Source organism: Oryctolagus cuniculus, chromosome 13 (genome assembly GCF_051225735.1).
Source record: "Oryctolagus cuniculus isolate XC-2025 breed Fujian yellow rabbit chromosome 13, ASM5122573v1, whole genome shotgun sequence".
Taxonomy (NCBI): domain Eukaryota; kingdom Metazoa; phylum Chordata; class Mammalia; order Lagomorpha; family Leporidae; genus Oryctolagus; species Oryctolagus cuniculus.
In genome coordinates, this window is record NC_142879.1 from 10,320,749 (window position 1) to 10,392,837 (window position 72,089).

The 72,089-nt window shown below is 42.0% G+C and overlaps 1 pseudogene; it reads right to left on the minus strand.

The window, feature by feature from the left end:
• Positions 1 to 25,824: 25,824 nt before the first annotated feature.
• Positions 25,825 to 45,555, minus strand: LOC100340941 (polypeptide N-acetylgalactosaminyltransferase 11-like; annotated as a pseudogene).
• Between the last annotated feature and the right edge of the window lie 26,534 nt (positions 45,556 to 72,089).

Genomic DNA, 72,089 nt, shown 5'->3' on the forward strand with positions numbered 1-72,089 from the left:
AGTAAGTTGAGAAGTTATGGGAGCAGAAATAGAGCGTGAATATAAATTTGTTAATTTTTTTTTGGTATCTGGGTAAGTGATAAACATATCTTGGAGGAATCAGGAAATTTAGGGAGAGGCTGGGTTGAAGATACAGATTTGAGAAAAATTTAAGCAGAGGTGACAACTATAACCCAGTGGGTGAAACCACCAATTTCAGGAGGATAAAGTGAGAAAATAGAATCTGAGGAGGGGAATGAGGACTTATATTTCTGTGGAAGAAGAAAGAAAAGTGGGCAGAAAAGCAGAGGGAGAATGATAGAGGTAAAGTTGTGATTGTGTGTGATGTCATGGACGTGGTTATGGGAAGAGAGAGCTTTGAAAAGCAAGGAATAGATGTTACCAAATCATGTGTAGACATCAAGAATGGTAGAAACCAGGATGAAAATGTATCTTATAAGTAAAATATCATAGTGCGTTTTCAAAAAGCATTTTTGTTGAAATAATGGTGACCACACTGCTGTGATGAAGTGTTCAGGTACTGGTTTGATAGACAAGTAGTGTCACTCACATGTGTTAGACTATTCTTTCAAAACATTTCCGGGGGGGGGGGGTTCTTCAAGGATGTACTCTAAGGTTACAGTCATACAGGTGTGCAAAGATAAAGGCAAAAAGGTCTTCCTTGTAGCATCGCTGAAATAGAGGAAAATTGAATACTTAACTTAAACAACCAATACCAGAAATTTAGTTAATAATTCAGATGAAACACAAGCTTTTTAAGGATAGTGGTTTCCTTTCATTGATACACAAAGGTGTTTGTGATCAATGTTGGCCACAGAAATGTATTTCGAGCATACGATCAATTTTCTTAAATATATTTAGCCATTTTTTGGTGTACTTTTAAATCATGACACTGGCTTCACTGAGTGGTAAATCTATTTAATGTGTGTTTTTTATATTTAAGTGAAAAAAAGTTCCAGTTTTTGCTGTCAGCAAAAGTGGAATGAATGTCAGAAGAGAATCCAAGGGGTGATAAAATAGTGATGTTGAATGAGTTCCAGGTAAAGGCTAGGATTGGGAGCTGGGGAATTGGCATGGATCTGGTCCAGAAGAAAGGAGAAAGAGAATGAGGTCAAAACTGAAGGATCAAGTCAGGGGGACTCTGCAAAGGGCCCTGGAGTCAGACTGGATTCAGTTCCTGAAAGGAGGGAACATTTCTCTGAAGAGGAAGAAGAAAACAGTAGGATGGCTAAATGCATAGAAAAGTTTTCTTTCTTTTTTTTTTTTTTTTTTTTTTTTTTACAAGGATAGATGAAACATGAGATGGCTCAGGTCATCTATCAGGTCAACTATTTAAAAATAGCTCAAGGTAGAGTCACGAGCCACAGGTAAAAGGATATGAATGGAGCCTCGAGAGACATGGCCCGTTTAACCGTTACAGGAAATCAGCAGAGGAGCAGTGAGGGAGGAAACAGTTGCATGAACACCGTCAGGAGACGAGCCTGAATTTTCATCATAAATTTCTGTTTAGTCCCTGTTAGGTATGCATAGGGTTAAACCAACCTTCTCATCTGGATCAGTCTCAGAAAAGGGAAGGAGCACCATTGCACTAATCATGAATGATATTGAGTTGCTATTGATCCAGGCAGTGTTTGAGCATAAAAAATTTCCTTGACAAAGCTGGGAGGAAGCATAGCTACAGTTACTCAAGTGCAGAAGCTCTCTGTGTCATCACAAAATGCATTTTCAAGGACATCAACACATCAGTCCCGATGGCAGGTGGTTTGTTAGGCCACTAAGTTCTTCAAGTTTTCTGCAGCTTTAAAAACCAAGCGTGGCGGAGTTTGCTAGCCTTCCAGCTTCCCAGACGCTTGCAACGTTTTTATTAGCTTGAATTAGGGTTGGCTTTGCCTTATGAATCTGGAAGAATTGATGGAAAGGTGTTTCTCCCGCTTCTCTTGAGGGATTCAGGTGTGGAGCTTTGCTCTAGGATATTTCCAATATTTCTGAATTCTGGGGGAAATATTAAGCTGATCTAAATATATTGACAGGCAGTTAATCAGTGGGTGGCAAGCATTTTCATTTCCTCTCGTTTATAATGCACCGAATTGCCTTGGAAACAGGACTGCCTTATTGAGGAGCTAAGACTGATAGTGGAAAGTCCATTCTATGTTGCAAATGGAAAGGGGGAGTGGAGGAAGCATACAGATTAAAGAGAAGATGAAATGAGTTTTTTCATTCTGTCAAATGCCTGTTTATAGTGGGCAGTACTGCAGGCTTGAGCGCTCAGCTTGAAAGTTCTTCAAATCAGAGGAGCCATTTAATATATAATAGAGAACTGCACAGCAAAGTCATTTATAAAAGCGAAAGCATTTCCTATCTGCTTCTTTACAGGACAAGTTTCTCACTCTGGAGTTGTGGCTGTTTTTTGCTCAAATCAGGCAAATATGAACAGGTAGGGCTCCACATCAATAAAGACATGAGACATAGATCAGCTTAGTTTGCTCTGGTGTTTAGTTAAAAACAGGTGATTACGAAGAAGCATTTGTTTGTGTATGTGGCAATCATCAATTCCCTGATTATTGATATCCCTTCAATGAGATTATAGGGTCATTCCAAATCCTGGCCAATGTAAGTCAGAAGCACTTCTAGTCTCTAGCAACCATTTTAGGCTGAAAAGACAAAATTGTACATTTCGTGCTCATTTATTTTAATCAAACGGATGAAGATGTTATAATAATTCCTCTTCTAATTTTAGCGAATTGATACCCGAGTGCATGGTCAAGGGTGAACAACAATAACTAGAATAAGCATTTCCATTTGGGATGCCAGGGTGTCCACCTTTGCATTCTCTGCTGCTTGCTGCCAGCTTTGCATTTTGCCCAAGGGTGGTGGAAAAGGTGAACGGACAAGGTAGTCAGATGCCACAGCGTCAGAGGTGTTGAAGACTGCAGGCTCGTCAGTGGGGCAGGTTCAAGGTCTTAAGCAGGTTGTCAAAGTTTTTCTGAGCCCCAGTCTTTTCTGTCAGTTAAACAGAGTAACAAGCAGTTAGAACTTCCTTTGAAGATTTTTATCACTTTATTTCCTTCTCCCAGTTCCCTTACAGAAACACAAGCCTTTATAACATGTTCTTATTGGCAGAGCTGTTGTGTAATTATAGAACAGTCGCTGTTAATATTAAATGGTAATGTTGTTGAGTGTCATTTTAAATGCTGAGTGAGTTTAATCCTTCCTTCCTATTGAGACTACCAGACAACTTACTTTTTCTTCACATAAGAAAAGACTTATACAGTAATGTTGTAAGTTAAAGATCCTTGGTATTGTCAATGGGAAAACCGTAAGAGAATTGATGATTCTGAAAATAATTATTGTCCTTGTCTCAAAAGTTCTTCCAACTTATTTTCTAATTTTATTTGGAATAAGAAAAACAACTATTTTGCTTTATATTTTCAATGATTTATCCCAAGCCTCTTAAAAATAATTTGTATTGGTAGAAAGGGCACGAATACACACACACACACACACATATTTATTTATAAATTATTTATCTAACTAGAGCTCTCATCTGTTGTACACTCTCCAAATGCCTGTGACAACCGGGGCTGGGACAGACTGCAGCTGGGAGCTGTGGACCTGATGCAGGTCTCCAATGTGGGTGGAGACATCACCAGCGCCTTCAGGGTGTGCAGTAACAGGAAACTGAAATTGGGAGCAGAGCTTGGACTCACACCCAGGTGTTCCCATATGGGATGGAGGTGTCCCAAGTGGGGTCCTAATTGCTGTGCCAAACACCCACCAAAAGGTTTAGCTTTTTAATGAATAAGTTAAAAAATGAGGTTTCTGTCCAGAATGTGCTAGGACCTAATTTTTCTCAAGCAGTGTCTCAGTTGCTGCAAAAATGCCTGCCCCTGTTTTTAAACTAATGTGTTCATTCATTCAATGAACATTTATAGAATACTCATTCTTTGTGAAGTACTGTGTTGAACCCTGAGATTTAAAGTTTACATGGAATATCAGATGTGCAAGCATCAAAGGACTGTAGGGGCCAGCATTATGGCATAGCAAGTAAACCTGCTGCCTGGGACTCCAGTTTGTGTCCCAGCTGCTCTGCTTCTGATACAGCTTCCTGCTAGTGCACCCAGGAAAGCAGTGGAAGATGGCCCAAGTCCTTGGACCCCTGCACCCGTGAAGGACACCCGGAAGCTCCTGTTTCCTGGCTTTGAACCAGCCCAGCGCTGGCTGTTGAGGCCATTTATGGAGTGAACCAGGAGATGGAAGATCTCTCTGTCTGTTTCTCCCTCTGTAATTCTGACTTTCAAAGGAAGGAAGGAAGGAAGGAAGGAAGGAAGGAAGGAAGGAAGGAAGGAGCTATATGAGGGAGCTCTAAACCATTTATAGAAAATGTGTGTTCTGATATACCATGGATTTTTTTTTTTTTTAACAGGCAGAGTGGACAGTGAGAGAGAGAGACAGAGAGGAAGGTCTTCCTTTTTCTGTTGGTTCACCCCCAATGGCCGCTGCGGCTGACATACCACGCTGATCCGTAGCCAGGAGCCAGGTGCTTCTCCTGGTCTCCCATGGGGTGCAGGGCCCAAGCACTTGGGCCATCCTCCACTGCACTCCCGGGCCGCAGCAGAGAGCTGGCCTGGAAGAGGGACAACTGGGACAGAATCCGGCGCCCCGACCGGGACTAGAACTCAGGGTACCGGCACCACAGGCAGAGGATTAGCCTAGTGAGCCACAGCGCTGGCCCACCATGGATTTCATAACTTGTTTTGGACTAAAATAAATTTATCTTAAATTCCATTTTTTCCATGAACATTTTAAAGTGACCCTGGATATCTAAAAGATCTGTTTTAAACTCAAGAAAGTAAAGGCTGACTCAGACTGAGAAATTTGACCAGGATTCATGGATATGTTGCCATTTTTGTAGGACTTAAAGAGTGAGTAAAACTTTACTAAGAAGTGTGGGAATAGATTCTGCCAAAGTTCGGAGGGAAGCAGAGCGTGCTACATTCAGAAACACCAATTTTCTTGTGAGGGATGCTGTAATGAGTCTATTGAAATGCAGGTGAAGAGTGGAGGCGTGGTAAGGATATAGTGTAAAGTATATGTAAAAAATTAAGAAATTATCGATAAGATACTATATACTTAGTTTTAGGATCTTGGTTCCCTTGAAACCAATAGACAGTGTTTTTGGACTTTGATAGAAGTTACAAAAGTCAGAAAGGTGAATGCTAGGCATATCTTAATTTGCATGTTCCTAGTTTCCAATTTGGGAGGATTGGATGATTTTGCTGTACAGAATTAAAAATCAGTAGATGCTATGGACTGAGTATTTCTGCCCGACCCCAAATGTATGTTGAAGTCCAAGCTCCTAATGTAAGTGTTAGGAGGTATGGGGCTTTCATGAGGTAATTAGGTCAGGATGTCAGAGTAGGGAGGTCTTTCTCCCTCTGCCTCCTGAATCTCCAAGAAGTGACGTACAAAACAGGAACTGCGCCCTCTGCAGATACCGGATCTCTGGGGTGTCTACCTCGGGCTTTCCAGCCCCCTAAAACTATAAGGAGTGGATGACTGTTATTTCAACTACCCGGACAGCCTGTGGCAGTTTGTCCTAGCGCCCTGCTGACTTCTACTGTGATGTGCATGGAATACTCTGATAGGGTTGTCTAAATCAGGCCCCAGGACTGGAATCGAGGACTCTGATAGGGTTGTCTAAATCAGGCCCCAGGACTGGAATCCAGGCTGTGCCACTTTGTGATTCTGTGGGGTTGCCTTGCAATGCTGATGCTTGAGCCCTTACCGAGGTGTGAGGAGCTAGCTTGCATGGACTTTGTGTGAGCTGGGGGCTGCCATCTCTTCTCAGCGCCAGGTTCATGGATGTTACCTTGGTAGCATGAAATTGGACACAGTGGGGATATTTACATGACCGAAACATCAAATGCGACAAATTGGAACTTTCATGAGCTGGTTAATGACCACACACTCCCAGATCCATCTTTTCATGATCTGATCCATGAAGCTGTGCTCGACTCTTGTAAATGATAGAGGAAAGTAGTCCAGGGACCCACATTGTGGTACAGTGGGTTAAGCTGCTGCTTGCAACACTAGCACCCTGTTTCAGAGTGTCTGTTGGAGTCCTTGCTACACTGCTTCTGATCCAGCTCCCTGCTTCTGTGCCTGGGAAGGCAGCGAAAGATGGTCCTATTTGGACCCCTGCCATCCATGTGGGAGACCCAGGTGGGGTTCCTGGATTTTGGCTTTTGCCTAGCCTAGCCCTCGCTGTGACTGTCACCTGGGGAGTGAAACAGCAGATGGAATCTCTCCCTCTCCCCCCCCCCCTTCTCTGTGTGTGTATGTGTGTATGTGTATCTGTTCTCTGTCTCTCCTCCTCTCATTCCCACTCTGACTTTAGAATAAATAGAAACAAAGTCTAAAGAAAATTATTGGTACAAAAGGTTTTACCCTGTTTAGGGCAATGCTGTAGCATCAATTTGAATCCAAGTGTAAATTTTCTTTACATGCCCTTGGTTTTCAAACAATAACTTCATTCAGGGGAAGGCGTCCACCATATGCAGGAATGCGTGTGTGTGTGTGTGTGTGTGTGTGTGCATGTGCTGGTTTAACCAGGGATGGTTTGCAAACAAGAGGCATTCACTTGATCTAGTTTAAATGAAATTTGGAAAAAAAAAAAAAAAAGGAGGGGGACTTCAAGGAAATGAAGCATATATCTGTCCCCTAAAACAGGGGGATGTGGGTATATATCATGCTTGGGGTAAAATGTGGATCCATATCCTTGGATCAGAGGACTGAGAAGTTCTTCCTGTTTTGCATTGTTCTTTCAAATGATGTGTTTTCCCATCTCTGCTTTTCTCTTGATAGCTGTTCTATTTTTCTGCATCTCTTTGATGATTGTTTTTTTCTTTCATACACTCAAAACTCACACGACCCAAAATACCACTCTGGTCTGCAACTTTAGTGGAATTCCATAGGTGTCTCCTAGCCCTCTGTCTTCAATGTGTTTCTGAGACCCAGCTGACCCAGTCTAGTGTGTGGGTGAGACCTTGTCGAGTCAGATGTCTGCTCCCAGCTCAATTGATTCTGGTCAGGAAGATCAGGTCCTGCAATCTCAATTCAGATGTCCAAGCTCACACTTTCAGTCTATACATAGAATGAGAGAGCATTTCCAACGGCTGGTTCACTCTCCAAATGCCTACAAGGGGTAGGCCTGGGTCAAGGCAGAAGCCAGGAGCTAGGAACTCAGTCTAGGTCTTCTGTGTGGACAGCAGGGTCCTCATTACTTGAGCCATCACTGTTGCCTCCAAGAGTCTGTATTGGCGCGAAGATAGAGGAGGAACCAGAGCTGGGACTTGAACCAGGTACTCCAGCCTGGGACCTGGGAGTCTTTATCATCTTTTTAAAACTACTCTGCTGAACAGCCACCCTGGTAGGGGATGTTTCTGGAATAGAGACAGCTGGTCTAGGTAGACATCCCATAATATGTTTGCTACAAATTTTAGGTAAATTATATGTCTTCTTACTGGAATAACTGAAGTCTTAATTTCTTTTCAGGGACATTAATGAATTAATATGTTATGTTTAGCAACTCATCAAACTATGAAAAATAATAGATGACATTTTATATTTTTCTAAGAAATCTAATTATTAAATGATTTATTTGATTGTCATAACACATAAGAAATGTTTTCCTTTATTGTTTTCCAAATGCCTTTTATATTCTAGCATTACAAAGTGACCTAATTAACTGAAAAACTACATAATCAGCTCTTTAAAAATCCATAAAGTAAGCCATAATAAGCGTAGTAACCCAAGAAGTAATAAAGTAAAAATTAATGATACTGAGCAGTGGGAAACATATCTAACAAACATTATTAGCCACAAAATAGAAATATTGTGTTCCCAGTACTTACAAATAATTTGTCAAATACTTCTTTCTTGCTGATGGAGATCTAGTTTCGATTTATTCCTCTATTGAAGTCAATGTGAAAAGCAGCCAAAATGTTCTAAATTGTCTCAGCCCAACTTTCACAACTGATGTTGTAAAAATACTATTTTCTTCTCCTGGGGGTGCTGTTGAGGGAAAGCACCACCATACGGGTCCTTTCGGAGCGCACGTTTCAGAAGGGCAGCCAGAGGAGACGCCAGACGGGTGAGGCAAAAATTCCAGTATACAGGTGTCCTTCAAATTGTATTACTGTGAGCTTCCTCAGTGCTTTCCTTCAGGCAAAATGTCTTTCCAATTCTTTAGTTGATAAGATAAAGGAAAAAAGATACACACCGTGGGCAATGGGGAGTCACAGAGCAGCCACCTGTGAGGGTGACGGGAGCCAGGTTTGGTGCAGCCAGCTGTGCCTCCTGGGTGGCCTCAGAAGTGTCACTGTGGGGCACAGCACGGCCAGGTAAGCCTCCAGCTCAGGCTCCTGTGCTCCCGCTGCCTGCTGCTGCCTCTCCTGGACACGGCTTGTGATCTGTGAAAGTCACTCCATTCTAATTCTAATTCTAATTCTAATTCTTATTCTTATTCTTATTTATTTATTTATTTATTTATTTTGCATGCCCTATGGTGTCCCTTCCCTCTGCAGGGAGACACAAAATGATGGAGGTCTGCCATCCTGGAATTTAGGGAGTGGGGAGAATACAGTGGGACAAGACATGCCAGGAATCGTGGAGAGGTCGATCCAATATTTCTCCAAGGGAATGCAGTTGTATGCTTTTCAAGGGGTGAATTTAGCTTGGGTGCCACAGATGCCTGGCCAGAATCCTTGGTCCTGGTCCTGCCACCGTCCTGGGAGTTCTGTGCTCTGGTGGTTATTTTGGCTCTAAGGATTCTGGAGAGGGATGGAATCTTCCATGTCTAGTAGCTGCTGATGAGGGTGAGTGTGAATTTGATCCCAAGAGAGAGATATTTTGTCAACTATGTTTTTCACTGTCAGCCTTCAAGTTGTTATAGATCCTATATCTGAATATGTGTGATGGAAATTGAGTTGCTACCTCAGTGGAGGGTACAATGAAAGCCGACTTCAAGTGTTACAGGGTTGGGGAGGAGGGATGACATGGATCAGATGAGAAATTGTTTATTTTCTTTCTCAGAATTACTGAAAAAGGTAAAAACATGTCCAAGGCTACTCATTTCAAAGTAAGCACGCAAGACACCATTGAGTTGTGCACTTGCCCTTGGGGTTACAGATTTAGCAAATGTTTCTAGATTGTCTATGTGTGCTCTTTGTGAGTAAGGAGGGGGCTCGTGGTCAAGGAACCAAAATCTGTATTTCCACTAGATATCTTTCCAACTCACAAGTTTGTTAGAGGTTATGTTGGGAGCAGTGACAATGATGCCATTTGGGGTGAGGGTCCTTGACCGCATGTGGCAACACAGAAATCTTTGTGGAGGGAGTGGAGTTTCAACTGAGAGTTGAGGGGGGAGGAGCTCACTTAGGAAGAGGAGAAAAGTTTCCATCAGTGAGAACACACGTGGAATGCGGAGCTAGCTGAGAGTGATGCTCTCCAAATTGTTAATGTTTAGCCCGTGCTAGAAATAGCGGAAGAAACAAGAGATGCTGGCTGAGGTCCCACCGAGAGGTTTTGGATTCATCCCAAGTCTCTCAATGGGAGGTTGCTAAAGAGATTTAATTGGGTGTGGCATGCCTGGAGTTCTATTTGGGATATCATTCTATATAGAGAATGGCCCAGAGTGAGCTTGAATCGCAGTCACAGTGGCCAAGGTAGCAAATGACAGGGGTCTGTGCCAGGAGGCTGTGGTAAAAGTGAAGAGGCAGAGAAAACAGAGGTATTTATAGGCAGAATTGACCAGATTTGGTGCAGTAGGAGGTCGGGAGGAAGGAAATGACATCTACTGTCTCTGATTGGCCCTTTACCTATGGAGAAAAGCAGAGTGGGGAATAGTCTTGTATTTTGTGTGGCCTCCAGTCGAGATGGTATTGAGATCCATTTAGACATTTATTTTTATTTTAAGAGGATACCTCCCAAAGTAGGTGGAACATGTGTAATATGAAAGAAAACCTACATGGATTTCAAAATTATTTTGTGCCACAGTAATATGAGTTCCATTTTTCCATGAACTTTTGAAGTAGTCTTAGAATTATAAAGAATAATGTAATACTCTGGTTCTGTATGATACTTCATGTTTCTTTGTGTCTTATCTTTACTGTATTCCTACTGGTAGCCCCATTTGGGAGATTAGGAAACAGGTGCGGACTGATTTTCTGTAAAGTCTTCTCACTGATTAGTGTCAGAGCTGGGATGGAAAGTCACATTACTGGAAGAGAGTTTTTATTCTTTCCAGCAGGGGAAATACACTGTACTCATAGCTCACTGTTGATGGACTGCGTGAGTGACAGAATCTATGATCGCCATTTGTACGCATCACCTCTTTTGGGCTGTGCAGTCAGCCATGTCCCCCAATTAATGGATTAAGGGAATCCTGGCTCAAAGAATATCAGGGTCTTGCCCGAGTCCTGTTGTATGAGATACACTAGAGTTGTGGTTCTTAACAGCATATCTGTCTCTGAACAACAAGAAATATCTAATGAAGTTGCATCCTGCTGTCTGGCCAGCTAAGCAGCAATGCTCGGCAGCTCAGTTCAGTACCTGTCGGATCCAGCTCATTGAGCCTTAGAGGATTTAGGGAAGAAGAGATGGGTGTGCTTCTGTACACAAAGATAATTTCAAGGGTTATGTGTGTATGTGGCCGTGCACTTGGGTGTGTAAGAGGGCTCATTTTAGAGAGATCTGAATGGAATTTCAAAGTCCAGCTTTCAGAGGGCACTCTCATTTTCTTCATTTTGCACATGGTGAGAGGAATATCTCAATAGCCCCTGGGTACCAATTATATTTAATATAATGAGTATTTAGAAGGAATATGCTGATGAAACTAAAACTGCTATAACTCATGGCAAAGGAAACTTAACTATATTTAATTTAAGGGAAGCAAAATGTTTCCTGAAAATAAATGTGAAATTCTGGGATGGACATTGTGCTGCGGTGGGTAAAGCTGTAACCTGGGAGACCTGGGTACCCTGTCAGAGTGCCGGGATTGGATCCTGTCTCTGCTTCTGATCTACCTCCTGCTAATGCTCAATCTCAGAGGTGAATGGAGTTTGGGCTCCTAGATTCTGCCTGACCCAACCCTGGCTGTTATAGGCATTTGGGGAGTGAACTGGGCAATAGAAGATCTCTCTCTCCCTCTTTTTTTTTTTTTTTGACAGGCAGAGCTAGACAGTGAGAGAGAGACAGAGCGAAAGGTCTTCCTTTTTGTTGGTTCACCCCCTGAATGGCCCATACGGCCTGCATGCTGTGGCCAGCGCACTGCGCTGATCTGAAGCCAGGAGCCAGGTGCTTCTCCTGGTCTCCCATGGGGTGCAGGGCCCAAGCACTTGGGCCATCGTCCACTGCACTCCCTGGCCAGAGCAGAGAGCTGGCCTGGAAGAGGAGCAACTGGGACAGAATCCAGTGCCCCAACCAGGACTAGAACCCGGGGTGCTGGCGCCGCAGGTGGAGGATTAGCCTAGTGAGCCGTGGCGCCGGCCTCTCTCCCTCTTTTGGACACTTTGTTTCTGAAGTAGGTATGTAGGTAAATGTACAGACAGATTGATAAGCAGACTTTTAAAAAATGTGAGATTCTGTAAGGAGTTGACACTTGGATCTAGTGAACCCAGTGTGGTGGAGAAGAAATTCCTGGTGTCACAACCAGGCACTGTCAGTTATGTCTTCTCCAACCTGCATGACTAATGCTTCCAAGTTCCTGCCTCAGACTCCAGCTTGATGAGAGAGAGGTCAGAGAGGAAAACGTTTAGGTAGACTGCAGTGTCTACGTGAGCTCTGGAATCCCCCTATATTCACGCATCTGGTTTTACTTTATATCACCACCCTGTTGATAGTTATGGAACAAATGCTGGGGCCCAGTCACTGCTCCCCAAGCTGTGACCTTGGAAGGTACATTCACCTTTCTTGGTGGACTATAGCAGTAATTTTCTATATAATGCTTATCTCACCTCCTAAAATATCCACCTCCCAGTAAGAGAGATCAGAAGCAGAGATTTCTAACCGTTCTGCTCCTTTTCAGCGTTCTGGCTGCTGCTGGTCCCTCCATGCTGTTGCTGCCAGTGACTGGGGTGTGTGTGCAGATGACATGGCCGATGACCTCTGTGCCTGCAGGGCTGCATGGCAGAGACACCTGTGAAAGAGCTAAACCCTGTGCCCCTGACCCAGGGGAGTAATGGAGGATCTGGAAGGAGGTGGTTCAGGCTTTTTGGGGAGTGACTTGGAAGGGTGAGAGTTTATTCTGCACTGCCCGAGGTTTGTCTTCTACCATGTTGGGGGATGATATAGACCATCCTTGTGGCCTGCTGGCATTAACGGAGAAATGACTTATTACTCTTTGAAAAAATGTTCTTGCACTGATATAATCTGATGATTGTATCTTGTTACATTTATTAAAAAAAATAACTGGTACCCAAACTGCAGGGTTTCTTTCCTACACAATTTGAAATGGCTTTTTGCAGAGAGATAAAGTGTTGCAATGGCCTGAGACATGGGGCAGAGAAGAAATGCAGGAGGTGCACCACAGTCAATTCCTGCAAGATGTGCAGGGTTAGAATCTCTACAAGCAGTTGATGGAAAGGCAGAACTGGATTGTGTGTCGGTGCAGCACAGGTGGTGACCACAGCGTGACCTGGAAGAACTCGCTGTGACCCGGACTTCCCCGATGAATTCTCCATAAGGGCACCCTCTGAAAACAAGCACGCACTTATGGTTCACGGCACTCCGGATGCACCTCTACACACTGTTCCTTCCTTATTTAACTACAGACTCTTTAAAAATGTACACTGAAGTATAAAATGAGAGATTCATCTTGGGATAGCATACACATACACATTCCACAGCTACTAGAGGACCTGTTCCTTTATAGATTTTTTTTAACTTAAATATTTTGACCCATTCCTTAGGTACTTGCCTCCTACTCACCTCTGTCTTATCTACAGGTCTAGCTAAAGGTCATTATCCTCTCTAATGTCTCTCTACCCTCTCATCAATTCATAAAGTGACACACATGTGGATATACACATTCGTATAGACAGAAACCAGAGTGCTCACAGAGGCGCTTGAAGAGAATGGGCTGTGCCCACATAGGATGATGAATGAATGATGAGTACTGTGTGGCTCTTCACTGTGAGAGAAAAATCACTCCACCTCGTTCTTGTTTGGGCATCATGTTTTACTCCACATTTGGGAAGCAGAATCCCAACCCCTAATGGACCTTTAGGAATACCAGAGATGAATGGGACTGTCTCTACTATCTCCTTCATCTCAGCACACTCAAATGGGAGGGAGGCAGGATGAACATTGGAAAGGAAGAACATTTAAATGTCAATCTATTTTCCATCTCCATTTAATCATCCCTCTTCTTTATCCTTCTCCATCTGTCTTTAACACATAAACAGGCATGCTCATTTAAAGTGTTATTTCACTCTAGGAGGTACTTTTTAGGAATATGGAAAATTGCTGAAGGAAGAGAAGAAAGCATTAGGCAGTCTACACTCTGATTAATGTGGGAAACAATGTGAGTTGCTCTTCTTTTGAAAGTGGAAGTGAGAATCTCAAGTGTGCAATAGAGTTAGGTGCTCGTTTGACTTCGTCTAATTCCTTCTCTTTTAGAGAAAAAAAAGCAGAAGAAACAGGGAAGATGATGTCAGTAAATGTAGTAGCATTTGGAATCTACACCTGCCAGATATTCAAATCTTACTCTTGATTAACGTAATCATAATTTCTGAATCATGAAGTAAGCAGAAAAACTGAGTTTGAATATGTGCAAAGGGTGTTAACTTGGCAGGTAGAGGGAAGTATTTTCTTATATACACACTTTTTAATTTTCATTCTGAAACTATTAACTGATATTAGCTGATAAATTTTTTCAATGCCATAAAGTAAGGACTAGGTTTTTCATTAGAATTCACAGCCTTAAACAATGCAAATAAATTTGAAGAAAAATGAGAAGTATATTCAAATGTGATGATTTACATTACTGCTTGTTGTCAAAGAGTATATAATGGACTCTTTTAACTTAAGGTTGCTTTTAATTCTTAGTGGAAGCTTTTCTTCATTAATTTATCAACACAGTTTGCCAATTTGAGTTTGGACTTGAAGAAGTCCCAGAATTTCTCTTTTATATTTAAGTTTTGCAGGGATTATTTCCTAGGACACATAATTGATAGTCATAGTTATTTGTTCATAATTTAGTAATGCTAAACAGGAGTCTGCCTTTACCAGGAGAATTTAATTGAAATCTTGAGTATCAAGTCTTCTCTTTCTGGGAGTAAGATAGTAAAATTTTGACTTTTTAAAAAATTAATTTATTTTGAGTTACCGAAAGAGAAAGGGAAAGAAACACACACACAGATCTTCCATCTGTGGGTTCACTCCCCAGATGGCTGTAATGGCCAGTGTTGGGTCAAGCAAAAGCCAGGAGCTGTATTCGGGTCTCCCACATGGGTGCCAGGGCCCCAAACACTTGGATGATTTTCTGCTGCTTTTCCCAGACCATTAACAGGGAACTGGATCAAAAGTGGAGCAGTTAGAACATGAACTGGTGCCCATATGGGTTGCTAGCATCGCAGGAGGCAGCTTTACTTGCTAAGCCACAACATGGGATCCAAATTTTGACTTTTATGTTGTTATTTTGCTGAATTTTCTATATAAAGAGATTAAAAATACACAGGAAGGAAACCCAAATTTTCTAATTGCCTTAAGTGTGCTGTTGGAATAAGGTACAGAGAGAAAAAAATCATGAATCAAGCATTAAGCCATTAAACTGTACCTAATAGGTATTTATTCAATGGGCCTTATGAATGCAAGCCATGCCCCATTTAAAATCTAACTGAAATGATTGCACATTTCATTAGTGAAGATAATTACTAATTTGTTTCTTCCTCAAAAATCATGTATGTATGAAAAACACCGTCAGATGGTAAACAGAACTTGGCTTTAAGGAATAAAAATGGTTCATTTAAGTAGGATAAGTAGAGTAACAGATTGCTTTTCCCTCTTGGTTAGCCTTTTTCCCTCTTTTTGTAAGAATTGAGACTTTAAAAAAATTTCCCATTTTACAGCACAACTCAATGTGAAGTGATTCATTCTTCCTCTATCAATTTCTCTAATGCATTCAATATCAGTTTCTAATGTAAAAGTCTCCTACTTAAGAAGACTGAAATGACTTAGAAATACGAAATGCACTATCTGCATTTACACAGACAAGCTATGTATTCAATCTCTAAGTCTCCAGTTGGTAATGAAGAGAAGCACTTGTGTTCTCTTTCTAGTTGGGCATTCAAATAGCTGTGTGACTTAGGTAAGGAACTGCCCGTCCCGGGCTCCAGTGGTTGCTTCTGTAAAGTAAGAGTTGCCAAAGATTTCCAGGTTCCCCTTGGCTTAAGACACTTTTGCCATTCTGTTGTAAAAATGCCAGTTTAGTACTTAGTCTTATACTGGAACACATTCACTATCTTGGCAATTTCTCATATAAAAAGCTACATATCGATTTTCAAAGTAAATGGTGCCTGTGAAACATTTGTCTATGGTGGTAAAAGGGGTTTGTATAAGTCTATGCCTAATTCCACTTGGCTTTTTGGTAATTAGATGTGATAATAGAGTAACACTCATTGAATGCCTGTTACATGCCATGTATAGTGTTAGGTACCGGGGCTATGTACTGAGGCTATGTTAGGTACTGGGGATGTTGAGTGCCCCCAAAGGCCCACGTGCTGGAAGCTTGGTCACTTGAGTGTGTTCCTGTGGGGAGCAACTCGGACTAGACTAAGTTACTGGAATTAAGACTTATTCTATGCATCTGCTCTCCCACAATATGGCGCTGAGAAGGGAGAAACAGCTTCTATACAGCTGCCTCCAGTTCAACCAATAAACTGTAGGACCTACTCCTGATTGGAGGAGAGCAGCGTACTCGGCGTGTGGGTAGCAGAGTTGGGATTGGTGGAAGAGGACTATAAAGGAGGAGAGAGACAACATGCACCAGGAACATCTAAGGGGAACATCTATCTGAAGGAACACCTGTGCAGCCCCCGAGAGAGCCGGCCGGTGGTGTGCCGCTCCCCCGCGGAAGTGGGGAAAGTGGCTAGGGGGAACCGCCCTTCCACGGAGGTGGAAGGTTCGGTAGCCAACCCGGGAAGAACCAGCAGCAAACCCGGGGAGGGCCGAGCAGACGAAAGAACAGCAAAGGGTCCTGTGTCGTTCCTCCATGAAGAGGGGGAGCGACATAATGGTGCCGTGACTCGGATATGAAGCCTAGGCAGGGCTTAGTGTCGTTCCTCCACGAAGAGGGGGAGCAACAGTTCCTGCATGGTCGTTTTTGTGCAACTTTTGAGTTCCTATGTGGGGTTGCTATAAAAGCCTGAGATTGAGCCCATGCACTCTCTTGTTGCCTGGCTTGAGGTGTGAGCACATACTTCAACACATGCTCTTGCTATTGCCTTCTGCTACCCTCACCAGAAGCCAAACCAATGAGGCCACCCAATTCTTGGACTTGAAATAAACCTCTTTCCTTCATAGGGAGCTTATCTCAGGTATCTTGCCATAGTAGTCAGGAGCTAATACATCATAAGCCTGTAGTATAGGAAGACACAGGTATTAAGTGTAAACCTGCCATTAGTCCACAGAGCTCAATTCACACATCTTCTTGGTTTAGTCTATCACCAGGTCCCCAAACCAAAAATACGCAAAAAATGAATTAAACACACATTCCTGCAGATAATCTAAATTCTTGAGTTCAGAGATAATTGCAAACATTTGCTCACTGGAATTCTCTTTGTGTAGTAGTCTTCCTTTCTTCTTTCTTTTCCTAATTTGTAAACTTCAAGCTGGGTAAAAAAAAAAAAAAAGGTGCAATTTCATGTTAAATAAATCCTGTGTCCTCTGTCCTGCCCTTGTTCCCAAATTTGTAAGATAAAGCACCATTTTGTTTGGGATCCCCATTGTTTATATATGTAATGTGGACTTTTTATAGCATCAGCCCACACGTTTCAGTATGGAGCACCCTTTTTCAGATAGACTACAGTGGTTCATCTTTATGGGGTACAATGTGTGATGTCTTGGTCCATTGATACATTGTGTATCGATCAACTAAACATACTTAAAATTTCCATGATCTCATTTACTAATTGTTTTTGTGCGTGTTATGAATGTTTACGCTCCTTAGGGCATTAGATTAATGTGATAATGGATATGCAATTACAAAGTGAAAGTTTAAACACTCTGAAAAAGATTGTTTTCAGAGAAGACTTGAGTCAGTGACAATCGTTTGACCTCCAGCAGCACAAAAGATAAGAAGTCGGGGGTTGGTAGTGGGAAGCAAAGAGGGAGAAGAAAAATATGGGAAGAGACCTGGGGTGGTTTTTCCTGGAAAAATACAAAGCAGCAAATAAGGATAATCACCCGCAAAGGAGACAGTTTTGACATAACAGTTGCACTGGAGCAGATGGATTTGCTATTGTTAAGTTTCGTGTACCCAGCAGTGTGTGGGAGAATACAGAGGTAGATGTCCCTAAGCTCAGGAGTGAATTTTTTGTTATAATCCACCATAGCCAGAAAATCAGAAAAATAAACAATAAAGGTAAAGGCCAATTTCTTTACTGAAGTTTAAGTTTCCAATGTGCTGCTTTTCACATGTAAAATATCTTTAAATTCTAAGTATTGCATACTCATACATAGTGAAAAGTGCTTTAGCCATATCAGATTTTAAAATGATGTGTAGTGGGGCCTCACTAGTGCTGTAGTGGGTAAAGCTACCACCTGACACTGGCATCTCCTATGGTCACCTGTTCATGTCCTGACTGCTCCACTTCTGCTCCAGCTCCCCACTAATGGCCTTGGAAAAGCAGCAGAAGATGGCCCAAGTCCTTGGGCCCCTGCACCCATGTGGGAGACCTGGAAGAAGCTCCTGGCTGCCTGGCCCAGCACTGGCCTTTGCAGCCTTGTGGAGAGTGAACTGGTGGATGGAAGACTCTCTCTCTCTCTCTGTAACTCTAACTCTGACTTTCAAAATAAATAAATATATCTTTAAAAAAATTAAATGGCATGTAGGAAACCATAACTTTAGTAGTGGACTATAGGTACAATCCCTGAAAGTGTGGTCTTGGAAACCATGACTTTAGATAGCTAGATTCACTGCTTTTCCCAGCCTGGGTTATTTTCCTTCCCTGATCCTATGTGTACATGTCTTATGCTAGCATTCTTTCCAATTAATGACATTTTGGGTGATATAAAGAAAGAAAATTTATGTTTGGTGGGCTGTTTTATTTATGTTTTTTTTTAATTGCTGAATCTCGAGGATCCTGAGTGTTCATTTATAATTTCTAATTTTTAGGTAAAAGATGCCCAGATATGAGTAGTATTTAAAAAGTTAATGGAAAATGAAAAAAATTATTCATGGATTTCAACAATTTTGCAGCAAAATAAACATTTTAATTATACTCTGTTCCTAGACTTTTTGAAGTATCTTGGCATGACTTAAAAATCTAGGCCATATTTTAAACTAATTTGTTTTAAAGTTATTAATGAGTTTGACTCTTTTTCTCTTTGACAGGTAGAGAGAGAGAGAGAGGGAGGGAGGGGGAGGAGGAGGAGGAGGAGGAGGAGGAAGAGGAAGAGGAAGAGGAAGAGGAAGGTCTTCCTTCCGTGGGTTCACTCCCCAAATGGCCGCCACGGCTGGAGCTGCGCTGATCCAAAGCCAGGAGCCAGGTGCTTCTCCTGGTCTCCCATGGGGTGCAGGGCCCAAGCACTTGGACCATCCTCCACTGCACTCCCAGGCCACAGCAGAGAGCTGGCCTGGAAGAGGAGCACTGGGACTAGAACCTGGTGCCCATATGGGATGCCGGTGCCACAGGTGGAGGATCAACCAAGTGAGCCATGGTGCCAGCCCCCACATGTGTTTTGAATAGAGAATCAATAACAGTTATGATCGGTAAACAATGTGTGATGGTGTTAGTTCTTTAGTAGGGCTTTTAATCTTGTATTTCTGATTTTTCGATTTTGTGATCAGATCCTTTGCATGAGTAGCATAATCCAACCTCTTCTGGGACATAGAATGGTGGGCTAGAAGATGTTCTCTGAGAACACAGGGCACCAAACCTTTTTCAAGCACTTTGGCAATGGCTTAATGCAAGTGCGAGGAGACCGTGGAACACCTGCACAGGATTTTAGGAAGAAAAGCAGTTTGGGGTAGGTGGTTTGGCACTAGCATGTTACACTCTTCTGGAGTCCAGCAACAGAGGAAGCTTGCAAAAGATCACTTTAACAAAAGTACGAAAATAAAAACGTGGCTGTGGAGGGTTGGTAGGATGAGTTAACTTCATAAGATTATGTTACTGTGAAATGATTTTGTTATGAAGAATTTCATCAAGACTTAAGAATTAGGATTAAATGTTGAAACATTTGGACAAATTATATAATCAGAATAATAACTATGGCCTTAAAAATCCATTTTCTAATCTCTGATAGGACTTTGAGAAAGTAGGTAAGAAGAAAATCCTTAATTTAGATGTTTTTATATTTTGGACTCCTAGAGGCTGAGGCAAGGAAATGCTGTGCCTTCCATAAAGTGAACAAATGAATAATTTTAAAAGGAATTGTGCATGCAGACTTCATTATCAGCAAGGATGGATGCATAGCTCCTAGCCCTCAGTTCCTAGAGTAGTGTTTAGCACTTACAAAGTATTTAAAAAATATCCGTTGAGTAGCAAAATTCAAATCCTTTTTGCCTTCTGTCTTTTAAAGTTGCTGGGATAGGTGTGTGATGTGTGAGAATAAATATCTATTGAATATGTGAAAGTCACATCATTGTCTCTTGCCCTCTTTTGTAATTACTGATGTGTGTGTTGTGTGTGAGAATTCCAAAGTAATTTGGGATGTTGGTCCAATTGCACATACCTAGATTATCCATTTCAGAGCATTTCATAATTTTATCTAAGCAGAAGCCACAAGGTGCACAGTAAAATCCTTAGTGTGTAATTTGCTGAAATACAACTGGATGATTTTAATGAAGATAGTATGTTAAACCTCAGGTTCTTCATGTGTGTAGTCTTATTAATCCTTTTTATTTTTTGGTGATATCACAACAATCCTTGTGACTGAGTGACTTATAAAGAGTAGAAGTTTATGTGGTTCGCTGTTCTGGAGGTTTGGAACTCCAAAAGCACAACACTGCACTCGGACGGGGCTCTTCCTGCTGCATCGTGATGCCACATGTGGGCCAGCCCCCGTCTCTCTTCCTCTGTTAGGGACACAAATGCTCTCTCAGGGCCTCCACCTTCACAACCTCAGCTAGCCATGACTACCTCCCAAAGGCCCCCCCTCTGAATACTCCTAAGATGTGAGTTCAGGATTAAGTTTCCAACTCAAAGTCTTCTTGGGGACACATCCAATTCATTGTAGTGGGAGACAAGTAGCCTAGGGTTCCCAGCCTCTTGGAACTCCAGGAATATGGACAATGAATGAGAAATTACACATGCAATAAATGTTATGAAACAGTGTTTTGCAGGTCAAGATTGGGAGATTGGGAAACTTAAATATGTTTTCTAGAAACCTATTGATCTATTGGTTTCCCTTTAGATATTAATAGTGTTTTAAGGAAGTAGTTGTTAATTTAATCACATGTTTCCTATAAGCATTTTGAAAAATTATGTGGCCCCCATTCCTTTATAAATTTACATTTCAACTTTACCACCATAAATTTAAATAGTTGCAAAGGATGTAATTCTCAGCATAGTGTCAATTTTGACATTTAATGCTTTATCACAGTGCTAATTGAGTACTCCTTGAATTTAATTAGAAACAAGACATTGGGACACATTTGGCTTGTTGGATGTTACCTGTCATTGATCTATTCACTTCATAACCAACACCAAACTTTCAATCTGTCCTCCTGTTTGTGCCTCACTTTTACACACCAGGATGATGATGTTCCTTGTCTAGTTTTTGGTAAATGGGAAAAGGATAATGACAAAAGAGGAAGCAAAATAGTTAATTTTCAGTGATGCTTGTCCCTCAGTGAGTGTGCAGACAAATCATTTTTAAGAAGGGTATTCATGGTTAGATCACTTTGGAAGCTGGTTTCTTTAAGTTGTCCATTCCCACATACAACTTGGAAAGACCTCACATGCCCTCTGGGCATTGATATTCTAGTTTAAAGGCAGCTGCTCTGGACACTAAGAAACAAAGGACAATAGAATTCAATTATGAGCACCCAGTAATAAAGTATCAGGTATTGGTGTGGTTTTTTATTCATGTCACCAATTCATTACATTTAATGTTAGAACTTGATGTATAAGGCGCATTTCACTTCCTTTGTGAATGTCCCCTTGTGCCTTTTATGAGAAGCAAAATATTTTCAATGGATCAATAGAATATGTGGCAAATATAATACATATCCAAAGGCATTGTAGTTATAAATTCAGTGAATGTGCTGAGAACACACTGGGATCATTCCGCGCTCTAATTTAAACAGCTCCATTTATAAGATGAAGACTGCTGTAAAATTGTATTTCCTGTAGGAAAAGAATTATAAGATTCTATGAGCTCTGATATGAAAGCTGGAGTAAAATGGAATATATTTTCTCCTCTTGAGAGGTTCCTTGAGTGTTGCCGCATCTCGTCGAGAAAAGGGAAGCATATTTAGATGTTTAAATCATTTTATATTGAAGGGATAAGGAGTAATGCAATGTAATTAACCTGAACTAGTGTTTTAATAACGGTCTAGTGTTTTATAAAGAAGAGTAAGTCATGAGTGTCATCTCCAGTGGTTCTATTTGGCCCTCACACAATTCTTGGTGCTCCTCTTTGAATACGTACGTGTTCACTTTATCTCTCAGGTTCTGTTTCCTCATCTGATGTGGAACGGATGATTTTTAACCCCCTGACACTTGAACTCTACTGTCAGTCTGCAGTGTTACTGACCCCTACATTTAAAAGGGTAATGAAAATATTGTGGCTGCTTTATTTCTTCACTACCTTTTAATAGCATTCGGAACCTAACCCTCTTCCTATAGGCCACTGTTGACAAAACCCAAATGAGACCAACCTCTGTTCTCTTTCTTTACTAAACACTTGATGGTGGCAAGCTTGTCATCTGTTTACAGTTTGGTTTAATTTTTAAGTACAACCAAAAGCTTTATAATGTGTCCTAAATGTGAAGAAAGAAATAAAACATTTATAATGTCAGAATTTGATATTAGGTGGGAGTAGGTTGAGTTTAATTTAGCTCACATGGGGTGAAGCATGTGGGGGTGTTTGTATCTCAGATGCACGAGCACTGTGTGCACGGCCACAGCTCAAGGTGATATCCAGAGGAGTTGGAGAAGCTTCCTCATCCTAGGTGGGAAAGACAGCATACATGTGTCCCCTAGTGACCACACCCTCTCTCAAGGGAAGGAGCATTTTCAGCCCAGGAGCTAGCTGATCAATGTCTGCAAGCACATTCCTATGGCCTTTGATGGAGTCTGCTGGGTAGGGCCTTGGAATGAAACAGTAAGTAACATCTAAGTGAGCCGTCGCACCTGCTACACCTTCCACTGGGTTGGTGCAAAGGCAGCATTCGTAGTGGGACCTCTAGAAGAAGGGAAGTATCGATAGCTGTGGCTGCATCACCGTCTTCTTGACGCCCTGTCAGCATTATGCTGAAATCTGTGCCTTCAAGGTTCTCTTTGAGTAGAATGATCACCTTTGACGTGGGTACTGCAGCCATTGTGGTGGACAAGAAAAGCAACAACAGTTACCAGGGATTTGCCAAACACCGACTTGGCCACTCCCAAGATCCTCCACAGGTAAAGTCCCAAAGATGTGCAAGGAGACACATGAGGGATATGCACCCTCCAAAGACTGTCAACCAGAAATACCACTTTTCTTCCTGTTTTCTCATTCAGTGATTATCGTCAGCCTGGTCTGGCCCAACCTGCTGTAAATTTGTTATCCAGGGCAGAGCTGTGTGATGACTGACAGAAAGCTGTGAAGAGAGAGCTGGAGGTACCAAGCACTCTCACTGTCAGTGGAGGATACAATGTTATATCTCTCAGCTGATTGGCAAGCTTTGTTACCTTCACATCCTCCCCAGTCAGCTCCTGTTAGGGACTTGACCAGTTGTCCTTGCCCTCTCACTAGGGTTATTAATGCCACCTCCAAATTATTTTGGAGACACTGGCTATGTAACTGATTGCCTACCAGCTGCAAGGAATTTCTAGCATCCCTGACTTCATCCTGTGTGCCTCCCGAGGGACTCAAATGTCAGTTTTTTGGGGGAGACATTCCTTAGCAGGTGCAGGTGCCAAACTTACCTGAAATGCGTTCTCACACAGCATCATTAAGTTTCTTTTCCCCTTAACAATATCGTTTACAGTTCCAGGTTCTCACAGTCTGATTTTCTGGGAAATGTTAATGTATTTTACCTGAAACCAACACTCTTAACTAGAGCAGTGTCACAATAGGTCCTGAGATTTTGGTCTTGAAGAAATTGTCAAATTAGTTTGTTTATTATTCTTAATTGGTTAAGGCTGGAGTGTAATATTTTGTGGGAGGAAAATTCTGTTCCTTCTTGTTCAATTCACCTTAAGTTTGCTTTGGGCTGTAATTTAGATTGAGGCTATAGGAGAGGTCTTCGGAAGGTTTATGAAAAATGTGTAGTATGAAAAAAAAGCACTGCATGGATTTCAAAATTCTTTTATACCAAAACTTCTCAAGAATTAAAAAAGTATATATTTGACAGAGAGACAGCACAACAGGCAATCAGAACTCCTACATCCAGGGCCACTCACCAAATGTTTGCTGCAGATAAGGCTGGGCTGAGGCTGAAGCCTGGAACCAGGAGCTCAACCCAGGTTTTCCATATATAAGACAGTAACTCTATTACTTGAGCCTTCCTCACTGCCTCCTAGGGTCTGCATTCGGCAGGAAGTCAGAGTCAGGAGTTGGGAGTCATAGCTGGGCAGTGATCCTAGGTATTCCAGGGTGGATATATGGATGTCAACCTCTAGGCTAAACATCCACCCTCAAAATCAAATTTTCATTCCATTTTTTCTTATAAGCTTTTTGAAGTCCCCTTGAAAACCTATGTACAACAGAGACGTCTCATTTCTTAACTGTTTATAGCTTTTCTAGGCTTATTTTGAGTTCATGGACTCTTGAACGGACAGGATTCTTGCAATGGGGCTGAATTGGTAATTCAACACATACTGAATATTCCTAATATACGGGCATAGCCTGTGGAGCTGTGTGCCAGGCCCTATGCCTCCTTGTAGCAAATGCAAGAGGTAGGCCCTGTGTTGCTTTCCTGCTATTGGTTAGGCCCTAGAAGTTGAGAGCAGCTGGGTTTTCTAACTAGGCAGTCTGTCTCAGAGCTTGCCTTCCTTGGTTCACAATGTACTAATACTGCTTACTTGGCTTTCTAGCTATGGAAAGGAAATTAATTACACATTTTATTTTAGCTTTCCCATTTTGGAAGCTAGAGTGTAGGTAAAAAACTGAAAACCTTGCTGGTTTCAACTATGACATACAAAGAGCTTGGAGGAAAGTCATCATTCCTGTCCTTGCAACAGGATACAGTTGGATGAACTGAAAAAATCAACCAATTTTCTTAGACTCATTAGAGCAATGAGTTTGCAAAACAAAGGGCCACCATGAAATTGGCAGAGATGGTGGGTGCAGGGCACAGCTGAGATCTGCTTAAAAAGAGAGGAGATGCTGGAGCAAGATGGCGAGAGCATTGAGTTTGGAAATTACCGGAGACAGAGTGTGGACTCCCCTGGAGACAGAAAATGCTGGGGTCACAGTCTTAGAGGAGCGGCCGCTGCATCCAGCGCTTTGCCTTCGGGAACCCAGACCGGGTTCTCAGAGTGGAAGATGCCCTCGTGACTCGAGCAGAGGGAGCCCGAGGAGGGATCCTGGTGAAATACACCAAGAGACTGCTCCTCAAAGGAGGCTGAAGGTGATGGGTCCCCAGGGGCGTCCCTTGCAGCCTTCCAGTTCCACTGAAAGGGGGAGAATGCCAAAGTCACCAGGAGTCAGGGATTCAAGGAAGTAGATCGAGGGTGATGCAGCCAGAAAAAAAGACCAGAGGTCTGTGGAAGTGGGGATCGGCTCCATCCTGCTGCGAAATGCACAGCACAGGGACACATGCCCATTAAAAATCTGACTGACTTAATCAGGGGACCCAGGCGTCTCCTTTTCCCTCCGCCTTAGCATCCTCTCAAGGGCTCTGTTGTAATCAGGGTGGATCTCAGCTGAAAGAGCTACAAAACACAGGCCCTTGAGGATAAGTACACAGCGGAGCCTGAAGTCAAGAGAATACAGAAACAAAGACACCCCAGCGTGTGCAGCTACAGCAAACAAATCCCAGCCCAACTCTTACATAAATCCCCGCACTCAAGATCTGTTTATCTCGCTGCCTATTACCTGATACCACTTGTACTGCTTTCAACAAAAATCTACACAGGAAAACAGGCATAAGAACCATACTTAGATATGACAGAGTTGTGGGAATCATTAGAGAATTTAGAATAACTGTGTGTTAGTCTTTGGTTTATTGTTATGACAAAATACCTGAGCCAGGGCACTTTATACAGAAAAGTGTAGCTCTTGGTTTTGGAAGCTTGAAGCCCATGACCCAGTGACCCCAGTGTTTGGCCTCTGGTCATGACCCCCTTGGCTGCATCATATCACAGCAGAGAGGTCACATGTGGCAGGAGGCAGGCTTGGTTTTCATATTAACCCACTGTCCCAGAAATTAACCAGTGTCCCACAGAAACTGCATTAAACCCCTCTGCGAAAAGTGCCTCCAGGGACCCAATTACCTTGCACTAAATGCCACCTCTTTAAAGTGCCACAGTCTTCCTGCATTGCTACACCAGGGACCAAGCTTCCGGGACATGCGCCTCTGGGAGATGCAATCAAATCATGTCTAAACTGCAGTACTAGGTTTAAGATCTTAGAACCCTAATGAAAAAAGCAGTCAAAACATGCAAAACACATGCGTTATGTAAGCAAAGCTACTGAAGTTCAAAAACATATACAAAGGCACTACTTGAAATAAAAAAGGGGTAAGCATTCTGCCTGGATGTTAATATGCCTGAGCTTATCCCATAAATTCCAGCTTCTTGCTAGTGCAGACGCTGGGAGGCAGCGATGAAGGCTCTAGTGATGCGGTCCCTGTGACCCACACGAGAGACCTGGATTGAGTTCCAGGCCCCCTGCTTTGGTCTGGCCGTGACCTACCTAGTCATTATAGGCATTTTTGGAGTGAGCCAGTGGGTGGAAGTAGACACTTTCTCTCTGTCTCTTGAGTAAAAAAAAATAAAAGAAGAAATTATTTTGATGTCCTTTTTAGTAGACTTGACATAGCTAAGGAAGTGGTCAATGAGTTTGAAGATAGGCCAGGAAAAACCTCCAAAATGAAATGAAGAGAGAAAAATGGAAAAGGACCAACAGAAGAATATCAAAGAATGGTGGGAAAATATCAAAAGATATAGAATATGTAAGTCATATATTAGAAAGTGAAGAAATAATGGAGCTAGAAGCATTATTTGAAATAATGACGTGAGCATTTTCCAACATTAATAGCAGATAGCAAATCATATCTAAGTAACTCAGTGATATTGAACAGGAAAAATAGCAAAAATATACAGAGGCATACAGTATTCAAAGTACAGAAAACAAAGGGGAGCAAATTTGAAAAAGCCACAGGAGAATAAACACTTTTTTTCAAAGATTTATTTATTTATTTAAAAGTCAGAGTTACACAGAAAGAGAAGGAGAAGCAGAGGCAGAGAGAGAGAGAGGGGGGTCTTCCATCCACTGGTTCACTCTCCAGTTGGCTGCAACTGCTGGAGCTCTGTCGATCCGAAGCCAGAAGCTTCTTCCAGGTCTCCTACATGGGTGCAGGGGCCCAAGGACTTGGGCCATCTTTTACTGCTTTCCCAGGCCACAGCAGAGAGCTGGATTGGAAGTGGAGCAGCTGGGACTTGAACGGGTGCACGTATGGGATGGCGGCACTGCAGGCAGTGGCTTTACCTGCTGTGCCACAGCGACGGCCCCAACACTTTTTGTCTAACTTGAATCCTCTTTAAAGAGATACGAGGAAAAGTTGATAGAACAGGAAGAACACAGAAGTTCGCTACTACAGTGGGTTGCAACACTCTTCCCTGTCACTGATCCATCCTGGAGCAGAGTGTTAGTAAAGACAGAGGTTGACCAGAGCATCACTCTCAGTCACACTGGTCTGACACATATTTCTTTCTTTGTTTCAGGATTTTTAAAAACATTTAATTTTTAATTAGTTTTTAATGGATTCAGTGTGATTTGTAGACACAATTCTAAGAACGTAATGATATTCCCTTCCTCCATCCCCCCCTCCCACTCCCACCCTCTTTCCTTTTCCTTTTTTTCTTCTTTTAAAGTTTTTGAGATAACATATTTTGAATTTACATTGAGAATAAAAAGGCTTAATATTCACCAAATATGAAGTTTAACAAGTAGGAAGCAGAAAGACCATAGTTTGGTGGGAATATATACAACAGCTATAAACAATAATTGAATGTAAAAATATACATTTCACCATGTACAGTAAATTTTAAAGTAGTCACAATCATTAAAACTTTGCAGTATAACATTCTTAATCATTGGTTTGATAAAGGTGAAAATAAAGTTTTAAAAAACTTTATTTGCAGCAATACTGATACACCCAGACTTTTCTTCCCTCCTCTTTTTATTTTTAATTTTAACTCCCACATATAAAAAAGAACATGCAATACTGGTCTATCTATGTCCATCTTTTTTTTTTTTTTTTGACAGGCAGAGTGGACAGTGAGAGAGAGAGACAGAGAGAAAGGTCTTCCTTTGCCGTTGATTCACACTCCAGTGGCCGCCGTGGCTGGCGCGCTGCAGCCGGCGCACTGCGCTGATCCGATGGCAGGAGCCAGGTGCTTCTCCTGGTCTCCCATGGGGTGCAGGGCCCAAGCACCTGGGCCATCCTCCACTGCACTCCCTGGCCACAGCAGAGAGCTGGCCTGGAAGAGGGGCAACCAGGACAGAATCTGACACCCCAATCGGGACTAGAACCCGGTGTGCCGGCGCTGCAAGGTGGAGGATTAGCCTAGTGAGCTGCGGCGCCGGCTCTATGTCCATCTTATTTCACTCAACATAATGTCTTCCAGTTGGGCCCATTTTGCTGCAAATGGTAGAATTTCACTCTTTTTTTAGATGAATATTCCATTGTGTATATATGGCACAATTTCTTTATCCATTCGTATGATGATGGCTACCTTGACTGATTCCAAGTTTTAGCTATTGTGAACAGTGCTTCTATAAACATGGTGGTGCAGGTATCTCTTGGATACACTGTGCTTGAATCTTTTTGGTATATACCCAGTAGTGGGGTTGCTGGATCATATGGTGAGTCTATTTCTAATACTTTAAGAAATTCCACACTGTTTTCCACAGTGGCTGCACTAATTTACATTCCTACCAGCAGTGTGAAAGTGTTCCCTTTCATCCATATCTTTGTCAGCATTTGTTACACTTTGTTTTGGACTTCAGCCATTCCGACAGGGGTGAGGTGATATCTCATTGTGGTTTTGATTTGCATTTCCATGATGGCTGGTGATGTTGAGCATTTTTCCATATATGTGTTAGTCATTATATTTTTTCTTTTGATAAGTGTCTGTTAAAGTCCTTTGCCCATTTCTCAACTGCATTGTAAATATTTTTGTTGTTGAGTTTTTTAAGTTGCTAATACATTCTGGATATTAATCTTTTGCAAGATAGATGGCTTGCAAATATTTTTCCCCATTCTGTTGGATGTCTCTTCAGTCTAGTGAACATTGCCTTTGCCTTCCAAAAGCTTCAGAGTTTGATATAATCCCACTTGTTTAGTTTTGCTTTGACCCAGGTTTGTTTCTGTTCCATCCAACAGTAGCAGGATATACTTTGTTCTCAAGCTCTTTTGGAAGTATCTTGCTTTACCAAGATAGAGCCTGAGCTGCAAACGAACCCCACCTTTGGGACAGACGTTTGGTGAAGATGCTGTTTGGGGCATCCGCATGCCACACTGGAGTACCTTGCTGGGGTCTGGGTTTCGCTACTTCTGTTTTCTGGTTCATGTGCACCCTGGGAGGCAGCAAGTGATGGTTCAAATATTTGTTGTCCTACCACCCATCTAGGAGCCTTGATTTTAGTCCTGAGTTCCTATATTTGCCTGGCCCAGAACTGGCTGTTGTGGGAATTTAGGAGTAGATCAGAAAATAGAATTCTGTCTCTATTTCACTGCCTTTCAAATAAAATGAAAATAAATTTAAAAAATTAAATAAACCTTCTGCAGTGCATTTAAAAGAGGAGAAATTATATACAGCTGTTTTTAGTTAAACTACCACTGAATAACAGAAGGATAGCTGGAATACCCTTAAATATTTGTAAATTAAAAGTAGTTCTAGGGGCCGGCGCAGTAGCATAGCAGGTAAAGCCACCTCCTGCAGCACCAGCATCCCATATGGGCACCTGTTTGAATCCCAGCTGCTCTACTTCCAACCCAGCTCTCTGCTATGGCCTGGGAAAGCAGTAGAAGACAGCCCAAGTGCTTGGGCCTCTGCACCCACATGGGAGAACCGGAAGAAGTTCCTGGCTCCTGGCTTCAGCTTGGCACAGCTCCGACTGTTGCAGCCATCTGGGGAGTGAACCAGTGGATGGAAGACCTCTCTCTCTCTCTCTGCCTCAGCCTCTCTGCAACTCTGCCTTTCAAATAAAATAAATATTATTTTTAAAAGTAGTTCTAACTAAGTCATAAGGGTTTAAAAATACTTCGGACTAAATGAAAATAAAATTCTGTGAGATGCAGTGAAAGCACTGCCCAGAAGGAAATATATAGCATTAAGTGGATATTTGAAGGTAAGAAAAATGTGAAGTCGGTAATGTCAGCTCTCACCTTGGGAATTAGAGAGAGAAGCAAAAGTTAAGATGTGCAAGAAATCAATGATACTGAAAATGGGACAGAGAAAACCAATGGAATTAAAAGTTAGTTTCATGAAAAGTTCAATAAAATCTGTAAACCTCTAGCCAGGCTAACCAAATAAAAAATAAAAAAGATACAACTATCAATATCAGAAATAAGAGATGGCATGATTGACCGATTCCATGGACATTAGGAAGATAATAAGGAAATACTGTGAACATTTCTGTGCCCACAAAATACACAACCTCTGTTAGATGGATCACTCCTGTGAAAGACACAATTCTACAAATCTCAGACTAGAAGAAATAGACCATGAAAATAGGCCTGTATTGAGGAAAAAATTTGGATCAGTAACTCGTAAGCTTCCAAAATGCATCAGTGTCAGGTGGGTTCACACATGAGCTCTGCTAAATATTTATAAAAGAATGCCAATGTCCTGTGATACCCTTCAGAAACTAGCAGCGGATAAATAGTCATTGACTCATCCTCTGAGGCCAGCATTGCCTTCCTGCTCAAATCAGATGAGGGCGTTCCATGAAACTCAGAGGACTCGCAATAACCATTGCTGGCGAGGACGGTGAACAACAAAAACTCATTCATTGCTCTGGAAATGTCAAATGGTAAAGCTGTGTTGAAAGACAATTTGATAGTTTTTTACAGAAACAAATCAAGGTTTTATGTGATCAAAGAGTAGTGCCCCTCTGTATGAGAAGGCTTTAAGAAGGTGATGGAAATGGAATTCAGATATATTTTAAACCTTTCAAATAAATAAATTATAAAAAGGAGTCTTATTTGGGTTCGAAATAAATTGAAATCCACACACAGCTTTTTTTTAAAAAAAGATTTATTTATTTATTTGAAAATCAGAGTTACACACAGAGAAGTAAAGACAGAGAGAGAGAGAGGTCTTCATCCGCTGCTGGTTCACTCCCCATTTGGCTGCAATGGCTGGAGCTGCTCCGATCTGAAGCCAGGAGCCAGGAGCTTCTTCCAGGTCTCCCACGTGAGTGCAGGGGCCCAAGCACTTGGGCCATCTTCTACTGCTGTCCCAGGCCATAGCAGAGAGCTGATTGGAAGGGGAACAGCCTGGATTTGAACAGGTGCCTATATGGGATGCCAGTACTGTAGGTGGTGGCTTTAGCCCTTATGCCACAGTGCCCCACACCTAGTTTTTCCATAGTGCATTTTCCTTAAACTTTTTGAAAACTCCTTGCATTTTTCCAGTTGATTTGAAAATATATGTCCATGCAAAAACTTAGATACCAGTGTGTATAGGAGCTTTGCTCATAATGGCCAAGCTGTGAATGGGCAGATATACTGTGATCCATCTAAACATCAGAACACCACTTAGCAATGAAAGGCAATGTGCTCTCAAACCCCTCAAGACATGGATGCATTTTGAGCACATAGTCCCAAGTGAAGCTGAACACATGACTTCACTCCATTTATATGACATCCTCCCTCCCCCAAAGTGACAGAGGTGATAAACAGACCAGCGGTTGCCACGTGTTTGGGAGGGGTTAGAAGAGAACTGAATGGGTTAAACAGTGTGGATTTATTTTTAGGACAGTGAAACTATTCTGTATGATACTACAATGCTGAATATATTTATTCTAATGAATACTTCATAGGTTTTGATAAATAATTTAAAAAGTAATGTACACAGATTTAAAAATAACAAGCTGCAAGATTCCTGGATAGAATGCTGAAGATGACAAAGCTATATGATGTGTCCCAAATGCATGGAACAATCTGACTGGAACCACAGGGTCAGGGACTGGGGGAAAAAGGTGCTGGCCTGACTCACTTTAGTCCCTAAGCCAAAGGCAACAGAAATTGCACTTAAGAACGGCACTTGGCACTCAAGTCTACAGAATTGTTGCCAGTGAGCTGTTCTGCTACTCTGCATATTTATAGGATGTGAATATGGGCTGAAGGTACAGGAGGTCATGGGACCTGCGTTCCTCACAGTTGTCCTGGGAGGCTACAAAAGGAAGGAGGGTGGAATGATGGATGTGGTCATGGCTAGAGCTGGAGGCAGTGGTACGCACTTGTGGTTGCCCTGATGTATAGACAGAAAGTTACACACATACTTACAGACTCATGGTTTCATATGGAGTAGTATACAGACTCATATTTCTTTTTTCTTTTTAAGCTAAAAGGGCCTAGAAGCAATAACATCCCAGTAACAGCCAGTCTTCATGGTGTTCAGATCTTGGTCACTGACAATATGTTTCTTTATTAAAAGAAAACAGAGGGCTCTGTACAAATGTCCAATTTTAAGGTTGCGACAAGAAATGCACAGGATGAAACTGGACCATTTTTCAGCACTGGAAAGCGAGTCTTCAAATCCTACATCCACAGGGACTATGTTAGTGGGATCAAGCGAACAACTGAATGTGCTGCCAATGGTCAGAGATGGAACGATTTGTGCAATAAAATCATATCAGTTATATCTCAAAGCATAAAATAAATCTCCATGAATCCATCTGGATGCCTAAGGAAGAGACAGTACAGAAGAATTCCAAATAACTGATGGAGATGTTTCGCTCTCACGGTGGTGGGACATAACTTCCCCTTCCTTGACCGCGGCTTCACTGAATCAAGGCACGGTGTAGAAAGGGGGAGAAAAGAATACTGCTACAGTGGAGAAATCTGATAGCTGCACTCGACATTAACCTCAGTAATGGTGAGTCACTCGACTGTGCTTGCCCTTCATATGAGGTGGTGGGATGGTCTCGCTCTCCAAAACCTTTAACAGTCTAATCATGAGATAAATGTCAGACAAATCTTAATACAGGAATGCTCTGCAGGGTAGCTGGCCATTGCTGTTCTACACTCTCAAATTTACTGAAAATGGCGCAAGTCTAAGACACTGCTATAGAGACCAGGAGCCTAAGGAAACATGTTTTAAATGCTATGTGGAGTTGTAGATAGGGTCTTGGGACAGAAAAAGAAAATTTGGGTAGAAGTAACAGAATCTGAAAAAAGGATGGGTTTTCATAATGATGCATTTTTATTAAGGCCTTAATTTTGACACATGTGCCACACTAACATAGGATGTTAATGAGAGGAGAAATGAGGCGGGTTGTATACAGTGCATATGTACTATCTTAATAACTTCCATTTGAAATCTAAATTATTCCAAAATAAAAAGCTCACTAAAAAAGTGTAAAAAAAAAACCTGCAAATTTTTTGCCTTTACTTGTGAAAATATCAGCTTTATTCATATCAAGAGGGAGAGAGGAAGGGAATATCATTATGTTCTTAGAATTGTATCTACAACTCATATTGAATCTGTTAAACACTGATTAAAAATTAAAATTAAAAATTTTTAAAAATAATCATCTTAATTATCACAATTATGGAGTTAATGTACTATCCATAAGTGAGTTAAAGAAAAGGTGCAACTGTATTATAGCATCCTGTTTTCTTGCTAAGCCATGAGGAGAGAGCATTTAAATTTATTATGAACAGTGTCACAATTAAGCCCTATTGTAGCTAATCTCTTTAAGGGTAATAGAGATAATAGATGCATATAATAGTCTATTGTCTAGTTGTCACCATGTTAACAGTGTAGGAGCTGTAGTGCTTCACAGGGACACTTGTGAAGAGATTAAAGATTTCAGGAAATGACTTCAAATCCCCTTCCAACCAGATTCCCTGTTCCGATAGATAGATAGAGCTTCCCAACCGTGAAGGATAAAGTGAAGACGTCCCTTCTTTCAAGCACAGTGGGATCCCTTCCACTTGTTGGATGACTTCAAATATTTCCTCTCTTGCTTCCTCTTTTTCTGCTCATTCTGATACTCCTGCTAATGCATACCACACCTTCTATAATTGTCCTGAGGTTCTTGGATATTCTGTCCTTGCATATCCTATGTGTGTATGTGTGTGTTTCTGTTTGTGTTTGTCACTGTAGTTCTTTTGTAATTGTCCTGTGTTCTTGGATATTCTGCCCTTGGATATACTGTGTGTGTATGTGTTTCCTTTTTCTGTTTGTGTTTCAGTTTTGGAAGATCCTATTGATGTATCTCTCACGTCACTGATTCTTTGTTGGTACTGTCCCGTCTGCTAAGGAGGCCCATCAGAGGCATTCTGTTAGTGTTTTTTGAGGTCTAGTAGTGCCTATGGATTCCTCCTTAGACTTTCCATATCTCAGCTTTCATTCCTCTTCTATTCTTGCCTGGTGTTCATCTTTTCCACTGGAGGCTTTAAAACCGTTAGCAGTTATTTTAAATTCCTTGTTTGGTAATTCCAAAACATCTGTTATAACTGAGTCCAATTCTGAAGCTTGTTTTTATCTTTTCCGACTGATTTTTTTGCCTTCTAATTCTGTTGAAAGTTGGATGTGAAGTATTGAGTCAAAATGTCCTACCCCATATAAGTAGGTCTTTAGTGTGAGTTTTTGTGTCCTGGCTTCCTTTACACTTCTGTTAGGCTGTGTGGACTGCTTGTTATTGCTGGAGTATGGTGTGGTGTCAGAGACTAATATTTCCTGTCATCTGTCTTAGCCAATTCTTTTTTTGTTGTTGTTGCTCTTACAAAATATTTGATACTGGTAAATTATAAAGAAGTTTATTCAGCTCACATTTATGGAGGTGGGAAGTCCAGAAGCATGGTGCTGGCATCTCCGGGTATCTGGTGATGCCTTCTGGCTGTGTCGTCACGTGGCGGAGACCAGTTCATGCGTGCAAGCTCAGCCCCATCTTCCTCTTATTATAAAGCCACAGATGGAAAGAAGTGGTCATCGATGAAGGGTGTACTTTCTCCGAAGGGAGGAGAGAACTTCACTTTGCTTATGGCTGTGTCTAACTATGGAAGGAGACTGTGGATCCAAAAGGCTTCCATAGCCTTGGCGCTCATGTCAGGAGCCTCGGGTGATCACTGATGTCATACATAAGAGTGTTAATTGTTAAATTAACAACAGGAGTCACTGTGCACTAATTTCCCATGCAGGACCTCTGTCCTCAAAGAATGGGATTATGAGAGCTAATAGGAAAACTTGTTTGCAAAGGTTTACTTTGTTTTAATGTATTAAGTGGAGGATATTTTTTATGTCTCATAAGCTATAGTTATATCTAAATGCTTGCAAAAAATGTACCATTCTTGGGTTCTTAAAAGTTTCTCAAAAAATATAAATTAAACCTCAGAAAGATGTGCTTTTATTGAATTAAAAAATGCTTTTGTTCCTTACTGTAAAAATAATCTTTTTGGTGTCCTATAGCACAGTAAGGTAACAATGGTTACCAATAACATGCTGTATCTTTCTAAATAGCTAGACGATAGAAGAAAGGCTTTTGAATGTTCACACTACAAAGAAATCTTGACTATATGAAGCAATGGATGCTAATTATCCTAATTTGATCATTAAAATGTATGCATGTGTTGAAATATTGTAGCCCATAAATATGCACAATCATTATTTGTCAACATATACATATAATCTAATAAGGAACAATAAAGCCCCTGACGCCATCTCGGGGGCCCCCATGATACCATCTTATCCTAAGCACCTTCCAAAAATCCCACCTCCAAAGGTCAATAACATGGATTTTCTTTCTTGCTTTTTATTACCACCATTTCTTTGCTTTTACCAAAAAAAATACTGGCAGAACATGGTAAAGGGGAAACTCAGAGGAGGTGTGAGACTTTCAACTTCTTAAGGGACTTTGTGTGCTCAGAAGACAACCTCAGTGGCGGGCCACGCCCCCTCCTTACCCTGAACATCCAGTGCTGGGATCCTCCTGACCCCAGCACTTCAGGAGCCATGGTGGGTCTGACGAGTGGGTCTCTGACAGGTCCAGACAAAGGAGATCGTGTAAAACTAGTTCACAGTCTTCGTGGTGAAGCCAGGCCCCGTAGTTACAGGCCTTGAGCACTCCTAGGCCCCCTTCTCACTGAGAAGGCCCTGAGCCACTAGCCATTTGTTGGTCTGGGAATGATAGAGCCAGCCACGCCCACGCACTTTGGGCTGCTTTGGCCCTCTGTTGAAGAAGACAGGTTGCTGGCTTTGGGCACTGGGCCCAGGAATCTGCATCTCTGGGTAAATATTATCTAAAGATCATTTAAACGACTGACAAGCCAACTTCTTCCTCAACTAGCATGTTCACTGATATTTCTATAAACTTTGGTCTTCAAATCTGGTCTTAAATAAAAGTATTGTTCTTTGTGTTCATCCAACCAGACCTGTGCCAGCCTCAAAGAATTCTGTGTCATTGTGTCTCCGCCTTCAGGAGATCTGGATGGTCACCTTTTCTGGACAAGGTTCTACTTTACAGCAAGGGCTGATGGAGAGTTTACCTCCACACACCCAGATCTGAAACGGCGTTTCCAAATTTCCTCCTCCCCAGATATCCATGCACTGTCCTACTGTCCTAGTTCATTGGAATATTATCTGTTTATGGCAAATAATCCTCCAGCCATCGCTTGGAAAGCACCATTGCTCGGTGCTGGGAAAGGGGAACAGGATCCCACTGGAAGTGCAGCCCCCAGTTGAAGCCTCCATAGACCACAGGGGATGAGCTGTGGGCTCGCGTGCCAGCCCCGAGGATGTCGGTCATGGCAGGGGCTGAGCCACAGCACATTCACTTCACGGTAGCTGTCCAGGAACACGAGGACTTCTCCTGTAGTGTGGGCGACTCTGATCATTCATCCTTAGATCAACCCCTCGTATTTTGTGTTTCTTATTGCTTTCATTTTCCCAGAAAGATATTTTTGGACATGTTTATCTAGCTCTTTTTTCAAACCATCAAGGTTGCTGGCATCCTGGACAAGGATGCTCTCATGGAGCAGGTGCGCTGGCGTGTGGGTAGGACACTGTGCAGGGCCCACAAAAAATGCCTCATTGTAAAAACCAGTGAGGACACTAGCAACAGGCAGGTCAGCGGGTACGGCTGCTCTTCTCATGCTGCCTTGCTGGAATCTGACCCATCTCTATGGTAGCCCAGGCGGTTACTGGTAAGCAAATTACAGGCATGGTTCTGACAGCCCAAGTCTCTCAACTCCTGATGGTGCTCATTAAAAATCCTACCCAACGCAGAAGAGAATTTCAAGGGGCCTTTTTCTGGATCTTCAATGTGCTTATTTGTGACGTCATCAATTTTGTCTGCTTTGAACTGTGGATCTAATACTTGGACCTTTTGGATAAGGGTCCATGGGGCCCAGACCCCTTGATGGGCACATTTTTAAGGGGTTGTTTCACTTCACTGAAATTGAAATAATCAAAAGGTAAAGCTGTCCAAGTTGCAGATGTAAAAAGGCACCCATAACAGAAACACCGACCTGTGACACTTCCTGTCGTAAACCTGTCATAATTGAAGAGCTGGCTTCAATTTCCACAACACTAGAAGCCCAGAATGGCAGCCTTTGGGGGCCCGGGCCGTGGCATGGTCCCTCTAGCCACAATCCCGCGTGAGCTGTGGTGAGCGGAGCTGCCCAGGGGAAAAGGCTGCCACACAGCGGGCATCACACAAGCACTGGGCGCAAACCCCAGGGCCTGCCCTCTGTGGAGTTTCACATCAAGTTCAAGTGCATGAATTCCTGAGTCTTGCACTCTAACCATAGTGGTGTCCTTTTGTTTGTCTTCCATGTGGTCTTTTATTTTCTGGAAACCACTTATATAAGATCTGATGCTCGTTTTTAGAAGATTTATTTACTTATTTGAAAGGTAGAATTAGAAGTTGGGGGGAGAGGAAGAGGGAAAAGAAGAGAGGAAGGAGGGAGGGAGAGAGAGAGGGAGAGGGAGAGGGGGAGAGAAGGGAGAGAGATCTTCTATCCACTGGTCCATTCCCAAAGGAGATTGAGCCAGGCTGAACCCAGGAGCCTGGAGCTCCATCCAGGTCTTCCACATGGGTGGCAGGGGCCAACACATTTTGGGCCATCATTTACTGACCTTCCAGGTAGAGACCTGGATTGAGGGTGGAGCAGCTGGGACTTGAACCTGTACTCGTATGCGATGCTGGTATCACAGGTGGTGGATTAACCTGACATACCACAAGGTCAGTCCCTGATGCTAATTCTTGTAGCTGAAAATTTCGGTTATTAGACAGGAGACTTGTTGATGTGGTGATAAAGTGGGGTGCTTTTTATATGATGATATTTCATCTAAAAGAGGTCTTTCCGTGAACTGGAGTTGGATATTTCGCTATGTCCACATCGGAGGCTGCGAGGGACTTGCTGGGGGCATCTTCCTTCTCCTGTGTGGAGCGACAGCAGGAACTGGGGTGGGGCCTCTCTCCCTCTCCAGGATGATGAGACTCTGGTTGAAGAGTTCCCCTAGAGAGCGAGTCTGACTGAGCAGAAGGGAGCTCTGGGTGACTTTGCACACGCCTTGCTGGAGGCAGAGAGAGATTTTTCTCTAATCTTCAGAGTCTGAATGAGCTCGGTGAATCCGGGAGCCATCCTCACAGGGCCTTCTTGGAGAGTTTAACTCTCGAGGGAGCCCGCTCTGAGGCTTCAACAGCCTGCGAAGGGCAGATTAAAGTGTTCCTGTTGGCCCCAGCGAGGTCTTGGGCAGGTGGACTTGAGTTTCCAGGAAGCTGTGATGCTCTGGATCTGCCTGTCGTCCCAGTTTCCAGAGTAGCACTTTACCTGTGACCTCAATTCCCTCTTGGTTCTCAGAGGGGACATTTGAATTTCAGGTTAAAATATTTTTTTTCAGCTTTTTTCTCATGAGGATAGGAGCGATGATTTTGAAGCACTCGATATGTCCGAGTCATGCTTGTTTTTTATGCATTCAGGATTCTTGTACAATTTAGCTGGAAATTTTCATTGCTAAAATTCAACATATAAAGACTATTTGAGAAAAATAGGATCTGTCTTGGGTTGACTTTAGTTTTTGATCTAATGGTTGGAATGTTTTTAAAACATGCTTTATTTATTTATTTGAAAGATAATGGCAGAGAGAGAAAGAGAGAGAGAGAGAGAGAGAGAAAGGGACAGACAGATATTCCATCTGCTGGTTCACTCCCCAAATGCCTGCAGCTGCCAAGGCTGGGCCAGCCAGGAGCCTAGAACTGGTCTCCCATGTGGGTGGTAGGGACCCAAGTCCTTGGGCCATCCTCTGCTGCTTTCCCAGGTGCATTAGCAAGAAGCTGAAAACTGAGCACAGCCGGGACTCAAACCAGCACTCCAGTGTGGGATGCTGGCATCACACAGGCAGATCAGCCTACTATGCAATGCTGGCTTCTTAGAATCTATTTTGATGAAGGTAGTCATCGTAGTGTGTGGTCTTGCCCAATTCAAGTATGCAATGAATAATCTCTATTAGGAAGGTCATTCCCCAGAGGTAAATCTTTGACTTTTAAATAGGCTTTAAATATTAAATGGATCCCTGTATGTGTAGTGGAAATAACTTAGCAGAATCTAAAGTAATTATCATGTTTTCAAGAAAGAGACTCTGTACTCCTGTAATGTATTCAGCAACAAAATTCATATAGCAACAGTTGTCAGATAATATGAGCAGGGAATTTATAGGCGTGTTTTTAGTTTATATCTAGCAAGGCAGCAATTTTGGCCCAGTATTTTACATTTGACTGATTAAGCTTAGGAAGCAACAGAGATAACATCCTATAGAATTTCTTTGTAGTGGAGAGAAACAAACATTAATAAAACCCAATAGAAACTAGACAAAGAGCTGAGAGTTTTTACTACAGGAAATTTGTCATATGAGAGTTAAACCAGTGAGCACTTTGCTACAGTTTAAAAATACAATGATACTATTTTTCTTGTCTATTATATAATTGCGGCAAATCCTTTTCTCCCCCGGGGGAGGCAATGGTGAGGTTTTGTGTCTTAGACTTCCTGTGTCTCCCAGAGACTGTGACGCACATGCTGCCCTGAGATGTCTTTCAGATGTTTTTCTATTCAGGGCACAATTAGTTCTGTCTCTTGAAATCGGAATTATCTTTTAATGAACTCCATTTAAATTCCCTTCCCCTATTTTTATGTTCATCTCATTGAATAACATAATCTCAGAAAAGATTAACTTGTAGTATTTCACAGTTGTGCCTCCAAAGCTATCTTAATGCAATCTCTCCAAGTTTCCTGCTATTCACTGGGTTGTGCTATTCTTTTCAGGTCCTCGTATGCAAATGAATAAAAAGGCTCTGCTTACTCCCTTTTCAAGATCATTAATAAAATCCTAAGCGGAATGTGGCTCCCTGAGCCCCGTGCTGGGTGCCTTCCTCGTTCTGGGGCTGGCCATGATTGTTTGTCACTCCTGTCCTGTTGTTTGCGTTCTTCTTGATGGTCTGCAAACCTTGCTGGAGTCATCCAATCAAAGTCAGTTTGAGTGAATTTTTAAATTGAGGTTTGGGGAGGCACTGTGTCAAATGCTTTGCTGGAACATCCATGACATCCACTTTGGAAACCATAGTCATTAATTTTTAAAAAGCTCACCAATCACATCTGTCTGGAATGACTAATGTACATCCTGATTTTCTGACTATTGGTGGATGATGCTGAAGGATATCATTACAGTGTCGTCCTTGTTACAAATGACTCCATCACTCTCCCTCTCACTGTCCACTCTGCCTGTCAAAAAAAAAAAAAAAAAAAAGGGCCGGCGCCATGGCTCAATGGCTCACTAGGCTAATCCTCCGCGTTGCAGCGCTGGCACACCGGGTTCTAGTCCCGGTCGAGGCGCCGGATTCTGTCCCGGTTGCCCCTCTTCCAGGCCAGCTCTCTGCTGTGGCCTGGGAGTGCAGTGGAGGATGGCCCACGTGCTTGGGCCCTGCACCCCATGGGAGACCAGGAGAAGTACCTGTCTCCTGCCGTCGGATCAGTGTGGTGCACCGGCTGCAGCGCACCAGCCGCGACGGCCATTGGAGGGTGAACCAACGGCAAAAGGAAGACCTTTCTCTCTGTCTCTCCCTCTCACTGTCCACTCTGCCTGTACAAAAAAAAAAAAAAAAAAAAAAAAAAAAAAGACCTCATCAGGGAGCAAAGATAGCTCATGTGAAAACTTTCAGGTGTTTAGTTGTAGCAGAGTTATGTAAATGAATACTTTTTTTTTTTACTGTCAAGTGAGTTTTGAAAACTCTGTTTTATTTCTTCAGTTATGTTTTTCTTAAGTATGCCTTTGTCTTCATTACTAGATATTAAAATGAAATACAACTTAAAAGACTGATATATATATATATAAATATTTCACACAAAACTTGATGTGCAATAGCTTTTATTTATAGGTCTATATGCTTTAAGCTTTCCATTTTTAATTTGTTATAAAATATCTCTAATGCATTTTTACTACAACTACTTTACTAACAATTGTATTTTACTACAACTGCTTAATGAACATGCTATTCTCAGAGTGCTCCACCAAAGGATTACTTTTGTCACAAACCACATTATATTTTATGAAGAACAATTTATAAAAGTTTATTCTCAGTTTACATTTAATTTTTGAAATATTTATTTTAACAACAGAGTTACAGAGAGAAAGGAAGATCTTGCATCCACTGGTTCACTCTCCAAATGGCCCACACGAAGCCAGAAGCCTGGAACTCCATCTGAGTCTCCCATGCAGGTGGCAGAGGCCCAAGTACTTGGTCCATCCTTTCAAATCTCCCATGTGGGTGCAGGGGCCCAAGCACTTGGCTGTCTGCTGCTTTTGCAGGCCATTGGCAGGGAGCTGGATAAGAAGTGGAGTGGCTGGGTCTTGAACCAGTGCTCATGTGGGATGCCAGTTTCGCAGGCCACAGCACTGTACCCCACTGGTTCACTTCTGAAATGCCTGCTCTAACCAGATCTGGGCCAGGCTGAAGTCAAGATTCAGGAACACCGTCCAGGTCTTCTACATGGGTGGAAGGATCCTAAGTACTTGAGCCATTATCTACTGCCTCCCAGGGTGCATATTAGCAGGAAGCTGGATCAGAAGCAGAGAAGCTGAAACTTGATCCATGCCTAGGGATCAGGAATATACACATTCCGTGTGGAAAAGCCTACCCACAGATTATATCTGTTTTAAAAATTAACTGTTAAAGCTGATAAAATCTCCACCACTAAATCTATCAGAAATATAATCTAAAATTTTATCAATTTGTTAATAAACAATTTAGTTTTGCATTTGATAAACTACAACTTGCAGGCCAAGGGTGTCCGTGATGGTTCATGCACGTTGGTATGTGGCTGCCTTCTCCCCAAGGTGGACAGTAGAGCTGAGTAGGTATACCAGATGCCCCAGGGCCCTGAAAACCTGAAACAATGACTGTGTGACCTCTCCCAGAAGAAAATTTTAAGTTCTTGACAATTTAATATGAAAACTGTTATTAGTATTACAAATTGCCAGAAGTAAGAGAAAATCAGGGACCACAGAATATCTGGAACACACAGAGAACAGCGTGTGAGCTGCTGCAGACTGCCCTGCAGTGGGGTCATATCCAAGGTTCCTCCTGTGTTCTGAGCTCCAGCATTCGTCATATCCCAAGGTTCCTCCTCTGTTCTGAGCTCCAACATCTGTGCTAGAGAACGGCTGCATGTTTACTAACATCATCTGATTCTGGCATGACTGTGAGAGGGTAATTCATATGAATCAGTGTGACTAGAAAGTCGTTATTATCAGACAAGGGCACATATGAGGAAACCTGTAAGAGGCTAAAGCCTAGTTGTTGGTTGACAGCCAAATAAATAGGCAGGGCAGACCAGGAAACTCTCATCCATCTGGTCACTCCACACACACACACACACACACATTAGATTTGAGTCAGTCTTTTTCCTGTAATAAGTTAAAGCATCCGCTCTTACGGAGCATACTTAGTTTGATGGCAGGGAGACTGTACAAAGCTAATAGAGAAATATGTCACAGATGTGGAGGTGCTAAGTGTTAGGAAGAAGCATAAATGGCAGTGGATTGAGAGATGGCGGTGAACATGTAGTAGGTAAGTTGGTCAGAAAGGGCAGAGACATTGAAGGAAGAAGGAAAGCAGGTCTTTGGGAAGATATTATGGTTAGTGGGAACAGCGGGTGCAAATGTCCCAGGGCAGTAATGGGTTTGCCAGCTCTGAGGCACAGTAGTAAGTAAACGAGATTCAAGGATTGACCAAGGGAGACCCTGATAGGGATGGCGTCCTTGTAGACCAGTGTGGAGTGCCAGAGATTTCTCTAAGAAGGAAAACCATTAAAAGGCTTTAAATTGAGGGGTGACCTGATATGACTTGGGCTTTAAGAAGGGGACTCTGGATGCTTGCGTGCAGAATGACATTGGGGGTGGGGGCTGGTTGTAGAAAGAGGTGATTGTAATAGTCCAGGACCACCCCCCCCCCCCACCTGAGTGCCTTGGCAGAGGGTCACAAAGAGGTGGAGGCTGAGGGTGAGGACTCTGAATGAGGTTATGCATGGATTTCAAGTTGCTTTTGCTCAAATAACTTTTTAATTCAATTTTTCACAAGCCTTTTGAGTCCCCTTTGTGTTTTTCAAGTTGAAAATCTTCTATATTTTCTGGATAGCTTGTAAATGGGATATAACAGAAGAATCAATGGCCCCCTGGGGTTTTTGGTCAGAGCACAGGGAAGAAGAATTGTCATGCATTGAGATAGAAAAGACTTTGCCAGGAGCAGGTACAGCAACAAAATCAAAGGTCTTCTACTTTGAAAATTCTGGTGTATAATTACAGATTCAAAGCAAAGACAGGGTAGGCATTTGGCCTAGTTGTTAAGAAGGCCACCTGCCATACTGGAGTGCCTGGGCTTGATACCAGCTTCTAGCTCTCGACTCCAGGTTCCTATTAATGCAGATCCTGGAGGCAGGGGGTGATTGAACCAGTCAGGTCTCCACCACCCTGGACTGAGTTCCTGACTCCCAGTTCTGGCATTGGCCCATTTGGTTGTTGTGGTCATTTTTGGAGTGAACCAGTTCATGGGAGGTTCCCCCCACCCCCAACTTTTCTATCAGTAAAAAAAAAAAAAACAAAAAAAAAAAACACAACATTTCCTTTGTGATTGGGACAGCTCAGCAGATGCAGACTTTACAGGAAACTCGACATGCTATCAGTCATTTACAAGGTATAAATCATGCACTCAGGATGTTGTGACTCATCATGAAGATTAATAGGTATTTTTCTAATGTGTGAAGATCATACTATCTTTAGAAAGTGAAAATATGTGAACATTTACAATAATCTGTCACAGTGTAGCTTTTAGAGGACTACATTATTTACAAAACCTTGATCTTAAAGAGATTTCTTTTTTGGAGGTGCTAGAGGATTTTAGGTAAAACCTGTCATTATTCAGCACAACAGAGAAGATTGTATTTTTGGTGAATCCATTAGTTTCTTTTTTTTTCTAACTTTTATTTAATAAATATAAATTTCCAAAGTACAACTTTTGGATTATAGCGGCTTTTCCCTCCATAACCTCCCTCCCGCCCACAACCATCCCATCTCCCACTCCCTCTCCCATCCCATTCTTCATCAAGGTTCATTTTCAATTTTCTTTATATACAGAAGATCAAGTTGGTATAAACTAAGTAAACATTTCAACAGACTGCACTCACACAGACACACAAAGTATAGAGTGCTGTTTGAGTAGTAGTTTTACTGTTAATTCGCATAGTACAACACATTAAGGACAGAGATCCTACATGGGGAGTAGGTCCATTAGTTTGGAGCATTCATGATTGGGAGCATGGTAGATCCAAGTCCATGCTAGTCTCTTTCCTTCTGGTCTCCACAGGAAACTAGGGAATCATGGTGGAGACAGGGCTGGTAAACTGGTGATGATAGGCTTTTTCCGTCTGCTTGTCAGGCTGGGAGTCACCTCTTCTTGCCCTGCTTACTTAAGAAGATCCACGTCCAGTGCACACAAGATTCTGTTATATATCCCCATCCCAAGACAGTATTTCTGTAGTCTGAGTAGACTGCTGCCGTTGCATTATTAAAATCGTTGTTGTTAACTCTTCAGATCCCTGGGTTCATCTCAATATAACTGAAGTGATTAGACTAAATTCCATGACATTAAAAAGCACCGCTCAACCTTATTTTAATGAGAGAGGAGTATATTTTCAGTGTGGGGAATACAGAATCGCTCTCAGGGAGGAGGTAACATGTTCTGTATGTCGTGTCTTTGAAACTCTGAGCATCAAGGCCATTGGCTGCCTGCACAGCAGCCGTCAGCAGGGACTGGGAGTCCAGGCAGCGAGGTGGACGCTAGCGCTGCTGCTGACTCGTTGGGTCGTCTGTGCCAGTTTCTTCCACACTCTGAACCTCCATTTCCTCATCCTTGTCTTGGACAACAATTGGGTTCTAATAAGCAGATTATCTGACCCATACATACCCTTATTTTGTAACCTGCCCTGTTAGTCTGTTTGGGCTGTTACAAACAATACCATAAACTAGGTGGCTTTTCAACCACAGAAATCATCTCTCGGGGTTCTCTGAGGGTCTGGAAAGCCCCAGGTGCCCGCAGGTTGGCTGTCTGCCGAGGCCCTGTTTGTGGCCTCACAGATGGCGTTTTTTCTGTCCTCACGTGACGGAAGGGGCAGATGAGCTCCTGGGGTCTTCCGTGTACTGACCCACTCACCTCCCTAATGCCACCACCTTGCATGCTAGGCTTTCAACATGAATTTGGGGGAACATGAAATATCAGAATACAGTACGTACTCTTATCTCACAACGATTCCATACAAGGGACAGCTGTGTTGGTGGGCAGCCGGCATCTCTGGATCTCGCTGTAGGAGGCTGATCCTGAAGGATTTCCAGGACCAAAGGTTTTAATGGCAGAGCCACTGCCCCCTGGTGGTGGCTTGAGAGCTCACCACTGCTTAGGGTGAGGTGTGGGTACTGACTCCTGCGAAGGCCTCCTTGTTCCTTGTTTCTTTCCACAGATCACAATGAATACCCTGTTTCTGTCTTCCAGCTCTTCACGTGTGCTTTGTGGCAATGCAATTGTGCCCTTTCTTTTGGATGAGGTACTGAATAGAAGTTTGGGGGGATTTAACAGTTGCCTATTCCAGTAAGAATAAAGCTCTGTTTTGTATCTAAATTTGGAACTGAGACTACAAAGTCACTGCAAAACTGAGACGGAACTCTGTTATAGATGCAGCCAGCATGGACAAAATGAGGCATCTCACAATCTGTCTGCCTACAGATACCTTCTCCTTGTCTCCTACTTAGGTGACCAGAAATTATCTCGAATGTTCTGGTGCAGTTACAGAGAGGGACATTGCTTTGAGAAAGATCGTTTAAACGTACTTATGTTTCCTGGGGGATGAAGGGCAGGGTTGTTTTGGAAGTCACCTTCTGTTCTAGATTTGACCTCTCTGCATATTTACATGGGTGGCCTTTGGAAATAAACCAGCGCTTACCTCGTGTAGGAAAGGGATGAGCACCCCACGAGTATTCGTGGAATGAGAAAAGGATGGGTTGGTAGAAGAGCACTGTGATGCTAGGAGCAAGGTCAGGAAGTGGCAGTGATTCTCTGTAGAGTGTGCTGAGATGAGAGGAGTTGAGAATGTATGCGTGTGTGCACAGTGAGAACCTTGCCTGTGCGTGGCTTCCACACCTTGTTTCTGACAGAGCTCATTGAGTCGCAATTCCCCCAACACTGTCATATGTTCATTCTCCTTGAGAAAACTGAGGGTGCTCCCCATTTTGTAATCAAAATTGTCTTTCATGCAGAACGTATAAACGAAATGACACCAAGTCAAACATTGCTGATTTTAAGAGAAATTTAGAAATGGATAAACATATTCACATACTCAGTACTATAAAGGGGGCTGATGTTCATTGAACTAATTTGTATTTATATGTGAATCACAAAGGAATTTAGAAGAAGGAGAAAGGCCAAGCTGAATGCCACTGTTCACATGGGCGAAGAGCTGTGTGACAGGAGGGTTCTTCACACAGGGGTTAGTGCGGTGTTAACTAGGGTGGTGCAAAGTGAAGGGGTTGTGTGTGTACTGCAGTGTGAGAACAGCTCAGGGCTGGAACACTGGGTTCTGTTATAGATCTAGATTCATATCCTGCCTTTAAACTTACTGGCTACGGGATTTTTAAAAATTTTTTTATTGAATTATTTATGTATTTATTTTTTAAAGATTTATGTATTTACTTGAAAGTCAGAGCTACACAGAGAGAGGAGAGGCAGAGAGAGAGAAAGGTGTCTTCTATCTGATGGTTCATTCCCCAGATGGCCGCAATGGCTGGAGCTGCGCCAATCCAAAGCCAGGAGCCAGGAGCTTCTTCCAGGTCTCCCACGCAGGTGCAGGGTCCCAAGGACTTGGGCCATCTTCTACTGCTGTCCCAGGCCACAGCAGAGAGCTTGTTCGGAAGAGGAGCAGCCAAGTCTCGAAAGGGTGCCCATGTGGGATGCCGGCACTTCAGGCCAGGGCATTAACCATCGCGCCATAGCGCCAGCCCTGGTATTTTGAAGAAATTAGTTGATATTCCTGGGTTCTGTTCTACTTTTTCATGTAGATATTAAAATAGTGTTTATCTTACAGAGTTGATGTAGAGATTAAATGATTAATATGTGCAGAATTCTTACAAACAGTGGAGTTAGCACCCTCCATTTTCATCAGCTCCATACCAAAGGCACAGAAGAAAGAGGAAGAAATAAACAGATCTGCATACAGAGATTTTGCATATAACACAGGTATATTGTAAAATACCAAGGAAGGCATTACACAACAAACAGTATTCAGAAAACTGCATAGATGTATGGCAAAAAATTGTAGAAATCCTGTCATTACATTAAAAAACAAAATCCTGAAGGATCAATTATTTAAGTATTTAAAAAATTAAGACATACACTTCCTTACAAAGTTACACATATGCTTATGACTCAACAGTCAAATCCTGTGTATTTACCAAAGATGTGTAGAGATGTGTCCCTATAAGGGCTTATGTAAGTATTCATAGGAGCTTAATGGCAGCCCAGACAGGAAGCATCCGGGTGCCCATCAGCAGGTGGACGGACAAGCCCACTATGATGCCTTCATGCAGCGGCAAACACTAAGAGCCAGGAGGCACTGAGTGATGCAGTGTGAATCTCAAAACGATACGGAGCCGGCGCCGTGGCTCAATAGGCTAATCCTCCACCTTGCGGCGCCGGCACACCGGGTTCTAGTCCCGGTCGGGGCGCCGGATTCTGTCCCGGTTGCCCCTCTTCCAGGCCAGCTCTCTGCTATGGCCAGGGAGTGCAGTGGAGGATGGCCCAGGTGCTTGGGCCCTGCACCCCATGGGAGACCAGGAAAAGCACCTGGCTCCTGGCTCCTGCCATCGAATCAGCGCGGTGCGCCGGCTGCAGCGGCGGCCATTGGAGGGTGAACCAACGGCAAAGGAAGACCTTTCTCTCTGTCTCTCTCTCTCACTGTCCACTCTGCCTATCAAAAAAAAAAAAAAAAAAAAAAAAAAAAAAAAAAAACAACGATACGGATGCAGCTCAAAAGCACTGTGCTGAGTGAATCAGCCAGACATCGAAGAACACATACCATACGACTCCATTTCTGTGAAATTCTAGAAAAGGCAGAGCCATGATCAAGAGCAGGTCAGTGGTTCCTGGGAGCCAGGGATGACAGAAGGCTGAAAGCAAAAGGCGTGTGGGCACTCTTGAGAGTGATGAAATGCCGTTGCACACCATGCATGTGTCGCAGCTGGAGGTTGCACGTTCAATGGTGCACTTAAGAGGAATGAATACAGCCTTAAAATGAACTTATAAGAGATAAGTCAGTTTTGTAATTTTTGTTTTATATGAGAGGTAGAGAAGTTGTGGTAGTTTTTACGTTTAAGATTTTTATTTTATTTGATTTGAAAGAGTTACAGAGAAACAGGGAGAGAGATGTGAGAAAGAGAGAGAGACGGAAAGAGAGAGAGAGAGGGGTCTTCTACCCACTTGTTCAGTCTCTAAGTGACCATGATGGCCAGGGCTACAATGTCCAGGGCTGAGCCAGGCCAAAACCAGGAGCCAGGAGCTTCATCTGGGTCTCCCACGTGGGTGATCACAGGTGGTGGCTTTATGAGCTAGGCCACAATGCCAGCCCCAAGTTGTAGCAGTTTTGAATCATGACTCTGATACTTTTTAAACCTCTGTACAGAGGGGAGCCCTCAGTTCTTTTCCTTGATTTTGGTCCTAAGTGAAAGTCACCGGATAAGGCCAGGCTCCAGAATCATGCGAGGCAATCAAACAATAATGGTTGTTCAAAGCCACCAGATTTGGGGGATGATTATGTAGTATCTGATAATTGGAACAACAGATCGGGAAGAAAGCACAGGATATTAAATTCTGAGTGGGAGAAGTTTTCTGTGCATAGCACAAAATGTTTAAGCCATGGCAATAAACATATTAATAAAAATGATAGATATTTCTGTGATAAAAATATGCAATCTGGCAACAATGTTTGCCATACACACAACATAATTTTTTTCTATATCATGGACACTTATAAATCAAAAGAAGAACCATCAACACTGTTGAAAATGGGCATAGATGAAAATTATGAGATGGTCAGCACAGCTATTATGCATATGCAAAGATAATCATCCTCACTTATAATAAGGAGCTACAAATCAGTGCTGCAATGCCCATACAATTGTTGAAGAAAACACAGTTACCTGAGTTTTCAGTGTCATCTGAGTGGTCATGAAACAAGTCGTCCAGTGTGTTCTTGCTGAGTGTGTAAATTGACTCAGCCTCCTTGGAGGGCAATTAATCTGAACTGTCAAGATTTAAAATGCAGAGACATTCTGTATTAGGATGATAATTGTGACTTCACTGGATAAAGCTTTATTTCTAAATCAGATTGTAATACGACAAGAATCAGGACTGCACTGGGGATTTCATGGGGCTGACACTCAGGTCTCTAGGCTCTTTCTGTGTAGGTTCTTTGCCTGCCGTAGGATTCAGCCTTCCGTGGGTTGTCCACATCTGGCTGTGAGAAGACGGAAGAGACAGAGTGCTTATGAGAAGCTGGTGGTTAGGAGTATGGAGGGTTCACTGCAAATGATCAGTTAAGTAAATTTGGCAACTGGATTTTAGAGCTTCAACATGCTGCAAGTCTGTGTTCGCGTCAGCCATCTCTGTCAGAGCCGTTCTCTGGATTTCTTTTGCATTATCTGGGAAACTTTTAAAAAGATGTCCTTAGTCTCATAAACCTCCTGTTTCAACCATGTCGGCAATTTGTAGACTTTGCATGTTTAAGTATAGAGGCACAGTAAGATATTACTATCATTTGTATTAGAATAAATAAGAAGCGAAAGTCACAAATAATTTAAGAATCTGTATTAATATGTCAGGCCGGCATCTTTCATGGAACAGAAACCTGTTTCTGGATCTTCATGTTTCTCTAATATTCATGGAAAAGGTACATTGAGATTTCACTTATTTTCATAGTTGATTTTTTAAAGTCATTGTTATTAAACATGTTTTGATATCTGTCTCTTGAGAATGTTCTTAATAAGAGACATAATGGGCATATATTGAGTATTTGCCTACCTTTATTTGAATCACAAGCTAATGCTGGAAAATGACAGGTTTAAAAATTGCATCTTCCCAACTGCATTACAGAAGGCCATCGGGAAAAGCAGATCTGAAGCATCCTTAGCAAAACATAATGAAGTGCGCAGTGTAAGATATTTCGTGACGCTCTCTCCAGTAATACCTGTGCTATAAAAATAGATTTTTTAAAACCCAATTCCACATGGCCACACACATTCATATGCTTTTGACTCTGAATATAAATGTTATTTATCATATTTTGCACCAGAAAATTAGAACTCCTACTCAGTTCAACTATTTCCTCTGTGAAATTACTGCTGTTCCTTCATACAGATTATTTTTGGAAATTAAATAAGTTAATTAAATTCAAGCTGTATAATGTACTATTTTTATCCTGCTCAAGTAGCACCACATATACTTTGACTGTATCTTAGCCATCCCTGTGGGTCCAGTCTAACTGTGTAGAGAACTGGATTATTCTCTTTCCCCTCCTTGTCTGTCATGGCCATCCCAGGTTGCCCTACTGTTCATGTCATTGGCTTACGGTAAATGTTTGCAGCTTGATAAGTCTTCTGTTATCCTGGAAGTATTCATGAGCCAAACCAACTGCGCATGTCATGTAAAATCAGAACACAGTCCTACCCAAATTCAGACAATGTTAATAACTGTACAATCTGCTTCCTTGGGACACAGGTCTCTTAAATTCTCAGGTACCAGAGGAAGAGACAGGGTTGAGGAAATAGAGAAATTTAGGTAAGAATATATAAATAGAAGAGACTTTCACTATAGTCAGAACAAGGTGTAATCTTCCATGTTTGTCCTTAATATTAGCAACTAGGAAGCCTCAGGGTAAGGGTTGAGTAATATTAATTAATCAATTAACGTAGGTTGACTATGTAACTTATTGCTAAAGAATCTTTTATGCCCAGATTATAAGCATGGATTAGAACTTCCTGTAGCAGAAGAGCCCCAGATGAACCAGCAGTCTACTAAGCGGATGGTGAACTAGTCAACAGCAAGCATGTCTGAACAGGTTTGATAGAATCTACTTGAGCTCAAAGCCAAGTTCATGGGAAAAATTTTGGAGAAAAATGGGGAGAAGAAACAGAAACAGTGCTAGCCATTTTTAAGTAAAGGGCATTCTTAAGCTAGAAAAATAAGTGACTGGAGTTCAGTCTCTGGGATATCTTCGGAAAATGGAACAAAACCTGGCTTGGAAATACCCTACCTAGGAGTGGAAAGCACTAAGGCAGCCACCCTTGAGAGCCGCTGAGGGCACCGCTGGACCTGGGCTTCTGTGGGCAGGCAGAAGTCTGGGCAGGGCCGTGGGTGAGGCCATCACACATCAGCTGCTGAGTTCTGTCTCTAGGATCATGATCTCAGATCAAGTACCCGTGAAGACTAGTACTTGGTTAGAGGAAAGCAAGATACTTTAGGTGACGCGATCTTCTCTAATTCTTGTTGACCGATCAGCACGCTGCGCAGAGAAAAGTTTGTGCTTGTTACATAATCTTATGCCAGAAATTGGCCCCAGTTTCAGGAGAGATTAAAATGGTCTGGTAAACACTGAAAAGCACGTTAAAGAAGCTTTAAATTCAGATCTTACAGTGTTGTAACTGCTGTGGAATGGCTGGGGATTGGATTGCAAAGCAATGTGACAACTGTTTTAAAACTCCCACACTGGGAGGGGAATATGTGGGAGGCCCTTTGGGAAGCTTTCCTCTCAAATTTCCAAACTGATAATTTGCTTAATTCTGAAATAACTCTTAAGCTTCACTAAGAATTTGGACGTTGTTTTTACTGTAGAAAAAGATGTTGATTACAATTCCTTGATATTGAATATTACCACTAATTTTTGAGGATCTTTTTTTCTCTTTTAATTTTAAAATGTTTACTTATTTACTTGAAAAGTCGAGGGAGAGAAAATCTCATCTTCTGTCCACTGGTCCACTTCCAAGCGGCCACAGCAGCCTGGGCTGGGCTACAGCCCAGGTCTCCCAGTAAAAGACAGGGGTCCAACTGCTTGAACATCACCTGCTCCCTCCCAAGGGTGCATTTTGTCGGAAGCTGAGATTGGAAGTAAAACCAGGACTCAAGCCCCGAGACTCTGATATGGAATAAGGGTTCCCAAGTGGTGACTTAAATGCTGCACCAAATGTCTGCCTCCTCACGTAATTTTATTTTATTTTAACATTTATTTTCATTTTATTTGAAAGGGAGGGAGGGATGGAGAGAGAGAGAAGTATTGATTTGTTTCCATTGACTGGTTTACTTCCTCAAAGGCCCACAATAGCTAGGGCTGGGTCAGGCCAAAGTCAGAGACTGTGAACCAAATCAAGGTCTCTCACATGGATGGCAGGAGCCCAGGACTCAAATTAGGCGTTTCAGCATGGGATATGAAGATCCCAAAGATTGTCTTGACTTCTGCACTAAATGCCTGCTCAGCTTCTTGTAATTTTAAGTGAAAATATTCCAGCGAGTATCATATGTGAGATTATGAATTGTGTCCTTTTTATTTTTACTGGTTTTCCTTTTCAGACGGTAACTTGGGACTTTAAAGGGCATAACCCAGATTTGACTAGAAGGAGCTGGAATTAGGAGCTAGGTAGGACCAGCAGTGAAAATACAGGCTAAACACAGATCTCCCTGCTGCAGCTAAGAATTCAGACACGAGAGTAGAACTTGAAATCAAAGAACACGAGGGTGCTACTAGGAATACATAGCCATGTAGAGAAGTCAGCACCCAGACTCTGCAAAGATGGAGGCTCACACTGTTGGTTGTAGGTGGGATCTAGCCTTGAAGCTAGGATTCTGTTTGCCTCTTGGTCCAGGCATGGAGTGGGGAAGAAATGGTGACAGCCACCCACAGCTCCAGTTCTGTACAAAGTTATTCTTTGGATCCAGGTTCAGGAAAGCAGGGTGGGAAACCACTCCCAAAGCTGGATTTGAGCTGCGTGGTTTGGGGTACTCCTGGTGACCCAGACGGGAGGACTCAGAGGGAGCAGGAAGAGCAGCAAGATGAGTTGATGTGAATTGCCTTGACTCTGGGTTTCTAGAGCCGAGGGTGGATTTGAAGTCTGCCTTTGTGGCTGAAATGATCCAGCTGACTATAAGAGAAGTACTGCCCGGGGCAGGTGTGCTGGCATTCCTTTCTTTCACAGTAGTTCTTTAAACAGCTTTTCCTTAAGGCTGTCTCATGGATTGCTGTTCCTATGAGCAAGACACTCAGCGATGAGCCATCCTCTTACACTCAGACCCAGAGACTCTTCATCTCTTTCTTGAAGAATCACATTGCATGTTAACAGCTTAAAGCTCTGAGAATTCCTCCATTAAAGAAAAAATTCTTTCAACTGACTTTTGGGATATTCCGTCTCATGGAAACAAACTTCTGTGTCATGCACATTGAGAATGTCTGGGTTAGAAAACTCTCTTAGGGGCCAGTGCTGTGGTGTGGCAGGTAAAGCTGCTGCCTGCAGTGCAGGCATCCCATATGGGCACGGGTTCAAGTCCTGGCTCATCCACTTCCTCTCTACTATGGCATTCACTAGAAGATTGTCCCCTGCACCCATGGGGGAGAACAAGGAGAAGCTCCTGGCTCCTGGCTTTGGATCGACACAGCTCTGGACATTGAGGGCATCTGAGGAGTGAACCAGTGGATGGAAGAGCTTTCTCTCTCTCTCTCTCTCTCTCTCTCTCTCTCTCTCTCTGCCTCTCTGTAACTCTGCTTTTCAAATAAATAAATAAATCTTTTTTAAAAAGAAAACTCTCTTTAGGGGCCAGTGCTGTGGCATAGTAGGCTGGGCCTCCACCTTCAGTGCCAGCATCCTATATGGGTGCTGGTTCATATTCCGGCTGCTCCTCTTCTGATCCAGCTGTCTGCCTATAGCCTGGGAAAGCAGTGGAAGAGAGCCCAAGTGCTTGGACCCCTGCACCTGCATGGGAATACCTGGAGCAAGCTCCTGGAACCAGAGGATGGAAGGTGTCTCTCTCTTTCTCTCTCTCCTTCTCAAATAAATAAAATCTTATAAAAAAGAAAACTCTCTTTGTGTTAGTGGTCGTTGAAGGTTGAAGCAGCTTTGTAAGGACTTAAAGAATGAATGCTAGAAACCTCGCAGGTGCGTTTTGAATAAATAAAGATTTGGCAAGAGTCTATTATGAGAAGAAGACAGAATCCCCTTGAGAAAGGCTTTTGAATTTGTCATGAAGGAAATGGTGGTGAAGAGGTAAAGAGATTAGGTCATCCTTGCTTTAATCTTTTGTTAGCGGAAATCAGGAAACAGAAGAGATCAGCTTCATTGCACAGATGTGGCTCTACTGGGAGGTGACCCGGAGTGGAAGCAGGCAGGTGTTTCAGGTTCCTCCGCACCTGCATTTCCTCTCTGTCCCGTCTAAGAAACAGTCATAGATACACTGGGCTGGGGCAGGCATCTGGCACAGTGGTTAAGACGTACTTGGATTGTCTGCATCCCATGTCAGCATGCCTGGGTGTGCATTCTGACTCCAGCATCCTGCTGTGCAGACCCTGTGTGGCAGCAGGAGATGGTTCAAGCTGTTGAGTTCCTGCCACCCACAAGGGAGACTGAGATGAAGTTCCTGGCCTCTGGCTTCTAACTTCAGCCTGGCTCAGTCCCAATATTGCAAGCATGTGGACAGTGAATCAGTGAATGGAAGATCTCTGTCTCTCTGCCTGTTAAATGAAAAAAGTAATTAAACTTAAAAAGATGGCTTAGGCTGAACTGAAGAAAATAATAATTAAAATTGGACTTGTATTGGGGGTATATATTGATCTAGCTGGAAACCCAAATCAGAGAGCACTTTCCATTAGTGGTATTTACAATACAATTAAGTCATTAAATAGAATTTCATATGTTCAAGTAATACATTTCTAGCAATAACCTAATGTTAAATTTATAGGCTGTTCTTATTACAGTATTTTTAATGTTGATCTTTTCTTGGAAATACAGAACTAAAAGGATTGTTTCTGCATCATGGGATCATTGTACTCTGTGAGACATAGCTATTTTTGTTTTGACTGAATTTACTTGTTTCTTTCATGTAAGCTGTATTATTTTGAAAATTCATTTTGTTTCAATTTGTCTAACTTACATCAAGAAATATGAAAATATCCATCTCGAAAATTTGATATTGTATCAAGAAGCTGCTATGGGAGGAGGTATTATGAATTTGTGCATATATCTACATATCAGTTAAATATTTATATTTGCAGCAATATCTCTACTTCTCTATATTTCATTTATTTTGAGTAGAAGAAAGGTGTTTGGATTCAATAAAGATGATTTTGCTCTATTTATATTAATAATCTTATGTATTATGTATATGTACACATACATGTGCACACACACAGATTTTAAAAAGTTCATGGAAAATGGAATTAAAAGGTAACATTTACTTTGGTACAAAGCAAATTTGAAACCCATGCATATGGATGTCATCAAAAAGTCCATGAAAATGTACATTGTGTAAAATTTACATATGAATTTCAAAATATTTTCTGCTACAGTAAGATTTTTTATAATCTTTTCATTCAATTTTGCATGAAATTTTGAAGAACTGTGTGTGTGTGTTTGTGTGTGTGTGTGAGAGAGAGAGAGAGATAAGTGCATATATACTTAAACCTTGTCAAGTAGTTTACAGATTGGACAGTGTTAGCAGCATCTCACTCACCTCATTGGGTGAATTTTTATTTTAAAATAAAAGCCATGGGCTGAGGTGCATATTTAAAAAGAAATTATCCATTAAATACATCCCGTGAGAACCAACTCTTTATTGTTTCAGAATTCTCCGTGAGAGCAAACAGTTGACTTTTGTGTCCATATTTGCCATCCTTACTTTAAACACACTTCCAAAATTTGTAGACAAATATCTCTAATATCTGAAAACTAAACGCTCCCAAGCTTTGTGCATCCATAATGTCTTTTTCTGTTCTTCATTCTTTATGTCCTGTTATTTTGCAGGGCAAAGAGACAAACTATACCACTGTACTATCAGAGAATAAAATAAAGGGATTCTGGAAGCCTAAGATATCTTTAAGAAATTTAAAGCTCTCAGCAACTGTTAATTAACTGTGCCTCCTACCAGTATTATGAGTACTCATAGTAAATATTTCATAATGCACATTTTATGGGGAATAAAGTTGAATAAACAATTGAAAGAAAATAGACCAAGCCCATAACTTGTCTCGTTGTAAATATTTTCATATATACATGGAGTACATGTGCTCATTTAACACAGTGAATTCTAGGCCTGTGGTCCTGTTTGTATAAACTAGATGCATCTATATTAGCGTATGTTCAACAATTTAAATTTTATTAAAATCAGTGGCATTTTTATTATGATAAAATAATCTACTAGATAGTGTGGTTTACAGTCTGAGAACAGAGAGAGATGCTTGTGGACAAGGTGGAGAAAGGAGAATTAAACACAGGCAGAAGATGATTTGCAGTGGGCGGGTAAATATGTTTACCAGGTTGTCAGTCAATTTGAAATCTGTTTCTGAGGAGGCTGGGGAAGGTAAGATGTTAGATGTGGGTCATGAGAAGCAGTCTGGGGAAGGCGTGAGTAACAGAGGTTGCAGACGAGTTGGTTCTTTTAAAAATTTTTGAAAATTTATATACGGGGAATAATTTTTTATTATTTTTTATTTATTTTTATTTTTTTATGTTTTGACAGGCAGAGTGGACAGTGAGAGAGAGAGACAGAGAGAAAGGTCTTCCTTTGCCGTTGGTTCACCCTCCATTGGCCGCCGTGGCCAGCGCGCTGCGGCTGGCGCACTGCGCTGATCTGATGGCAAGAGCCAGGTACTTCTTCTGGTCTCCCATCGGGTGCAGGGCCCAAGTACTTGGGCCATCTTCTACTGCACTCCCTGGCCAGAGCAGAGAGCTGGCCTGGAAGAGGGGCAACTGGAACAGAATCTGGTGCCCCGACCGGGACTAGAACCCGGTGTGCCGGCACCGCAAGGTGGAGGATTGGCCTAGTGAGCCGCGGCGCCGGCCATATAAGGGGAATAATTTTATGCATTTCATATATACAGCTTAGAGCATAATGATATTTTCCACCCTACCCTCTCCCTCACACTCCCTCCTCCTTATTTTTCTTTTAATTTTTACAATGACATACTTTCAATTTACTTTATAATTATAAACTTAACCCTGCACTAAACAAAAAACTCAACAAGTCATTAGTAGAAACAACACTGTTCCTCAAGAGTATAGACAGGGGCTGTAAATAATAATGAAATCTGAAAATGTCAATTTCGCTCGTATACATTACATTTTTTGTACTCTGTATATTAGTTACCAAAAGTCAGGGAAAACATTTGTTTTTTTTGTTCTAAAGAGCAAGAGTTAGGAGAGCAAGAGGCAGCTGATGGTGGCAGAGGAGGAAGGGGGAAGTTATCGCAGAGCACAGTCATTCTGTTGAAATTCCTGGTGAGAGTGTTTTGGAAATTCTGATTTGCATTATGTTATATAATTTTCTCATCATCCCCACTTCAAGAACAGGACAGACATAGTAAAGACAGATCTGCCTTTTGTTGTTGGGTGGGTAGGTATTTGATTTCTTTCTTTTTTTTAATGATACCATCTGTGCTGAGCTTTTTTATGAATGAGTTCAATCATGAGCATTTCACGAATTTTTCAGGTCAAAAAGTCCAAGAAACTTGTTTATGAAATTTTCAGGTTGGGAAGCAGATTTCCCCCTGCCTACTAAAGCCTCCTCAAGTTGTAGGAAATTAGGCAACTTCTGAAATGTGAGAGCAAAAGGCGCAGGTGAGAAGTTTAGAATTTTTTTGTGTGTTCCCCAAGGGAGGAGGCTGCAATTGTGGAGATGATAATTAAGCAAGCATTAGAGCACCTTGCAAAGGTCTCATTCTACAGGAAATCAAGCAAACTTGTGGAGAGTACAATATAGGCAGACTAGGAGAAAAATTGAGTTTTAGTTGGAATATCTTACTGCACTGTGATGGCAGAAGGGAGTCTCAGCTGGAAAAATATGCCAGGAACTTAGCATCTCTAGTGTCCATTCCAGAAATGTAGTCATCTCAAAGACACAGAGAGCTTCCATTGTGCGTCAAAATACCTGATGCTCCAGTGATTCTTGTAGAACAACGTAGAGAGGTACTGAGACTTTGGTGAGGGTTAAAGGTGGAATTGAGAATGCAAAAGCGGGGATAAAGAAGTCTCGCCTCCTCTCTGTATTACTGTAGGAAGTCTGTTTTGGGCTTGGGTAGTCTCAGTGGCTGTTGATTGATAGGTCTAAGTGGTATGAAAGAGAGGAAGGAGAGGAAGGAGAGAATGAATGAGAGAGTGCACTCCTAGGTGACTGATGGTTTTCAGCATTGCAAGTGAAGATAGGAGCATCACCAGATAGAAAACATGGTTGATGAGAACAAGAGCTTTTTTTGAGGACTGATGACTTTGATAGGCGCTTTCAGATTCTTGCTTGTATTCCAGGGGGAGATCTCAAGCAAGCAGAATTTGAAAGTCAGTGAAAAGTATTGAAGATGGAAGTCTTATAAATGAGATAGTTTTAGCTAGGGTTAAGATCAGTTCAACAAAGCAGATACTGAAGGCAGAGTAGGGGAGACCGGGCATGAGAAACCTGGGGAAAGATAGTAAGGAGTTGGGCAGAGAAGGAGCCACTGCTGAGACAGTGATCTGAGGATGAGGAGAGTATCGGGTGAGGTCAGTGGCCAACATAGGACTGAATAGTGAGGAGTATGGGACAGTTCGCTGTGTCACACGCTCTGCTTAGTTACCGCATTCCACTCAAAGTTCAGAATCTTCTGGAAGTACCCTCTATTCAATCAAGCCTAATGTGACTGCTCACACTCTAGTGACCTGTGAGTAACAACCGAGTTTTCTCTTCTCCCAATGTCATTCACTTGTGAAACGGCCAGGACAGCCAAACTAAAGGTGCCCATTTGGAAGGAAAAGGGCGAAAGACAAAGCATGGCCCTGTTCCTCGTGATGAGGGAGTTCTGCCAGGCAGGTCTTATGAGGTCCTTCTTTCCTGGTTGAGGGAAGGAGCCTAATAGATGATGACAGTGGTTTAGCAAGAAATAACATAGTCATGATTCCCAGAGTATATGACTGCATGTTTAGACAGTTGGAAAGAATCTGCAGTCTTAGAACTGATATGTGAAATCATCAGAATTGCTAGAGGTTAGATCAATATACAAACAATTGTGTATACCCAGAAGAAAACAATTATAATTGAGAGATGTTTATAAAAACATGACATTTGGGCTGGTGTTGTGGCACAGCAGGGTGAGCCACCTGTGACTCTGGAATCCCAAATGGGCTCTTGTTGTAGTCCTGGCTGTTCCATTTGAATCAAACTCCCTGATAATGTACCTGGGGAAGCAGGGGAATATGGCCCCAGTGTTTGGGCCCCTGCACCCATGTGGGTGATCCACAGGGAGTTCCTGGCTCCTGGCTTAGACCCAGCATTTGCAGCCATGTCAGAAGTGAACCAATAGATGGAAGATTCTCTCTCTCTCTTTCCCTCTCTCTCATATCTCTATCCCTATCTGTAAGTTTGCCTTTCAAATACCTTTTAAAAACATACTTTATAATACATAAATAATTTAAATACCTAGGAGAAATCTAATGAAAAATGAAACTTCATATATTCATGAGAAAAATAAAGGTTTAAGCAAATGGAGGCGAAGGTTGTACTTATAGCTTGGAAGACAATTCAAGTTATAAATACGTCAGTTCCATAAATTGATGCATAGATTCAATGCAATTATAGTGAAATCCCCACAAGGTTTGTGTGTATGGGCATGTGAAAATTGAAAAGCCGATTCTGTATTTTATGACAATTCAAACTGTAGGAACAGCCGAGTCATTATCTTCAACAGAAGTATTGAGCTGAAGTAGCCACACCAGTAGGCATCAAGTTATGAGACAGCTGTAGTAACAAGGGCAGTGCCTTATTCTAAGGGAGACATAAATGACTGGAGCAGAGAGTGAAGTCTACAAACACCCGGGTACATGGCTGGGTTTATGGCAGAGAGAGCACTGGCATGCCACAGCAAAAATGGTGGGGGATCAAGTAAATATTCATATGAAAATATTTTATGCAGATACAAAAATCAATTCCAGACACGTTGTGGATCTAAATGTGAAAGATATAAAAAAACAAGAAGACAGAGTATCTCCTGACCTTGTCATTGGCAAAAATTTCTTTAAAAGGACATATATCCATTAAGAATGTATAAAATTGGTCTGCATTAAAATTTAAAACTTGTATTCAACAAAAGATACCACTAATGGAGTGAAAAGAAAAGCCACAGAGTAGGAGGGGATACATGGGACATAAAGGGGTCTTCAAAATTTCACAGAAATTATATATTTATGGAGAACCTACACATCAGTTTTAAAATATTTTACAGTAAAATAAACGGTATTTTAAAAATTCATTTGAAAGGCAGAGAGATGGATCTCCAATCTGCTGGTTCAGCCCCCAAATGCTCACAATGGCAGGGGCTGAGCTGGGCTGAAACCAGGGGTTCAGGGGCTCCATCGTGACCCCCAGATGGCTGGCAGGGATCCAAGTACTGAAAGCATCCCCTGGGGCCCTGGAGGTACATTGGCAGGAGCTATCATCGTAAGCGGAGCTGGGGCGTAAACCCGGGCACTCTGATACAGGAGGTGGCATCCCGAGCACATGCTAACTGCTATGCCACATGTCCACCCCAACAATGAACTCTTCACTCCACTTTCCAAGAACTTTTTGAAGTACCCTTGTAGAACTGACAGAAGACTTGTCCAGAGTATATAAAATACTCCTAGAAATCATTAAGAAACAGGCAGTAAAACCCACACAGAAAGGAGCAAAGGTTTTCAGCGACTTACAGAAGTGAATATCCATGTGGCCCATCAATTATGAAGAGCTGTGCAACTCTATTTTTTTTTTTTTTTTGACAGGCAGAGTGGATAGTGACAGAGAGAGAAAGAGAGAAAGGTCTTCCTTTGCCGTTGGTTCACCCTCCAATGGCCACCGTGGCCGGCGCACCACACTGATCCGATGGCAGGAGCCAGGTGCTTCTCCTGGTCTCCCATGGGGTGCAGGGCCCAAGCACTTGGGCCATCCTCCACTGCACTCCCGGGCCACAGCAGAGAGCTGGCCTGGAAGAGGGGCAACCGGGACAGAATCTGGCGCCCCGACCAGGACTAGAACCTGGTGTGCCGGTGCCGCAAGGCGGAGGATTAGCCTAGTGAGCCGCGGCGCTGGCCCTGTGAAACTCTATTAACCATTAGGAAAATGAGGATTAAAATTGAACTCCAAGCCAGAATGGAAAAGAAACAGGTCAAGAGTTAGAAAGGATATGAAGAAATAGAACTTGCGTGTACTGTTTACACTGTTGGTATTTGTCGTTGTCACATTGGAATCTTGTTTTGGGTCCTCTGCCTCAGCTGATCATGGACATATTCCTTGACCCTGAGTTCTCTTTGTGTGTATCCAAGGGAGATGTGTGTCTTTACTAAGACGCAAATATTGCCATTTTTATGATAGACACTTGAAACTGAAAATGATCCAACGTTCCATAAACAGTAAAATGGATAAATCATTTCTGATCTGTTCATGCAATGAATACACAAGTATCCCACACAATCATATTCTGTCTCAGCAATGTAATATTGAAGGAAATAAGCCAGGTATGAAATACCATATTTTGTATGATTGCTTTTAATTAACTATAAAAACAGGCCAGATTAGTCCATGGGACTGGCCTGGGTGACTCTGGCCACTCTGGAGGGGAAGAGTTAGTAGGAAGGGTGTGGGAGGTGGAGGTGGGGCTGGAGGTATGGGTCCTGCTGTGTGGTTTTATTTCCTTTATCTCTGTTCCTTCACATGGGTGGTTTTGGTCTTTGAAAATCTATGGAGCTGGCCGGCGCCGCGGCTCACTAGGCTAATCCTCCGCCTAGCGGCGCCGGCACACCGGGTTCTAGTCCCGGTTGGGGCGCCAGATTCTGTCCCGGTTGCCCCTCTTCCAGGCCAGCTCTCTGCTGTGGCCCGGGAGTGCAGTGGAGGATGGCCCAGGTGCTTGGGCCCTGCACCCCATGGGAGACCAGGAAAAGCACCTGGCTCCTGGCTCCTGCCATCGGATCAGTGCGGTGCACCGGCCGCAGCGCGCCGGCCGCGGCGGCCATTGGAGGGTGAACCAACGGCAAAAAGGAAGACCTTTCTCTCTGTCTCTCTCTCTCACTGTCCACTCTGCCTGTCAAAAAAAAAAAAAAAAAAAAAGAAAGAAAATCTATGGAGCTCTGCTTTTAAGTGATTTGTATAATTTTCTTTGTGTATGTTTTACTTCAGCAGAATGCTACTGTGTGATTCCTGGCAAGATAAATGTAGCAAAATGGGGAAGTGCACATAGGGAGAGAAGTCCTGATTTTCTTTTTAAAAAGGCAGTGGGAAACATGAATTCACGTCCATGCATTCTTTGCATAATAAAAACAAACAAATTGGATAAGTGTGGTTTCATTTTTTTCCTCCAGATCTGGGGTGCTCAGTACCATTTATATGCAAGTAAACAGGTGGACTGGGAAGCAAGAGTGTAGGCATTCCATGGTGAGACTCAAAATGCACTTTTCTGGGATTTTTAGGCTACAGTTTTGACAAATGCATTTCCCTAAAGGATTTAATGGAGCTCTTGGTAATGGGCTGGTTAGAGACAGAAGATTAAAATGTGAATTAAGTTTCTGTGGGCAGTGAATATTGCTGGAGAATTTTGCCTCATGTATCTTGTCCTGTGTAGACACAGTTACATCTTCAGAAGCCGCAGAGTTTACACAACCCTGTAACTACTTACACTACTTAGAGTAATTTTGGAATTTTATTGGTGTATTATGGACAAATGCAGCATGGAACCTGTGGGAATCCCAGGTCTGCTCCCAGAAACTAACTCAGTATGCACAGATCCTGGGTGTTGCCAGCAGGGCCAGGGAGGTGGTTAGGGAAATGCATCTGGGGGTTCCTAAGTACTCTAGAACTCACATTACATCAGGAGGGTTGCTCCTCCCAGTCTACCATGTGTCTCCTTGAGACAATCTGTTTTCAGAGATAAAGGAACCTCGATGCATCAGGCTCCTTCCTCAGATCAGACGAACGTGTGCTTCGCAAGTAATGAAAAGCATTGCACAGCTTGTCTCTTTAATAAAAGTCTAGAAGTGCTGAAACGTTGCGTGGAAGAGCTGTTGCTTGATCGCTGCATTAGGCACTGTAACTCTCTTAAAAACACTCAGCAGAAACTCGACATAAGTTGTTCTCTAGAGATGCAAATTGCTCGGGGTGTTCAGTTGCCAGTTGGATTGGAAGCTGTTTGTTGCTAGAAGAGCGCATAAAGACTCCAAATGAACGTGATCACCTCTGCTTCCACGGAGCCTTGTGGAGGATGCTGTGACTCCTCCGGATAGCACGAGGGCTGAGAATGCAGCGTGCATCAAACACGCATCGAGCTCTCAATCGTGTCTGCTTGCCTGCAGCCTTCTCAGCCTTCCTGCCGTGGGGGGATATGGGGAAGCTGCTGGGGGCTAGCCGTCTTGACCTCTGACATCCAGGAATTGGGGAGATGCTGTTGCTGTTTCATTACACCTCTCACTGAAGAGAGGAAACAAAACAGTCTCAAGAGAAAACCCTATAGCATTAGAGTCCCGTGTGTGATTGATGGTTAGTGGTAAGACCTAACATTGTTGAACACAGACTATGTGCGTCAGCAGCTAAGTGCTTTAACTCCTGTAATTCTCTAGATTCTAAGAGTTATTAGCATCCCAGTCTCACAGGGGAGAGGACTGAAACAGAGCAGGCAGTGGGGTCCAGCCAGCAAGCACACAGCTGGGACTTCTGTACACACGTGGTGCACACTCACATGTGAAGTCTTTGCCTTGCGTTCAGGTCCCAGATTCCTGGATGCTGAGACTTGTCCCAAGCAAGGGTGCAACTCACCGCCACATTTGAATGCTTGTGGTGTGAGTCTGGTTTAATGACACAGAGAACAAGGAAGGTCTGGTTCAATACGTGGATTATCTGGGGAAGAGGACCGGATTGCTCAGCTGATGCCTTTCTTTACACATATACACCCTGAATCATAGGCCTGCACAAACCTGTAAGCTCTTACTTGGGAAGTTACTCCCTTTTGGGTAAGCATTGCTATTTAATCGCTTTGCTTATGTTATTTCTTAGCGCTCTAGCACATTGCCAAAAAAAAAAGTTGGGTATCACCTACTGAACCTAAGTAATTCACTTTTCAATTACCATCCTCCTTTGAGACATTGTCTTTCTCTGTAGTTGCAGAAAGAAACCGGTGCGATTTTTGGTAGCTGTGCTACTAGGAAATCATTGCTTTGTGAGTTGTGCCTCCTGCTGAATGGTTTTTGATGTACCTGCTCCTTAGTTCGCTCCTGCACCCCACAGCCTCATTAGTTCCTGATGGTCTGCTCTCTTGAACATGGTTACCCTCAGCTCCCTGTAGGGATTCAAATCATTTATCCCTGGAAGACACACTCTCCTGCAGTGTTGTGACTTTTGGTACCTCTGTGGCCACAGGAGTGGCATATGCCAAGGATTAACATGACAAACCAACCCGAATCTCAGGTGGCCTTCCCTCCCCCTCCCTCCCTCTCTGTAATTACCATAGGTATTCCTGTGGTCATTTTGTCATTTAATATTACTGGAGCACCTGCAGTGATAGCAAGCCCTGCTGATTTCTTGCCTCAGTACCCACTCACAGGCCCCTTGTACCTCCTTGGAGGCAGAACCTGGGTAGGTTGCATGTTTCACAGGAAGCTGCCGCATTTGCTCCCCATGATGGTGGGTACTTTGGGCTCAAAACCATCCTATGGGCCCCCAGTTCCCTTGTTAGTATTATTTTAGGCATTGGCCAATGAAGCAGGAGAAATGGCAGAGAGAGCCTCCTGGGGTGTTTTTGGGGAAGATGTTTTCACGAATAAGAAGCGATTGCTCTTCTTTGGGACGTCTTGGCTCTGGATGTTTGAGCTACAGTTATTGTGGGTGTGTGTGGCTTACGAGTGGGATCAGCCTGAGGAGGAAGCAGGGTGGCAAGCTGATGAGAACCCTGCTCTCGATGATGTATGCAGCCACTGAATTAGCAAGCCCGTCGTCAGCATGCAGCTGGGTTCTCTAATCCACGTTGAGTTGTGCTCTTCCCCTTGCTGGGAAGCCTGGTTCCAGCGCCCCTTACAGTGCATCAACTGGCACAATCACACTCTGTTTCGCAGCTCTACTTTGTCCTCTGTAGTCCCTATGTGCTTTTTTTGAGTATTATATAAAAGGAGTAAAAATAAATGTTTTTGAGGCTTTATTAAATTAAGCATTGTGCTAAGTGCTCTGTGTGTGACAATAATGTAATAGGTTTGCAAAACCCCAGAACTGTGCCTGGCATCTGGTCTACAGAAAAAAGTCTATAGGAAAGACAGAATGATTATGTGACATGTTCTTGATTTCTGAGAGTAGCGTAGGTGGAAGAGAGCTGTTTTGGAGTCCCTATATGTGAGAGTGAGTGATGTGATAATAAGGCAATAAAGTTTAGATTAAATCTTCAATCAAATCATATTTTTTCAAAACTCCCATTAAAACATGTATGTTTTAGTGCAAAAACTATTGATGCTTACAACAATGGTTGTAAGAATTCTGGAATTCTGGATGCTTAATTGACTAGTTGATCAACTTATGTTCAATCCTGTTTTAGTATTGGTTGCTTTTAAGCAAGTAATCTTATAAGAAATTTCAACCCACTTAGCGTTTGTAACAATGATCAGTTATGTAGCAGATTAGAACACCAATGCCTACACTCCCTGTTATTGTGGATGAATGAGAAGTATTTCATTATATTTAGAAATTAAATGGTCTTTATATCTACTGATTTAGAAAACAGGGAAATCTGATAGAACATTTTCCCAGTTTTTTTAAGGAAATATTTCTCTTTTGAATCTATCTAGTTGATTTGGTTGTAAATATTCTTCCATATCAGAGAAAAACAGGTCCTCAGACATGTATTTCTGGTGACATTTTCTCTGTGGAAAGTAGAGTTGTGGAGAGAAAATACCTGGAAAAAATCTATCTGTGTCAGATAACAGCACAGTGGTTTAAGAGAACATGCCCTAGCAAATCACAGACTGAAAGACCAGAGAAAGGAACAAGAAGGAGATAATGACATGCCACAGAACAGGGGAGACCAGCACCAAGGCTGGGCAAGTACAGACGTAAAGCCTCAGATAGACACAAGGTCAAAAACAGAATTGTCACTTAGGACCTCAATTTCAGGAAACAAATCACATGTGGCCTAGATGTTGTCATGGAAGGTTATTTCTTGCCCTCTCACCAGATTTTTTTTATTGTATTTTTTGATTTATTGTCTTAGATGTACAAAGCAACAATAGGAAACCAGGCAAAATTACTGGCTGTGCATTTAAATATGAGTCTGACTCTGGTGTTCTAAACGTGGTTAACTGGAAAGCAAAGTCTTGTAAAAGCATCAATGCTCTACCACCAACCAGATGTTAACATTTATACAGAACTTAGAAAATCAAACGCACAAATAGGAAAATGAGCACAATGTCTATTCCCCCTTTCTTTCTTATATCTTTTTTAAGCAAATACTAAATTATATTCAAATCTTTATGATTCCAAGATTCTTAATGTGAGCCCTTCATATTGCCAAGGTACATGATGAGATTAATGCTTGTTTTATAAAATGCTTTGTAATTTTGGAAACCTCTTTTGCAATTCACTAAGTTTAAGTGGCATTACATTCACATTTTAAGCATTTTTTGAGTATAGCATCCTATTGATGAACTGAATTTTAATTCATTCTGAAATATTTGAGCAGTGCCTTTTTCATGTAATCAACAGAGACACGCCCTATTTTGTAGTTTACAATAAGGAGAGATTGTTTTTTTCTTTTTTCTTCCTTTTTATTTTTTTTCTCACTATAAGGCCCATATCCCTTTTCCCCACTAGATTTATTGAGGTATAATTGACAAACATGAATTGTATGTATTTAAAGTATACAATATGTTTTGGAATACGCATAGATTATGTAATGTTGACCATAATCAAATTAGCACATTCTTCAACACAGTTACTCTGTGTGTGTGTGTGTGTGTGTGGGTATGGGTGGTGTGTATGTTTGTGAGAGAGGGAGACAAGGAGAGAGAGGACAGACTTAAGATCAACTCTGAGCAAATTTCAAGTATTTTTAACTGTTGTGACCATGCTGTACATTAAGCCCCCAGAACTATTCTTTTAACTGAAAATTTATGTTCTTTGATTTATCTCTTTCCCTACAAACACCTGCTTTTGTTCACTACCACCCTACTCTCTGCTTATGGGACCTGGAGTGTTTTAGGTTCTACAGTTAAGTGAAATCATACAATATTTATCTTTGTGTGTCTGGCTTACTTCAATTAGCATAATGTCATCTGGTTTATTCATGTTGGTACAAATGGAAAGGTTTCCTTATTTTTCAAAACATGCATGCATACACGTGTTTGCTTTTGCTATCCTCCCATCAGTAGATACTGAAGTTTTTCATATGTCTTATATTGTGAATGATGCTGCAAGCAGCTTGGGGGTGCAGTTATTTCTTTGAGATACTGATTAAATTTTCTTTGGTTTTATGTTCCCAAATGAATTATAGGGCAGTTTTGTTTAATTTTTTGAGTATCCTTCATACCACTTTCCATAACAGCTGTAAGAGAGTTCCATTATCTTCATATCTTTGCCAAAAATTGGGATATTCTATACTTTTACAATATCCATCCTAACAGGTATAAAGGGATATTTCATTGTACCTTTGATTTGCATTTCTCTGATGATTAGTGTTGTTCAGGACATTTACACATACTGTTTGGTTATTTTTATGTTTTCCTTGGAAAATGTCTATTCAGTTCTGTCTTTGTCCATTTGTGCTGCCGCAGCAAAATAGCAGATATGGGGTAATTTATAAGGAACAGAAATGTATTTGCACAGATATGAAAGCTCAGAAAGTCACAGTTGAGATGCCAGCACGCAGTGCCAGTTGAGAGACTTCTTGCTTCACCTTCACTTTGTGGAGGGGACAGAAAGGCAAAGGAAAAGTATGGCTGCTGTGACCTCATCTGGTACAAGAAGAGAAAGTGAGAAAGGGCCAAATGGTGTGTGCACATTTTCATGATGGCTTTAATCCCGTTCAGTAGGGATCCTCCCACGATGAGTTACCTCCTAAAGGCCTCACCTCTTGATACCACCACATTGGCAAGTACATTTCAACAAATGCATTTTTAAAAAAAATTGTTTATTTGAAAGGCAGAGTTACAGAGAGGCAGAGAGGCAGAGAGAGAGACAAGGAGAGAGATAGAGAGAGAGAGAGAGAGAGAGAGAGAGAGAGAGAGAGAGAAAGAGAGGTCTTCTATCAGCTGGTTCACTCCTCAAATGGCTGCAATGGCCAGAGCTGTGCTGATCTGAAGCCAGGAACCAGGAGCTTCCTCGGGGTCTCCCACATGGGTTCAGGGGCCCAAGGACTTGGGCCATCCTCCACTGCTTTCCCAGGCCATAGCAGAGAGCTGGATTGGAAGTGGAGCAGCCCAAGGGACTTGAACTGATGCCTATATGGGATGCTGCAATGGCAGGCTGTGGCTTCACGTGTTACAACACAGCTGGTCCCAAGAAATGCATTTTGAGGGACATCCAAGTCACAGTAAGGTCCTTGGCCCATTTTTAAAATTGGTTTATTATTATTATGTTTTATTTTCTATCAAGTTCTTCAAGTTGAAACAAATTGATGTTAAGTAACAACTTGAAACATTAAGATATACAACAATAGTGAATATAAATATATAATCAAATGGAGAATACTCTAAAATGATGGTTTATGGATAACCTTTAACTCACAAATAAAAGTTTACAGACAGTGGTTTTCAGAATAATCATCTGTTAATGGATATACAATATAAAAAGATAAGAGGTATGACATCAATGGTGTATAATATAAGGGGGAGGTTCGAGTGTAGAATGTTTGCATTCTTTTTTTTCAGATTTTATTTTTTAATTTACAAAAATGTTTAACGTTAATTAGTTTTCTCTTTTTTTCTTTTTTTTTAAACTTTTATTTAATGAATATAAATTTCCAAAGTACAGCTTATGGATTACAATGTCTTCTCCCCCACCCCCATAACTTCCCTCCCACCCGCAACCCTCCCCTTTCCCACTCCCTCTCCCTTTCCATTCACATCAAGATTCATTTTCAATTCTCTTTATATACAGAAGACCAATTTAGTATATATTAAGTAAAGATTTCAACAGTTTGCACCCACATAGAAACACAAAGTGAAAAATACTGTTTGAGTACTAGTTATAGCATTAAATCACAATGTACAGCACATTAAGGACAGAGATCCTACATGAGGAGTAAGTGCATAGTGACTCCTGTTGTTGACTTAACAAATTGACACTCTTGTTTATGGCATCAGTAATCACCCTAGGCTCTTGTCATGCGCTGCCAAGGCTATGGAAGCCTTTTGAGTTCCCCAACTCTGATCATATTTAGAAAGGTCATAGTCAAAGTGGAAGTTTTCTCCTCCCTTCAGAGAAAGGTACCTCCTTCTTTGATGGCCCGTTCTTTCCACTGGGATCTCACTTGCGGAGATCTTTCATTAAGGTCCTCCCTTTTTTTTTTCCAGAGTGTCTTGGCTTTCCATGCCTGAAATACTCTATCAGTTAGTATTTTCAGACACTAGTCTTGTTTATGTGATCCCTTTGACTCTTAGTTCTATCATTATGTTCAATTGTGAACAGAAATTGATCGCTTGGACTAGTGAGATGGCATTGGTACATGCCACCTTGATGGGATTGAATTGGAATCCCTTGGTATGTTTCTAATTCTACCGTTTGGGGCAAGTCCGATTGAGCATGTCCCAAACTGCACATCTCTTCCCTCTCTTATTCCCACTCTTATATTTAACAGGGATCACTTTTCAGTTAAGTTTCAACATTTAAGAATAATTGTGTATTAATTACAGAATTCAACCAAAAGTATTAAGTAGAACAAACAAAAAAAATACTAAGAGGCATAACGTATTAAGTTGTTCCTCAACAGTCAGGGCAAGGGCTGATCAAGTCACTGTTTCTCATAGTGTCCATTTCACTTCAACAGGTTTCCTTTTTGGTGCTCGGTTAGTTGTCACCCATCAGGGAGAACATATGACATTTGTCCCTTTGGGACTGGCTTATTTCACTCAGCATAATGTTTTCCAGATTCCTCCATCTTGTTGCAAATGACCAGGTTTCATTGTTCTTTACTGCTGTAGAGTATTCTATAGAGTACTTATCCCATAATTTCTTTATCCAGTCTACTGTTGATTGGCATTTAGGTTGATTCCAGGTCTTAGTTATTGTGAATTCGGCTGCAATAAACATTAAGGTGCAGACCGTTTTTTTGTTTGCCAATTTAATTTCCTTTGAGTAAATTCCAAGAGTGGGATGGCTGGGTTGAATGGTAGGGTTATATTCAGTTTTCTGAGGAATCTCCAGATACATTTCCCACCAACATTGGGTTAGTGTCCCTTTTTCCCCACATCCTCACCAGCATCTGTTGTTGGTAGATTTCTGAATGTAAGCCATTCTACCTGGGGTGAGGTGGAACCTCATTGTGGTTTTGATTTGCATTTCCCTGATTACTAGTGATCTTGAATATTTTTTCATGTGCTTGTTGGCCCTTTGGATTTCTTTTTTTGAAAAATGTCTATTGAGGTCCTTGGCCCATCTCTTAAGTGGGTTGTTTGTTTTGTTGTTGTTGTGGAGTTTCTTGATCTCTTTGTAGATTCTGGTTATTAATCCTTTATCTGTTGCATAGTTTGCAAATATTTTTTCCCATTCTGTCGGTTGCCTCTTCACTCTCCTGACTGTTGCTTTTGCAGTACAGAAACTTCTTAATTTGATGCAATCCCAATAGTTAATTTTGGCTTTGACTGCCTGTGCCTCCCGGGTCTTTTCCAGAAATTCTTCGTTGGTGCCCATATCTTGCCGGGTTTCTCCAATGTTCTCTAATAATTTGATGGTGTCGGGTCGTAGATTTAGGTCTTTAATCCACGTTGAGTGGATTTTTGTGTAAGGTGTAAGGTAGGGGTCTTGCTTCATGCTTCTGCATGTGGAAATCCAATTTTCCCAGCACCATTTATTGAATAGACTGTCCTTGCTCCAGGAATTGGTTTTAGATCCTTGAGCAAATATAAGTTGGCTGTAGATGTTTGGGTTGATTTCTGGTGTTTCGATTCTGTTCCATTGGTCTATCCATCTATTTCTGTACCAGTACCATGCTGTTTTGATTACAGCTGCCCTATAGTATGTCCTGAAATCTGGTATTGTGATGCCTCCAGCTTTGTTTTTGTTGTACAAGATTGCTTTAGCTATTCGAGGTCTCCTGCATCTCCATATGAATTTCAGCATCATTTTTTCTAGAACTGAGAAGAATATCTATGGTATCTTTATTGGTATCTCATTGAATCTGTAAATTGCTTTTGGGAGAATGGACATTTTGATGATATTGATTCTTCCAATCCATGAGCATGGAAGATTTTTCCATTTTTTGGTATCCTCTTCTATTTCTTTCTTTAAGATTTTGT